Source organism: Hemiscyllium ocellatum, chromosome 34, assembly GCF_020745735.1.
Source record: "Hemiscyllium ocellatum isolate sHemOce1 chromosome 34, sHemOce1.pat.X.cur, whole genome shotgun sequence".
Classification (NCBI taxonomy): Eukaryota; Metazoa; Chordata; class Chondrichthyes; order Orectolobiformes; family Hemiscylliidae; genus Hemiscyllium; species Hemiscyllium ocellatum.
The window spans coordinates 34,205,474-34,277,562 of NC_083434.1; the positions used below are offsets into that span (position 1 = coordinate 34,205,474).

Below are 72,089 nucleotides of genomic sequence, written 5' to 3' on the forward strand. Positions count from 1 at the left end.
ATTGCGAAGGAGGCAGAATTAGAGTGGGTAAGCTCAATGACATGTGAATTTCTCGTGCTAATTTCTCTTTCCTTATATAAGGAAAGAAGGATTATTAGCACAAGAGGATAATGAAGCAGAAAGAGAAAGGAGAACAGTAACATTTTAAAATGTAATATTGGTTAGGACATATAACCTTCTTGAAAAATTCTCAGCTTGGAGAAATGAAACTCCATACTTGTACTAGTTATTTTTCAGTACCAGAGAGGTTCTAGAACTAGGGGCATTGTCTGAGAATTAGGGTCAGAACATTCAGGAGAGATGTTAGGAAGTACTTCTACACACAAAGGGTAGGAAGGGTAAGAGTTGCAAAGAGGTTTGGAACCCTCTTTGACAAATGGAAGTGGATGCTGGATCAGTTGTTAATTTTAAATCTGAAATGGTTATATTTTTGTTAAACAAAGGTATTAAGGGATAAGGGCCAAAGGCATGGAGTTGGCCACGGATAAGCCATGATCTCATTGAATGGTGGAACAGGTTTGAGAGGCTGAATGGTCTCCTTCTGTTCCTATGTTCAAAGACAGATGAATAATAACTACAAAAGCTTGAACAAGACTTAGCTTTCTGTGGTGAATTTAATGGGCCATATGTAAAATAACTGGCTGTGTTGGCTGTTTCTGGAGAGCTGCCCCACATCACTGCCGTTTTCTCTTCCCTCAGATATTTATCCAATTGCCCCTTCAGGAACTTGTATCCCAGTTGGCAGTCCTTTCCAAATCCTGACTCCATGTGTAAACAGCTTTTGCCTCAAGTCACCTCTTGTTCTTCTGCTAATCACCTTAAAACAGCAGAAAGTTCCTACAGGGAACAACACAAAGCCAGGAAGCCTAGCTGTAGTGCCACTGGATCCTATGGTTGGATCTTCACCTGCCCTTAATCTGAAACAGATGCAGCATTTACCCAGAAATAACAAGTTACCTCTCTGTTACTTCAATTTATCCATTATTCAAAAATAGATAGCAGCCAAACGTTGGTACACTGATTAAAATATCATTTAATGATTAATACTGCATCCAATAAAATACATTTGAAGATACACTGTATAAAACCATCTAGACTTTAATAATTTACTATTTACATAAGCCAAAAATAGTGAATTAGTATATATTTGTTGAAAAGGCGCTTATACAAGAGAACCTGTGACTGTGTACTCCGCAGAGAAACAGCATGGTGCAGGCACAGCCTCTCAACTCAGGCTGCGTTTCTCAAAACCTTCAGCAGTTCCAGTCGTTGGTGTCCCTCAGGTGCTGGTGCTGCCTGTGTGAATACTGATCGGTATTTCTGTGTTGGCTTTGCAGCAAAAGCTTGATCAGGGAGTGTGTGTGTGTGTGTGTGCGTGTGTGCGTGTGTGTGTGAGATTGACGGTGGGAGACCCATGTAGATCTTGAAACAGCTCCTTGCTGACAGGATTGTCTTTCCAGATGGAGCAGCCTGGCAGGTTATCCCTGATGACCTGCTGCTTGAGAATCAGTCAGACTGAGTTAAACAGCAACCCTTCTCCAGGGAAATTGACTCTGTGACTCAGAGACAATCACCCACCAGCATTGCTTCAAAGGGATGGGAGCAGACTTGGGATTTGTTGTTAATCTATGGTGGTCTATTTGCTGACTGCAGCATTTATTAATTTCTTTTTAAATGGAGGAAATGCCTCGTGCACTAATTTCCTCACCTCAGTCATGTGGATATCGGTGTCCTTTGAATTAGCCAAAGGATTAATTGTCGAAGCAGCTTTTCATGTGTCACTTTTGTCCATCTTCTGTAAACATTTAAACGAGAAACTGAAGTAAGAGGGGGTTACCCAGCGGTATTCAAGTATCCTTCATCAATTTCAGCCAGCTGAAAGAGGGCTCCACTGCTGACCAATAGGTAAGGGCTCCTGTGACACAGTGGTAGTGTCCCTACCTCTGAGGCAGGTGACCTGGATCCAAGCCTCACCTGCCCCAGAGATGCGTCATAATGTCTCTGAACAGGTTGATTAAAGATAATTAGAACTGCACGTTGGTTAGCAAATAGCATCATTCCAGGGTGCGGATGCACACTCCGACGGACGTGTGGTTGTGGGCAGTGACTGGGTAGAAAGAACGGGGACAGCAGGGAGAAGAGCAGACCTTTGTTACAACCTGTGTCCCCTGCTGGAATCACTCCAAGATATCCGTCTCGAAAGGAACTAGCTGATAGTACGACAAGTTTGTAACATAGGCACTGGGATCATTGTTCTCGGCTTCTTCGGGAAACTCAGTTCCAATTTCAAACCTATAAAAGAGAAGATTGCAGCCAGTCATAGAGATCTACAGCACAGAAAATGGACATACCATGCATCCAGCCCACTCCCCATCTCTATTCCAATCCCATCTCCCAGCACTTGGTCTGTAGCCCTGGACACCTTGGGCATTGCAAATGCACATCTAAATATTTCCTAAAGGTTATAAGGGTTTATGAGGTCTCTCCACCCTCAGAGGCAGCGAATTCTCACCATCCTCTGGGTGAAGGACGTTTTCCTCACATTCTTTCTAACCCTTCTGCCCCTCAGTTTAAATCTATGCCCTTGGTCACTGGTCCCTGCATCAAGGGGAACAGTGCCTTCCTGTCTACCTTATCCATGTCCCTCATAACTTTTACATCTCAATCATGGGCCCTCTCAAACTCCTCTGCTCAAAGGACAACAAGGAGAAAGTGAGGAGTGTAGATACTGGAGATCAGACTCAAAACATATGGTGCTGGAAAAGCACAGATGGTCAGGCAGCATGCGAGGATCAGGAAAATCGACATCTCAAGTGTAAACTCTTTATCAGGAAGCGCTTCTTCTTCCTGATGAAGAGCTGAAGCTGAAGCTCCTGCTCCTCAGATACTGCCTTACCGGCTATGCTTTTCCAGCACCACACGTTTTGACTTTAAGGAAAACAAGGCCAGTCTCTCCGATCTCTCATCGTGACTGAGACTGGGGGGCAATAGTAGACCCCCAGCAATCTGGTTACTCCTTTTCTGCATTTAAGATGGACCTATATGCCTCCATTTGAGGAGCCTTCTAAGCTATCATACCCCCTTACTGCTGGTGTAGACACTCTGATCAAAACAGCAACATCTTTTTTTATCTCCTTTCCTGTCTCACCTGTCGACTCATCAGGTGCATTGATCATGGGTAAATATAGGATAATCGGATAGGGGAATGGATCTGGGTGAGTTCCTCTTCGGAGGGTTGGTGTGGACTTGTTGGGCCGAAGGGCCTGTTTCCACACAGTAGGGATTCTATGAAGACGGTGTACTGTGGACTATTCAATAGACAATAGACAATAGGTGCAGGAGTAGGCCATTCAGCCCTTCGAGCCTGCACCGCCATTCAATATGATCATGGCTGATCATTCCTAATCAGTATCCGTATCCAGAGACTGGGCCTCCACTGCTCTCTGGGGCAGAGCATTCCACACAGCCACCACCCTCTGGGTGAAGAAGTTTCTCCTCATCTGCCAGTCCTGCCCCTCCCTCAGCCAGTGTGGGCTGGAAACATGTGACAAGTGAGTAAACCATATCAGTTTGACTAAACCTGCAGAGTGCGTTGGAGGACATGTTGCAATTGAACCACATCAGCTGGTTCCATATATTTTGGAAAAATTCCTTTCTGTGAAGGGACAGTTTCTGTCCGTTCTGGTAAATGCATTGTGATCTCATTAGTGAACAGTGACAACGTTGTGGTAATTTATCGTGCGTGAGAAATTTCTGAGAAATAATGAAAGCGTCCTTTTCTTTCCTTAGATAATTTGGAAGTTACCTCCTGTCCCAATACACTTTGGATCTTCAAACTCCACGAGACAGACCACAAACAGCAGTTCAGGAAAAGTGCACGTCCTCAAAATGTCCCTAACCTCTCCCCAAGTCTGAATGTGTTTCCATTTCCATTGCTCAGCATCTTCTCACAGTCATGTGATGAGGAATGACTCAGCAGTGGTGAGGGATGATGATATATGTAGATGATTCAAAGGCAGTTTGTACATTAGTGTTCTAAGCAACTCCATCCATTAGTCAATATTTCCAAACAAGTTCAATAACGAACAATTCTGAGGAAGGGTCACTGGACTCAAAACATTCACTCTGATGTCTCTCCCTGGATGCTGCCGCACCTACTGAGCTTTTCCAGCAGGCAATTTCTGTTTTTGTTTCTGATTCCCGGCATCCGCAGTTCTTTCAGTTTTTATTGAAGAATGACCACAGCAGGTCGTCACATTAAGCTTGTTAATGACCACCGAAAGACAATTCAAGAGGGATTCAATCCAGGCTGCAGGAGATGCCTGGGGGCTGAGCCACAGGGTGTCAGTGGTTCATGGATGTGCCGAGAGGACTTGCTTTTCTACTGGTATCAGGAGCCGGAGTCCACCCAATAGAAAAGCTCCCTGCATTGCTCACTCCCCCTGACCATCCCTGCCCTCAACACTTCCCCCAAATCAAAACTCTGCAAAAGCCACGTTTTATTTAAATGTTGTAAAATACCCCTCCGAATGGAATAGCAGGACAGAGATAACATGCATGATATTGAGGGTTAATTGGATATGAATCAGTCGTAGAAATATGAGGAATTAGAATTTTTTTAAAAGAATTAGAACTCCTACAGTGTAGAAACAGGCCCTTCGGCCCAACAAGTCGACACTGCCCCTCCAAAGAGTACCCCATTACTCGACATTTCCCCTGACTAATGCACCTCCCTGAACACTATGGGGCAATTTAGCATAGCCAATTCACCTAACCTGCACATCTTTGGATCGTGGGAGGAAACTGAAACCCACGCAGACAAGTGGGAGAATGTGCAAACTCCACACAGACAGTTGCCCGAGGCTGGAATCAAACTCGGGACCCTGGCGCTGGGAGGCAGCAGTGCTAACCACTGAGCCACCGTGCCACCCTAGGAGCTAGTCATCAGTGGAGTGTGAGTTTTGTGAGGTGTGGTTTAATAAAGCTCTCAGTAAATGGTGTGGCCTGTTCAAACTCAGTCACAGTCTAAGGATTCCTGTGACAGAGATGACACCAAATCTGCCATTGCCATTGAGTAAGTTCAAGGGACCTGCACAGCAATCCCAGGAGTCCGACAACAGGTTAAATGTTAATTCTTTGACTCTATGGTGTAACTTTTCAATATTACTTCCCGCGCAGACAAAAGCGTCACACAAGACACGAATGATGATTGTATTTGAATTGCTGAGTTGTTTGTTCACCCTGCCACAGGTGAGTGCTAATTCACAAAGTGGAGGTGCTCACGTTGGGACTGGGGGTGAATAAAGTCAGAAGTCACTTCACCTGACGAAGGAGCGTCGCTCCGAAACCTCAAGTAAATCTGTTGGACTATAACCTGATGTTGTGTGACTTCTGACCTGATTCGTAAACACCACCCACATATATATTTCTCAAGAAAAATAGTAAGACCATAACCACCTTTCCCTTCAAAATTCCGACCCAGTTTCTGGGCAGAAGTTAAGGTCCAAACAAACAAAGCAATTTCTATTTTAAACATTTGAACAATTGCAAAAATGAGCAACACACTGCCCTCTTGTGGAAAGTCCTATATTCCCCAGCAGCAGCCTTTAATTAAATCCACTCTGTTTCACCTTTTTTTCATTGTCTCTTGTTGGAGCACAGACCCAGAGATACTGAACTGTGTTTTCTTATATCTGCATCACCTTTCCAGTTCGATATGCTATGACCATAAGGTAATGCTGAGGAGCTCGAGCAGTGCAGTGGTAATGTCCCTACCTTTGAGCCAGGAGGCCTGATTTTAAGTCCTACTTGCTCCAAAGCTGTGTAACAACACCACTGAGAATATCTATAAGGTAGTTCTTCCCCAAGCTTATTCCCACTATAACCCCATTTTGAGTCTTGCAAGTTGTCACACCTCCCAGTAAGAATGGTGAGAGGTGATTGGGTGGAGAAGAATTGTGTCAAAGTTCCATGGTGGCTATTGCTATCTCAGAGCTCCTAACCCCAAATTTTCAGCTCACTTGGGGTCCTCACCCTCACTTTGGGGAAGTCTGTTGCAAGGTCTTTAAATTCTTACTCATGTGCCATCCCTCACCATCTGCTGTCGTGGGATTGGAACCTGGGTCAACGATGAACAGGCCAGCGCCATCACCTCCCCTTGTCTGCTTATTGCATCTACATTGCCCTAAGTCTAGTGAGGGAATGAAGAAGGTACAATGTGGAAGAGAATTCACAGCCATATGGGCTCCCAGGTTAATGGAAAGATTAGGAATTTGCATTCATGTAGTGTTCAAAACTGTTTCCAACTGTGTCATATACAGTGATCTATTTTAAGATGAACTCACTTAAACACATGACTTCAGAGCAATAATAATGAATGGACCAGGCTTTGGGTTGGCTGGTCAAGGAGAACCCAGGGCTCCTTTGTCTGAACAAAGTGCCACAGGAAGTTTGACATTGGGCTGACCCGTGATAATGGAGTTTAAATGCCTGACCCTTAGAGAGCCAAGTCTAAAAATATGCACATTACCGCTGCCCTTCAATATTTCCAGCATTGACTGCAAGTGACAGCAAATAATTGGACTGACGCAACACCATGCGCGGAATGTCATGAACTCCATCTCAACACTTCTGGAATAATGCCCAAAAAACTGGGTAAGAGGAAGAGAAAAGAAATAAATCAAGCTTCTGTCTCTCCTGTTGTTTAATTCCAATGCTCAGTATGATGCCAGGGATGAAACAGATGCATTTAACAGCCACTCGTGTTTGTGTGAGCTATATCAAGGATGATAGCTTGGATGAGCTGGCAACCCATCTGTCAGTAGAATATACTGCATCACTGGCTCCATAATCTGGGCCAACTATTAATGTCAACTGGGTTTGGTTTGAGCACGTGCAGGACAAGTATTTGCTACCCAGTTCCTGCCCCTTATGGCAGGTCTTCAATGCTGGTTCAGACATATTCTCCACTGGATAGATCAGGGAGAGCCCAGGTTGGATTTATGCTGAAAACCATGCTCTCAGTCAGAGTGACAGTGGGAATTGGTCTCAGTTCCCCTCTGTAGAGGAACTGCAGATATGTTGTCTGAAAATATGTTATCGAAATTCATGATGCATATGGGCGGCACAGTGGCACAGTGGTTAGCACTGTTGCCTCCCAGTGCCAGGGACCCTGGCTCAATTCCCACTTCGGCCAACTCTCTGTGTGGAGTTTGCACATTCTCCCCATGTCTGCGTGAGTTTCCTCCCACAATCCAAAAACGTGCAGGTTAGGTGAATTGGCCATGCTAAATTGCCCATAGTGTTAGGTGAAGGGGTAAAATGTGTGGGTCAGTGTGGACTTGTTGGGCCGAAGGGCCTGTTTCCACACTGTAAGTAATCTAATCTAATGTTGTGTGAATATAATATTTAATTTTAGGGGAAACTAGATGTGTATATAAAGGTTATTGAAACTCTGAAATTCAGAAGTTGCTCGACCATGCAAAGTTACACAAAAGTTCTCTATCGACCTGGACCCAATATACCGGCCACTGCAATAGACAGCTGGAACTGACAACCGGAAGTGGCAGGTACAAACCACTACAAATGCTGGAGGAAAGATCACAGAAGCGCTTCACAGAAGGCTCCCAAACACTGAGGATGTCACCTAGACAGGGGGCGAAACGTCTGCAACACAAATTCCCAGCTTGGTGAACAGAACCACATCAAAAGTCCCCCATGTGGTGTCACCCAGGGGTGAGAGCTATAAGATAGCTGATAGGCCCATTTATTTGGGTAATTGAAGATAGTCTGTCTGAGAAGTTTTGCCGTGGCATTGATAAAGTCATCGAAAGTATCTACATACTTTTCAGATAAAAGGGCAGGTTTGGGAATTTAAATTAATCAGTTGAGATATCTATCTGAGACATACTGGATGTTTCATGTTGTCATTGAAGAGGTTCTGAGGAAGGGTCACTGGACCCGAAATGTTAACTCTGATTTCTCTCAGCAAATGCTGCCAGACCTGCTGAGCTTTTCCAGCAACTTGTTTTTGTTCAATTTGGGAAACTTGGTTGGCCGGGATGAGTTGGTTGGCCGGGATGAGTTGGACCGAAGGGTTTGTTTCCGTGCTGTATGACTCTATAAATTGCATTTTAAATATAATTTGCTAACAACTATTGCATAGTGGTAGTGACCCTACCTCAGAGCCCAGAGGCCTAAATGCAAGTCCCAAATGTTTCAGATGTGGGTCATAACCAGTCTGGACAGGCTGATAAAAAATGCCTCCCGATACTTGCTGTTCAGACCCATTGGTGATAAATGACCATGTCAACAAGGTACTGAAAAACCCTGATACCCATCGACTTGAGATGAACACTTGTAATGCCATAGCATATAGACCACAGGCCAATGGCTGGCAAGTGGGGTTAGAGTAAATAAAAGCATGGTGAGCCAGGGGGCCTTCATGCACAATGCAGAAACTCTATGACTATTGATCATTTCAACATCACCATGTAAAACACTCTCAATTCCATTATTTACATTTAATCAGGTGTTACAGGGAGATTTGAACCCATACTCCCAGAGCATTAGCCTGGGCCTCTAGGTTATTAGATTAGTGACAGTACCACTATGTCACAAAGTTTGCTGCAGATCTACAGTAGCAGTGAAGTGACACGATATTGACTTTAGAAAGGGAGAAAAGTTAGATTTTGAAATGCCAGCCAGTGATGGACAGAAGCAATTACCAGACTGTGCACAGGCTCATTAGCTGCTTAACAGTTGCCCTTTTAATATAAAACTCAATGAAATGAATCCAGTTAAAAGGATTAAAGAGCTGAGATTAGCACCGTTTTAGCTGAGTGAGGTACAAAGACATTTGAAGGCTGATGTTGCACTCAGTGCACTGCCCTGGGTGGATGGAGTGGAGCTGGAGTGTAATCAAGCAGCACATAGAGCTCTGACTTGGTTCGAATTATCACTCACTTCACCTGCACAACAGACAGCAAGGATGGGAACTCAGTCTACACGTCCCTAACATGTGGATAGCTAACCCTCTCTGTCTCCTTCATCACCCAAAGGGCTGTGAGTCTGTGGAATTCCCTGCCCAGTGCAGCAGCTGAGACTACCTCATTGAATGTTTCTTAGGCAAAGATGTTTAGATTTTTTGAACCTGTGGTGAGCCGGCGGGTAAGTGGAGCCCCTATATTATCGAGTGGCCGAGCAGGCTCAATGGGCCAGACGGTGAGAGTGTGGTGCTGGAAAAGCACAGCAGGTCAGGCAGCATCTGAGGAGCAGGAAGGTCAATGTTTCAGGCATAAGCCCTGAAACATCGATCCTCCTGCTCTCTCAGATGCCTCGTGACCTGATGTGCTTTTCCAGCAACACACTCTCGACTCTGATCTCCAGCATCTGCAGACCTCACTTTCTCCTCAATAGACCAGATGGCCTATTCCTGTTTCTTTTTCTTATGTTCTTAAATATAATTTGCTCCCAACCGTTGCACAGTGGTAATGACCCTATCGCTGAACCAGGAGGCCTAAGTGCAAGTCCCAATTGCTTCAGATGTGGGTCATAGCCAATCTGGACAGGCTGATTAAATGCTATCGCTGGTTACTTGCTGTTCAAACCCATTGGTGATAAGTGACCATGTCAGCAAGGCACTGAAAACCCCTCCACTTTAGATGAGCACTTGTAATGTCACAGCATACAGACCTCACATCCCGAAAACATTATTTGTAGTCACTGCAAGATAATAGGGACACAACATTTCCATTCTCCCATTTTGATTCCTCATGGTAAATGATGCAGTGCTACTCCCTGGCTTGGAATCCTGTGACTCTGAAGAAAATTGTATCTCTGCAGCAGCTTTCACAGCCCTAGGAGGGTCCAAAACGAAGAGAGTACCCGGCATGCAAGAGTGTGGTCATTGTTGCAACATCAGAAACACAGTGACCGATTCCACAAATAACCATGTGATAATGATCGGATAATATGTTTTAATGATGGGGATTGAAGATTTAATGTCTATCACAGCATCAGACAGACCTCACTTGCTGTAGTGTCACGGGATAATTTATGACACCCCTAAGAGAGTTGAAGGATCCTTTGTTTAATGAGAGTTTAGCAAACAGTCCTGGACTGGAGCCCATGACCTTATTGAACGAAAGTTCACATCCAGTTGGTTAAATCTGAGCAAGTGATGTCCCAAGCATCAGCATACGCATCCTCACAATAACAACTTCTATTTGTGAAGACCCTTCCACGTAGTAAAGCATCCCAACACATTTCACAGGAACCATGATCAAAAGGAACCACACCAGATAAGGGGAGGTAGCTGAAAGCCTGGTCAACGACATGAGGTTTCAAGATATGATTTAAAGGAAGAGAGTGAGAAAGAGAAAGAGAGAGAGAGAGAGAGAGAGAGAGAGAGAAGTTGAGTGATGGAATTCTAGATCAAGGCATCTGAAGGAATAGCTGCCATTGGTGAAACAATTCAAATGGGGGGATGGGTGGGAGGTTAGACTGGGAGGACAGCAGTGATCTTGATGAGTTGTAGGACTTGAAATGTTGGAGGTCATGAGGGTGAATGGGAATTGGAACTGAGTGCACAGTTTACAATGGAAACACTGGTGGAACAGGAACCAACAAAGACCAGCAAGCACAGAGTGATGTGCAGTTGGGATCGGGTGAGAGCTAGGACATGAAGAGCCGAGGTTTTGATCAGCTGGAGTTTACAGAGAGGGTGTAAGGCAAACTGCTGGGCAGGAACTGCCGAACCTCACAGTAATAAAGGCCTGGACAAGGGTTTCAGCAGCAGGTGAGCTGAGGGAGGTAGGCTGGCGTTTGGCAAAGAGCTGGTCCCAGGGAAACGCTGTTGGAAACTCACCCCAGAGTCAAACAGCATTCCAAGATTGTCTTTTTTAATTCTTTCATGGGATTCTGGTGTTTCTGGGAAGACCAGCATTTGTTGCCCATCCCTTGAACTGAGTGCATCGTTGGGCCAGTGCAAAGGGGGGGTTACTCTGGTTCTGGAGGGAGGTGAGGGCAGATTGGGTAAGGATGGCAGATTGCTTTCCCTTGAGTGGACCTAATGGATTTTCATGACAAACAATGGTAGTTTTGTGGACTTCATTACTGAGAGTAGATCATAGAATGTAGAACATAGAACACTACAGCACAGTAGAGGCCCTTCGGCCCTTGATGTTGTGCTGACCTTTTATCCTACTCTAAGTTCAAACTAACCTACATACCCTACATTTTATTATCATACTATTTGCTTTGAATCCAACCAGCGTCTGTGGTAGGATTTGAACCTGTGGCTCTGGAACAATATCCTGGGCCTTTGGATTCTGAATGCATTGGTACTACAGCTAAACCACTGTCTCCCCACAACAGAACTGTGTGCGGCTAAGTTGGAAAATTATGGCTGTGGAAGACTTGACTGGAGGAAATTACTCATCCAGTACTTGGGGTTGGGGGAGGGGGAGAAAGTCGAGAATCACCAAAAGGTATCAACCTGCAGCCTGTCCCAGGGGAGAGTACTCAAGGTCATAAAGCCCCTTATATCCCCATCAATTTCTGAATCACAATTTGAAATAAAATGTAGATTACATGTTACCAGAATCAGCGTGAATAGATTAGATTAGATTAGATTACTTACAGTGTGGAAACAGGCCCTTCGGCCCAACAAGTCCACACCGACCCGCCGAAGCGCAACCCACCCATACCCCTACATTTACCCCTTACCTAACACTACGGGCAATTTAGAATGGCCAATTCACCTGACCCGCACATCTTTGGACTGTGGGAGGAAACCGGAGGAAACCCACGCAGACACGGGGAGAACGTACAATCTCCACACAGTCAGTCGCCTGAGGCGGGAATTGAACCCGGGTCTAATCTGTGATATACAACTATCTTGATTTAAAGGTTATTCATAGAATCCTGACAGTACAGAAAGAGGCCATTTGGCCCATTAGGACTGTACTGACCCTCCGAAGAGCATCCTACTCAGAATCCTACTGCTAATGAAGGTTCACTGCACTCGAAACCTTAACCCTGCCTTATTTCCCCAGAGACTGCTTAGTTTCGTTGACAATTTCTATTTTGATTTCAAACTTGATTTTCTTGTCTTGCTGGAGGACCAGGGTGTCAGACATTTATTAAATTAAACAAAGGATGGCCGCAGGGGCGTTTTGCTGATGACCATAAGTGTGTCTGGGAGCTGGGGAGCTGCTGTCGTTACTCCCCTTGGTGGTTAATGGCCACAGTACACATGCTCACCGAGGGACAATCACAAAGGCCCATCTCCAACATGAGGAGACTCCCAGGCTGGGACTCCCAAAGCTTGTCTTAAGCAAGAGAGAACAGAAATCAAAATGAGGGCCAGTACCTTAAAACACAGGATAACTGCACCCCAATCACATCCAAAGGGCATGTCGCAATTTCCCCTGCTGCTGTCTGGGGACAAATCATGAGCCCCATATCCCAAGGATGGGCTGGGACATGGATAATTCAGGCAGACTTGGTTTTTCTGATGAATTCCTGCTGATGTCTGGTTCAAAGCACAGCTTTGGAAATCCTGAGTGATGGCGAAATAGCCAAACGCCCAATCATGTTCTGGATCCTAAATCTGACGAGCAACCACTGAGGGGAAGGTTGCAGAGAAGGTGAAACAGTAAACCCCACATTCAGGAAGAAACGAGAGGAAGCTGGTGATGTTAGCAGGAATGATGTCAGCTCTTGTTATTGCAAATAAACCAGGGGACATGTCACCTCCAGAAACAAGGTCCTGTATGACATCCCCTTTTAGTCATAGAGTCATAGAGATGTACAGCTTGGCAATAGACCCTTTGGTCCAACCTGTCCATGACGACAAGATATCCCAAACCAATCTAGTCCCACCTGCCAGCACAGATCTGGTCTATCCTTTTCCATCATTATTTTAAATCTAATAGAATTATGGTCGCTGGCCCCAAAGTGCTCCCCCACTGACACCTCAGTCACCTGCTTTGCCTTATTTCCCAAGAGTAGGTCAAGTTTTGCACCTTCTCTAGTAGGTACATCCACATACTGAATCAGAAAATGTTCTTATACACAATTAACAAATTCCTCTCCATCCAAACCCTAAACATTGTGGCAGTCCCAGTCAATGTTTGGAAAGTTAAAATCCCCTACCTAAAATCCCCTACCCTATTATTCTTGTTACAAATTTGTTACTCAGTTTCCCACTGACTGTTAAGGGATTAGACTTTACATTAACACTAAGATGTAGGTTGAGTTTTACCTGTTGCTGCGATGGCCTGCATCTCAGCTGATAATTAATGTTTACCACGCACAGATGTTTTCCTGATATCCCAGAACAGTTTAACTGGGAGTGCTGATTGCTTTGTTAACTGGCAGCCAGCTTACAAAACCAGGCCCTTTCATCTCCTTTCATGTCTCTCCTTATTAATTGACATCACCTCGGATCACGCAAGTGGATGCCCTTTAGTTTTGAGAAGGACAACTACGTAGCTAGGTAAATGTAGAATATAAAAGGTTGGTGGTGAGTTGGAAACTATAATCGAATGCTATGGGTTCTGCTGGTGTCCATACATTACCTTAGAAGATGTCGCCACTCAATTATGTTGACGTTTCGGGCATGAGCCCTTCTTCAGGAATGGAAGATTCTGGAACAGTTGAGGAACCCAGAGTGTGGGGTTAAGTACATGAAAGCTTTTGGTACTTACTATCTTTAATTCCCGATATGGCTAGGAAGAACTGTTTGTTGAGTGTATGTATTCTTCTGTAGATGAAGAAGAGTAGAGGTCCTTTGCGGGTCTGTGAGAGTGATGCCCTGAGCTGGGGTAGGTCTGTGAGAGTGATGCCCTGAGCTGGGGTGGGTCTGTGAGAGTGTTGCCCTGAGCTGGGGTGGGTCTGTGAGAGTGTTGCCCTGAGCTGGGGTGGGTCTGTGAGAGTGTTGCCCTGAGCTGGGGTGGGGCTGTGAGAGTGATGCCCTGAGCTGGGGTGGGTCTGTGAGAGTGTTGTCCTGAGCTGGGGTGGGGCTGTGAGAGTGATGCCCTGAGCTGGGGTGGGTCTGTGAGTGATGCCCTGAGCTGGAATGGGTCTGTGAGAGTGATGCCCTGAGCTGGGGTGGGTCTGTGAGAGTGATGCCCTGAGCTGGGGTGGGTCTGTGAGAGTGTTGTCCTGAGCTGGGGTGGGCTGTGAGTGATGCCCTGAGCTGGGGTGGGTCTGTGAGAGTGATGCCCTGAGCTGGAGTGGATCTGTGAGAGTGATGCCCCGAGTTGGGGTGGGTCTGTGAGAGTGTTGTCCTGAGCTGGGGTGGGTCTGTGAGAGTGATGCCCCGAGTTGGGGTGGGTCTGTGAGAGTGTTGTCCTGAGCTGGGGTGGGTCTGTGAGAGTGATGCCCTGAGCTGGGGTGGGTCTGTGAGAGTGATGCCCTGAGCTGGGGTGGGTCTGTGAGAGTGATGCCCTGAGCTGGAGTGGATCTGTGAGAGTGATGCCCCGAGTTGGGGTGGGGCTGTGAGAGTGTTGTCCTGAGCTGGGGTGGGGCTGTGAGAGTGATGCCCTGAGCTGGGGTGGGTCTAATTGCAGGGAATGTAGGTAGCGGCGCTACCTTCCTGAAGAAGGGCTCATGCCCGAAACGTCGACTGTCCTGCGCCTCGGATGCTGCCTGACCTGCTGCGCTTTTCCAGCACCACATTTTTCAGCTCTGATCTCCAGCATCTGCAGTCCTCACTTTCTCCTTTTTGCCACTCAAGTATGGCCTTGGAGCCAAACTTCAATTAACCATTATAAAACCGCACCACAGAAAACGTTCATCTTAAAGTCAAGGAAAGATATACTCACAAGTTTTCTGCAGAATCTGCTGCCAGGTGCTGCTCTTTGCCGTTCGGAATATTGCTGTCGAAAACGATTGTTTCTGTGTTTGCTAAGCAAAATCCATTTGAACGCATAATATCTATGGAGGGGGAGGTAAGGAAGTAAGACTGATTTGTTTCAGGTGACTGGCTTCGCTGTATGTCTAGATAATATTTCATGGTAAGCTCTAAAGGGATGGGGTATGAACGTGTAACATTGGCACGGGAGAACAATAAAACCTCAAAAACACAAGAATGATACAGCACAGAAAGGGGGCCTTTTGGCCCATTTTGTCCATGCCAACCCGAACACAACACTGCAGGGAGAGGCTGAACAGGCTGGGGCTGTTTCCTTGGAGCGTCAGAGGCTGAGGAGTGACCTTATAGAAGTTTATAAAAGCATGAGGCTATGTAGACAAGGTCTTTTCCCAGGAGTGGGGAAGTCCAGAACTAGTGGGCATAGGATTAGGGTGAGAGGGGAAAGATTTAAAAGGGGCCTAAGGGGGCAACCTTTTCACACAGAGGGTGGCGTGTGTATGGAATGAGCTGCCAGAGGAAATGGTGGAGGCTGGTACAATTACAGCATTTAAAAGGCATCTAGATAGGTACAGGGGAAACTTGATTATCCAGCATTCAATTAATCAAATTTCAGATGATCCAAACAAAATTGCAAGATTCCAATGCATGGCTAACTGTGTTATCCAGCATCAATTATCTGGAATTCGATTAGCCAAACAAAATACTCCCTGCCTGTGTCCTTCAGATAATCAAGGTTCCTCTGTGTATGAATGGAAAGGGTTTAGAGCAATTTGTGCCAAATGCTGGCAAGTGGGATTAGATTAGGTGAGGATATCTAGTCAGCATGGGCGAGTTGGACCGAAAGGTCTGCTTCCGTGCAGGACACCTCTTTGACTCTATGACACCTAGATACCCTTTGTAATCCCATCTTCCTGCACTCAGCCTATAACCCTGCAGCTTACTGCACTTAAGGTGCAGATCCAGGTACGTTTTCAAAGAGATTAGTGTCTCTGCCTCCTCCACCACCAACTCAGGGAGCAAGTTCCAGCCACCCACCACCCCCTGCGTAAAAACATTTTTCCTCCCATTGTCTGACCTCCCACCCACCCATACAGATGGGGAGGGTACTGAACGCAGGGAAGTCACAGTTTGATTTGCACAATGCAATTTTAACCCAAGGAAAGGGGGAGGTCTGTACATCACCGAACATGCCATCAGAAGCTATCAGCAACTTGCCTAAGGCCACAGAGGCCCAGGTTAAGATTTCTTTCTACAACGTTTTCTTAAAATTGATTGTGGCCTATGAGGAGGAAGTTTGCCTCCTCTTCCTGAGTCGATAAAGTGCGGAGCTGGAGAAAGCATAGGAGGTCAAGCAGCATCAGATGAGCAAGAGGAGGTCAACGTTTCAGGTCAGTCCGACTCCCCTCCTCCTCCTCTGATGCTGCTTGACCTGCTGTGCTTTTTCCAGCTCCGCACTTTATCCACTCTGACTTTCCCGCACCTGCCATCCGCACTATCTCCAAGTTGGCCCCTCCTTCTGGCCTCAGCAGAGTCAGACATCCTCCCGTGTTGCATCTCCTGGTTTCTGGGTCCTTCCTGCCAGCTCCTATCTCATTCCCTCCAGTCGGTGGACAATCCTGAGGGACGTGCGTTTTAAACAAAGCCCAAAGCCTTACGTTCAACAGCGTGCAGGTGTTTACAACCCACCCACACCCTCCAACCTTCCCCGAGGTAGTCAGCACACCTTCAGCTCCCTTCGTGCCCGTGAACCTGCTGATGTAATTCGGAGTGATGTCATCAGTGAACCTGATGTTGCGATGGCAATGTCCGACAGATGCAGGCTCTCTCCCCGATAATGATCACCAGTGTTCGTGAAGACAGAACAGTTACAGGAAAAAGGGCTGCTTTCTTCATTAAAAAACACATCTGCCTTGTCTTGCCTTTTCTTTTTGAGAAGCTTCGAGGATGATCATTCTTTCTTATATTGCGAAATGGCCCATGTTCATCAATCTCCCATTAATAAGACCAATCTGAGGTCAGGCCAGGACAGAGGCTGCAAGTCAGGGTCAGGGGTCAGGGGTCATCGAGTCGGTAGTTCGGGCAAGGGGAGATGGTGCACGTTGCGTGGAGGGTTCACAAGTTGAAGGGCAGGAGATGGTACAGGCGAGAGTGCATGGGAAACAATGTTAAAATTAGTTTCAGGAGGCTCACAGAATTGTTTTGGAGCAGAAAGGGGCCATTTGGCCCATTCTGTCTGTACTAGCACTCTGAGTTTTTCAACTCTTCCACTTAGTGCCTGTCTCCTGCATGTTGCTTTTCTTTAAGTAAGATTGGTCAGCGCGATTGTAATCCCTATTCACACAATGTGAAATCGTCTGTGTGTGAGGGATACAACGTTAAATGAGGACCACCTACGTGTCATTTTTGTGACATGTGACATTAATGACCGAATGATATAAGAGAAACTTTGGACCTCGGATTTTGGCTTTTGAGGTGGAGAGTTTCATCATTTGCTCAAATTCATTGCTCCTGGTTTCTGGATCACTTTCCAACTCAACCAGAAGGTTAAAAATCACACAGCACCAGGTTATAGTCCAGCAGGTTTAATTGGAAGCGCACTAGCTTTTGGAGTGTTGCTCCTTCACCAGGTGATAGTGGAGGCCTCAATCCTAACACACAGAGTTTATAGCAAAAATTTACAGTGTGATGTAACTGAAATTATACATTGAAAAACTGATTGTTTAGTCTTTCATCTGTTTGAATACCATATAATTTCACTTCTTTCATGTGTAAATTACACAACCTTTTTTTAAAAGTTGCAATTTCAGGTTAGCTGTTTACAATGGGTGATAGCTAGATCTAAAAAGTGAGATAATGGAGTTTTACATGAATTCATGCAGTGGCTCAGGCCGTTTGACCTCGGACCTTCGGGTGACCATCCTCCAAGGCGGACTTCAGGACAGGCAGCAACGAAAAGTGGCCGAGCACAGGCTGATAGCTAGGTTCGGTACCCATAGGGAGGGCCCCAACCGGGACCTTGGGTTCATGTCACATTACAGGTGATCACCATTGCATTGCACATATACACAGACACCCACACACACCTTGACAGACACATACACTCCCACACTCACACATACACCCCCTCACAGACTTAAGACACTCTACACTCACTACACACATTCACTTTCTCACACTCACAACCCCCACCCCAGACAGACACACACACACAGACAGACAAAGACCCACGTGCTCACATATATTTTGTGGGGTGAATTTGTACTTTGCTCAAAAACTGCATACATTCATGTAGAACTCTGAGCTCAAAAACTGCATTAATTCATGTAAAACTCTGTTATCTCACTTTTTAGATTAGAATCATTCTAACCATCAGGTCATAGACAGAGAACACAGGGGGCTAACACCTTCAACATATTGTCTAGCTATCACCCATTGTTAACAGCTAACCCGAGAATGAAACTTTTTAAAAAAAGTTTTGTGATTTACACATGAAAGAAGTGAAACTATATGGTTTTCAAACAGATGAAAGGCTTAACAATCAATTTTTCAGTTACATCACACTGTAAATTTTTGCTATAAACTCTGTGTGTTAGGATTGAGCCCTCCACTACCACCTGATGAAGGAGCAACGCTCCGAAAGCTAGTGTGCTTCCAATTAAACCTGTTGGACTATAACCTGGTGTTGTGTGATTTTTAACTTTGTACACCCCAGTCCAACACCAGCATCTCCAAATCACAACCAGAAGGTGGCAGCAAAGTACCAAATTTCAACCTTCCAGGAAGCTGGAGGTGCCACAAAACCAGACAGAACTCTAATGGGCATCAATGGCCAATCCACATTCAGGACAATGATATTCTCATGGCTGCATGGTGTCATTTAACTGTGCTGCTATTGATAGGTGCCTCATACGGTCAGCACTGAATCCACCAGAATTTCAAATCTGTATTGACAGGTTTATTTTCAGAAATATTGCGGGCTTGGTTTCCAGCTAGGAGTTGGGGAACTCAATATCTCAATCATTTCCTGGTTCCAATCCCACAAATTAGCATTCAAACCAACCTTCATTTGCAGATTCTCTTAATGGACTGGGAACTGATTCCCCACCTACCCTCATCCTCCTCAACCCCACTTCCCTTCCCCCTCCTCATCCTCCTCCACACCATTCCCCCTTATCCTACTCTTGCTGTCCTCCTTTCCTGTCTCCTTTCCCCCCCCCCCCCCCCACCCCAGGTTCTTAAAGCTAAAGGGACAAACATTATGCCTGCTTAACACCTCGTTTCAACAATCTCTCAGCCAGGACTCTCTTCTCCAGAGTGGAATTGAACCGACAACCTTCAGGCTGAGGACCAAGGGGGCTACTCACTAAGGCACAGTGAACGTTTGGCTGCGATGCTTCTCTAGTGAGGAGCTGGCAATGTGACCACCAAACATGGCCATGATAACAAATGTACAGACATCTCTATGCCACAGAGGACAGACTAAAAACGAGTCAGGACACCGGGGAATAACTCCCATTGGAATAGAAACATGGGATCTTTTACATCCACCAGAACGACCCATTTAACAGCTCACCTAAAAGACAGCAACAGCTTCTGTCAGTGCAGCATCCTCTAGATACTGCACAGGGGCAGTGACCCTGATTTCTGTGCACAAACCCCTCAGTGGGACTTAGACCCAGACCTTTGTGAGTTGGAGGCAGGTATGCTGACAAAGAAGACAACTGTCCCTTCATCAATGACTGAAACATGAGCTGTTTGATTATCCACTAAGTGCTACTTGATCCAGCTTTGCGAGGGGATGCAGTTTCAGTCAATGATCACACTCAAATCCTTTCCCTTAAATGGATTCAGTACCCAATTAATTGAAGGGCTGTTCCTAAGATGGAGTAGGATTCCTCAAGGGTTTTCTCTCCCATTTTGGAGCTCCCAGCTAACATGACCCATTTCCCCTGGTGATTGAGCTAACATGACCCTACATCCCTGGTGATGGAGCTAACATGACACATTCCCCCCAGTGATTGAGCTAACATGACCCCACTCCCCCCGATGATTGAGTTAACATGACCCTCCCCCCCCCGCCCCCGGCGATGGAGCTAACATGACCCCACTCCCCCAATGATGGAGCTAACATGACCCCACTCCCCCCGGTGATGGAGTTCCCATGACCCCACTCGCCCCTGGTGATGGAGTTAACATGATCCCAATCTCCCGGTGATGGAGCAAGCATGACCCCACATCCCCTGGTGATGGGGTTCACATGACCCACCCCCCCGGTGATGGTGTTAACATGACCCCACTCCCCCTGTTGATGGAGTTAACATGACCCCACTCCCCCCCGGTGATGGAGCTAACATGACCCCATTCCCCCTGGTGATGGGGTTAAAATGACCCCATTCCCCCTGGTGATGGTGTTAACATGACCCCACTCCCCCCGGTGATGGAGCTAACATGACCCACTCCCCCTGGTGATGGTATTAACATGACCCCACTCCCCCCAGTGATGGAGCTAACATGACCCACTCCCCCTGGATCTAGAATGCCAGACAACCATCTGTTGAATGAGCAGCGCTCCAAAAGCTAGTGCTTCCAATTAAACCTGTTGGACTATAACCTGATGTTGTGTGATTTTTTAACTTTGTACACCCCAGTCCATCACCGGCATCTCCAAATCACATCTAGAATCCAGACTAACATTCTGAAGACAGGCATTTGAATCTCACTGGTGGAACTTGAATTTGAATTTAAAGAAAGCAAACCTAATGATGAAAACCTTTTAGTATAAAGTAATTTGGTTAATTAATGTTCTTAAGGGAAGGAAACTGCCATCCTTACCTCATCTGGCTTACATGTGACTCCAGACCCACCACAATGTGGAAATGAATTCTGGCATAACCAGTGATTCCCATATCCCATAGGGTGAATAAAACAGAAGTTAAGGACATTGAGACTCCCCCTGAGCAGTGATTTAATGTCAGTGTAGTTGGGTTTTGAAGGGGTGTCTCTCACAGACAGCCGCTAGAGCCGGCAGTTCACTCAGCACAGAGTGAACCTCACAAAGTTTGATTGAATGAGTCCCTAATAAAAGACAGGCATTAACCTATTAATGGTAAAACTCACTTAAAACCGTGTACATAATGGGGGAATAAGTTGTTTAAACAATCCTTGCAATGGAAATACTGTGTAATAGCTAAGAAGGTTCTGGGCATCGCCTCTGTACACTTCATTTTTAAATCTTCGATTGAATAAAATCACACAGACAACATCTCAAAGCTGAGCTCTACTGACAACTAATGGACAGTTGGTTCCATTTGGCTTCAAAGCAGCAATTAATGATCCCTTTGTAAAATGTATCTGACCCACTCGGCGACCCATGCGTGAAGCAGGAAGAATTGTCAAGTGACTCACTCACCCGATATTTTGACAGGGCTTTGGAAGCTCATCTGAACTTTCTGGACAGAGTCATTTTTTAATACTTGGTCTATCGAAGATCTTTCGAAGAAGGTGAGAACAACTTCTGACCTAGAATACTAAATGAAGAGGCAGAGAATAAATGTGTAAAATTCAATAAACTGAGAAAAACACTACATTTATGCAATACATTGCATTTACTTCTCCTCGGCACTCTCAGCTTAATGCAATGAATTACTTTAGGAATGCCTGACAAGCTGTTCCTGTTGATAAATAAGAGGCCTATGGTTTATCTGTAGTAGATCACACAAGTGGTTGTATGGGCCTGGGTATTTTCTCTGGTGATTATCATTGAGGGAACAATGTTGGTTCAGACACACAAACTCCCTGCTCACATAAACTCCTTGATATTTTTGCATCATTGTTAGCCACAGGTGAGGTCCTGGAAGACTGGACGGTAGTGAATGTTGTGCCGTTATTCAAGAAGGGATGCAAAGAAAAGCCTGGGAATTATAGAGCAGTAAGCTTAACATCAGTGATGGGTAAGTTACATGAGAAGATTCTGAGGGATAAGATATATGCATTTGGAAAGACAGTGTTTGATTAGGAATAGTCAGCATGGCTTTGTGAGCAGGAGATCATGCCTCACAAATTTGTTAGAGTTCTTTGATGAAGTGACCAGGAAGGTTGAAGAGGGCAGGGCAGTAGATGTGTCTATATGGATTTCAGTAAAGCCTTTGATAAGGGTCTGCATGGTAGGCTGCTCTGGAAGGTTATATTGCATGGAATCTGGGGCAAGCTAGCAAATTGGATACACAATTGGCTTGATGGTAGGAAACAGAGGTAATATTGGAAGGATACTTGTCCGACTGGAGGCCAGTGACTAGTGGAGTGCCTCAGGGGTCAGTGCTGGGCCCATTACGGTTTGTTATCTATATCAATGACTTGGATGAGACTGTACAGGACATGATTAGTAAGTTTGCTGATGACACTTAAATAGGCGATATCATGGACAGTGAGGAAGGTTCTCAGAAATTGCAGGAGGAACTTGATCAGCTGAGGAGGTGGGCCGAGAAATGGCAAATGGAGTTGAATGTAGGTAAGTGTGAGGTCTTGGAACGTCAAATCAAGTATGAGGTTTCATGGTGAATGGTAGGCCCCTAAGGAGTGTTGTGGAACAGAGGGATTCTGGAGTTCAGGTTCCCAGTTCTCTAAAACTGTAGTCACAGATAGACAGGACAGTGACGAAGGCTTTTGGCACACTGGCCTTCATCAGTGAGGGCATTGAGGATAGAAATTGGGAAGTTCTGTTGTAGTTATACAGGATGTTGGTGAGGCCGCACTTTGAGTATTGTGTTCAGTTTTTGTCACCTTGTTACAGGAAGGATGTTATTAAACTGGAAGAGTGCACAAGGAATTTTCAAGGATGTTGCCTGGACTCAATGGTCTGAGTTATAGGGAGAGGTTGGACAAGTTAGGACCTTTTTCTTTCGAGTGTAGGAGACTGAGGGGGTTGGTATAGAAGTGTATAAGATCATGACAGACATGGACAGGGCGAATGCACCCAGTGTTTTTCCCAGGGTTGGGGAATTGAGGACGAGAGGGCATCAGTTTAAGGGAAAGAATAAAAGGGAACCTGAGGGCCAACTTTTTTACACAGAGGGTGGTACGCATATGGAATGAGCTGCCAGAGGAAGTGGTTGAGGTGGGTACATTAATAACATTGAAAAGGCATTTGGACAAATACATGGATAGGAAAGGATTAGAAGGATGTGGGCCAAGTGCAGGGAAATGGGGTTAGTGTGGATGGACATTTTGGTCGGTATGGGGCTGTTTGGGCTGAAGGACTTGTCTCCATGCTGTAAGACTCTACAACTCTATCTTTGAAAGTGGGATATTTAATCTAACCTGACCAAGCATATGGGATTCTAGATCATAATGTGCTCATTAATGCTTGCTGGAAGCAGCTAATATTCACATTCAAGGTCCCAGTCTCTACAAACTAAAGGAATACATTCAAGCCTTGTGCCCTTGTGTGAATGACCCGGCAGGTTGGAGAGTCTACATTCCCTTTCTCCATGGCAATACCTCACGAAATCAGAGGTAACATGCCAGCCAATCAGCAGCCTTTTCTCCTGTGATGTAAGTTGATGTCATCATTTGAAATCTGACGTTCTTGAGTTTGTTCTGACGAATGTAAGATGAAAGGTTTCAATAATATGTCTCTTGTTTCAGCAAAGTTGAAGTTCTCCACATTTTCAACAATACACATCAGGCTCAACCCCCAAAGACTTCCACAAATGAGACTGGGTGATATGGTTTTTCCCAAACCCCATTATTCCATGGGCATTGGGCAAGAACGAAAGAGAGTCCCCCTTCTCTCTTCAAATGGGTTGCTGCAATTCCACCTCAAACCAGCAGATGGGAGTCTGGGTTTAACCTCTCATCAGGAAATACAGCACTTCCAGTGCGCCAGTGTTGATTTTTGTGTTTGGGTCCTGGAGTGAGATTTGAACCTACAACCTTCTCTCTTAGAGCAACTAAAATGTGAGAGCTTAATCTATCGCAAATGTCAGAAGGACTTGGGACTCCTTGTAGGTGAATCACAGCTAATATGTAGCTAGAGCAAGCAAATGGCATGTTAGCCTTTAATGCAAACTGGTTGCATTTTGATAATAATGACATTGAATGTCATCATTATCATCGCAGAAACCCCCCACCATTATCAACGGCTTGGGGGTTACTGTTGACCAGAAAGTGAACTGGAGAAGCCAGCTAAATAAAGTGATGCAGGAGTAGCTCAGTGATTAGGAATCCCACACAGAGTAGCTCACCAAAACTCATCTACCATCTACAAGACACAAGGAAGGAGTGGGATGGAATATTCCCCACTTGCTTTGGATGAGTGCAACTCCAACAACTCTCAAGAAGCTTGACACCAGCCCGGATAAAGCAGACCTCATATTTGGCATCACATTGACAATCATTCACTCCCTCCCTGACTGATGCACAGCAGTAACAGCATGTACCATCTACAAGGTGCACTGCAGCAACTCAGCAACACCAAGATCAATGACCACAACCAGCCGGACAGACAGGAGCAGTAGATACATGTCCACAACCAGCTGGACAGACAGGGGCAGTAGAGAAATGACCACAACCAGCCGGACAGACAGGGGCAGTAGATACATGTCCACAACCAGCCGGACAGACAGGGGCAGTAGATACATGTCCACAACCAGCTGGACAGACAGGGGCAGTAGATACATGACCAGAACCAGCCGGATAGACAGGGGCAGTAGATACATGTCCACAACCAGCCGGATAGACAGGGGCAGTAGATACATGTCCACAACCAGCCGGACAGACAGGGGCAGTAGATACATGACCAGAACCAGCCGGATAGACAGGGGCAGTAGATACATGACCACAACCATCTGGACAGACAGGGGCAGTAGATCCATGGGAATACCAGCTCCCCAAACCACTCAGCACTACACCAGATAGACCTATCTCCAAACAGTGGGATATATTCAAGAAGGAGATTTGGAGAGTACGGACCCAATATGTTCCAATACAGCAAAAGGGTGGGATCATCAAAAACCTGTGAATCCTCCTTTCAAGGGATACACTGCACTGTGTTAAGAGAAACAAAGAAGGATTATGACGAATACCGAGGGTCCAAAAGAGCAGAAACTGTATAGAATGGACAAGAGAGAACTTAAAAATGAGATTAGGAGAAGGAAAAGGTGACATGAAAGGATGCTGGCAGGTAAGATAAAGAAAAATGTTCAGGTGTTTTACAGGTACATATATAATAGAAGGATAATGAGGGAAACAGTAGGGCCCATTCAGGACCACAGCAGTAATTTATATGTGGAGCCAGAGGATATAGATAGGATTCTAAATGAATACTTTGTGTTGGTGTTCACTAGTAAGAGGGACACTACAGAGAGAGAAATCAGGCAGAAGGTTTTTGATACATGAAAGAAATTTGAACAGACAGAGGAGGAGGGTTCTGAGTGTTCTGGCAGGTTTAAAAATAGATGAGCCCTCCAGGCTATTGGATGAGGGCATGGGCAATAATTCTCAATTCCTCTCTGGCAATAGGAGAGGTGGAGGACAACTGGAGGACAGCCAAGGAGCGAGCAAGGATAAACCAGGAAACGACAGGCCAGTCAGTCTAACCTGGATGGCTGGGAGGAATTGAAAGCAATGCTGAAGGCCAGAATTAATCTGCATTTGGAGAGTCAGAGATTAATCAAGAACATGGTTTTGTCTGACCAACTAAGTAATTGAATGTTTTGAAGGGGTGACCAGGTGTGTAGATGAAGGCAATGTTTTTGATGTTGTCTACTTGGACTTCAGCACGGTTATTCTTAAGGTCCTCCATGGGAGACCAACAGCAAAGGTAGGAGCCCATGGGATCCAAGGAAATTTTGGCAAATTGGATCAATAATTGGCTGAGTGACAGGAAGCAGAGGGTGATTGCATTTGCAATGCCATTTCATGGAAGACTATGCATCAAATGCTGGGAAATGGGATTAGACTAGTCAGCTGGTTGTTTCCAATGGCATGAACACAATGAGCCAAAGGCCCTTTACTGTGTTGTAGACCTCTGCAATTCTATGACCACCCTAACTTGGAAAAATATCATCGTTCCATTAGTATCGCTGAGTCAACATTCTCAAATTCCCTCTCTAACAGCAGTGTGGGTCTACCTACATTAAAGTGACCTTTCCCAGGGCAATTAAGAATTGGTACTAAATGTTGGCCCAGCGGAGCTCCCAAAACCCAAATTAATCAAAGGAAGCATCAGGACCTCCTCCAGAAGTTGCGTACATCTTTAGCAAGGTGACAGCTGGAACCTGGTCTGGGATGTTGGCTTCCTTATCTAAGGGAGGATATTCTCGCTCCAGTAAGGGATGTAACAAAATGTCACTAACTCTAAGAGCTGAGAACGGGCCCATTTCTTCTCGGATTTCAAGGAATCACAGAATCCCCTCAGGCCATTCGGCCCATCGAGTCCACATCCACTCTCCAAAGAGCGCTCCAACCCAAACCCACCCCCCATCCTATCCCTGTAACCCCGCATTTCTACATCCCTCGAAACTATGGGCAATTTAGCATGGTCAATCCACCAAGCCTGCACAACATTGGACAGTGGGAGGAAACCGGAGCACCCGGAGGAAACCCACGCAGACACGGGGAGAACGTGCAAACAGACAGTCACCCAAGGGTGGAATTGAACCCAGGTCCCTGGCGCTTTGAGGTTTAAAAAAGTTGGATCTCATTGAAACATGATATTCTTAAAGGGCTTGATAAGATGGATGCTGAGAGGCTGCTTCACTGGACAGGAGAGATTCGAACTAGAGGCTCATAGTCTGGGGGAGAAGGGGTCAGCCACTTTGTCACTCGGAGGATTTTTACCCCAGACTGCTATAGATGCTGTATCATTGGGTACACTTAACAGTGAGATCGACAGCTATTTGGACAAGCAACAAAGGAATTAGGAAGAGGATAGATAAGTAGAATCGTTTTGGAAGTTCAGCCCCAAACAGTTGGGAAATATTCCTGGCTTTCTGATTCCTTAAGCTTGTGTTTTTACTAAACTTACACAATCAATAGCTGAATTCCGAACATAGCAAATTATTTTTCCAGAACTCGTTTGGTTGAAAGCGCTGGAATGTTGGCAAAGTGTGTAGGTGCCTTCAGTAATCTGAGAATAAGGAGCACCCAACACCAGATACTTACTTTGCAGGGCAAGTTAATTATAATCTTCAGAACTTTCTCAATTTCATTCAGTCTTGCTTCTATGTCATGGGCTTTTTTCACTGCAACTAACCCTGGAAGAAAAATAAAAAGATGATAAGAATGGATTGTTCCCCAGTGAAGTGTCCAGGTGAATGTTCCTCCGGTGAATGCAGCAACAACTGAATCTGGGGAAACAAATTAGGCATCAGACGTAGAAAGCTTAGAATTGGGAAAGGACCAATTTCTCTACTGGGTGCCACATCTGTTGTACCCAGTCACCTCCCATGAAGCAACCTTTCTGAGCAAGCTCCAACAGCCTCTGTCCTTCAGAATACGGAATGGGAAACTCAGGAAGTCACTGTGTTTCTCCTGATACATCCCCCTCTGTCAAACAGCAGGTTTGAACTCGCATGGCAAGTGTGATTATTACTCACTAGTTTCAGGACAAATTTAGAGTCACTGTGCAGCCAACCCCTAGCAATGGGGTCTCAATAAAAGCTCCTTACGCACTTGTGAAGAGCTCAGGTTAGCAGTGCTGCCTCACAGAATCAAGGTCCCAGGTTCGATTCCCGCCTCGGGCGATTGTCTGTGTGGAGTTTGCACGTTCTCCCCGTGTCTGCGTGGGTTTCCTCCGGGTGCTCCAGTTTCCTCCCACAGTCCAAAGATGTGCAGGTTAGGTGAATTGGCCATGCTAAATTGCCCATAGTGTTAGGTGAAGGGGTAAATGTAGGGGAATGGGTCAGGGTGGGTTGTGCTTCGGCGGGTCGGTGTGGACTGGTTGGGCTGAAGGGCCTGTTTTCACACTGTAAGTAATCTAATCTAATCAATCATGGTGGACGTTCCTGAGGAGTGCTCCCTCTATAGGTGAAGTGGTGACCACATCACACCTCAAACCCAGCTGGCTTCAGGAATTGGCACTGACTGAATAGAAATGAATTTCCTCTTCACAAAGACAACCAACTGCTCCCTAAACACAAGCCGTTCTTGTAACTTATTCGACAACTTTGTGACCCTCTTGAGTGAAACAGCTAAAGGAGCTCCTGCTGTCATCCGGTGATGCACATCACTGCAACTTGGAGATCTGACTCTGCCGCCAGTAATCATTTCCTCAGTTCATTGGGTTCTCTTTCTCTCTGGTCTGCGTTTGCTGCAACATTTCACTGAAGCGCAACGCTAGCTCAAGAAATGACACCTCATTTTCTGCTCGGTCACTTTACAGCCTCAAGGTCTCAATATTGAATTCCCTAACCTCCAAATCTGACTGCATAATGTTTATCCCTCATTTTCTCCACCTCTCCCCTCTCCCCATTACAGCATTGTCTTGCTTGTATCTTATTTAGAATTAGATTTTATTGTCACATGGAGATAAAAATGCAGTGGAAACTGTTTTATCGTGTGCAAAATGAGAAGTGTCGCCATGCTCCAATGCCACCTTTGAAACACTGAATATTATGCAAGGTTTGGACTGCAATAGAGATCATCATTCCTTCATCTTTTTGTTACTTTCTGCTACTCTTACCTCTCCTTCACTTTAACCCTCTGGTGAAGTCGGTTTAGTTGGACGGTTGGTTTGTGAAGTGGTTTGATGCCAACACTGTAGCTCTCATCATCAGCTGAGGTTACCATGAAGGACTCTCCTTCTCAACCTCTCCCCTTACCTGAGACACATTGGCCCTCACGTTAAATCACCACCAGTCATCCCTCTCAAATGGGAGAGCAGCCCTATGGTCTGGTAGGACGATGGTGACACAGCCTCCCTGACGGATAGATCTTTCCCCCTCCCCTGTGTTTCTTATTGAATTGATGCGGCTGGGTGACATTGTCTGGAAACATAAATGCAGGTTCCGTGAATACACTGACAACACTGAGCTCCAAGTCAACACTATGAGCAGGAATGCTGTCCTGTTATGGGGATGGGGTGCAGGCTGTGGAATTTTGTGCTGGCATGGCATTTTCCCAGCGCCACTCCATTCCTGAGCCATCTTTCACGATGGATGAACAGAATGCACACTTGCCTGACAGGAGTGGATCACTTTGTAAGATCATTAAGAGGGCAGTTAGGACCAGAGGTCAGAGGGCAGCTGGAATTGGTCGATCTTGATAGTGAACCTAATGTAAAGCCAAATGGTCACAGATCTGACCCCCTCATGCTCTCATTGATTTTAAACTAGCAGGTTGGTTTGAAATTACAAGCTTTCAGAGTGCTGCTCCTTCATCAGGTCATAGGAGTCATTGAGTCACAGAGATGTACAGACCAGAAGCAGACCCAACTGTCGAACCAGATATCCCAATTTAATCTAGTCCCATTTGCCAGCACTTCACCCATATCCCTCTAAACCCTTCCTATTTATGTCCCCATCCAAATGCCTATATTTGGATATTGTAGCATGAAATCATTCAATTTATTACAGCTATGTACCAACAATGCATTCACAGGGACTTACATGTCTGGCCTAACATTAAGCTTAGGGTGGCACAGTGGCTCAGTGGTTAGTTCTGCCGCTTCATAGCACCAGGGACCCAGGTTTGATTCCACCCTTGGGGAACTGTTTGTGTGGAGTTTGCACATCCTCCGTTTCCTCCAGATGCTGTGGTTTCGTCCCACAGCCCAAAGATGTGAAGGTTAGATGGATTGACCTTGCGAAATTGCCCGCCATGTCTAGGGATGTGCTAGCTAGCCTACTTCAACACTATTAAGAGTTGTGTTAGTTACGAAAGAGCCGCATGCTTCTAGTAGAGTGCTCTGCTTCAGGTGATCCTGGTTTCAGATGGAGTTTGAGATCACATGCTATGATATAATGATGATATCACAAGCTTGTCTCTTATTGACATACAGTGCTCTTAAAGGTAAACTGACATACTGACTGTGAGACATAAAATGACAGTAACTTGGCCACATGGTTTGCGTTTCTCTCTACTTAAGTATAACAGGTTTGTAAGTAAAGTTGGAGGTCATGGAATAAAAGGAACCAGAGCAGCTTGGTTGAGTGACGGGAAACAGTAGAGCTGAATGATTAAAGTACATCCTGAAGGAAAGTAAACAGAGGGGTTTCCCGGAGTTTCACAATATTAGGACATCTGTTTCTCTTAGTGACCCTGACCTTGATGTGCAAACACACGTTAAAAATTTGCGGATGTCATAAAACGTGGAAGCATTGTGAGGAAGATAACTTAAGAGTTCATGACGAGGCTGGGGCAATGAGTAGACAAGTGACCGATGTCTTTTAATAGGGAGAAGTCGGGAGCAATCACACTGGTAGGAAGAATGAGGTTGGGCAATATAAAATAAAGGGCATAATTTGAAAGAGAGTGCATAAGCTGAACAGCCAGGTAAATACATACATGCACAAATACATACATACATACATGCAGGTAAATACACACATGCACAAGTCATGGGAGGTGGCCGCAGAGATTGAGAAAGGGGTTAATAAAACATGTACAGAATTTACAACAAAAACCAAAAGAGTTGCGGATGCTGTAAATCGGAAACAAAACGGAAGTTGCTGGAAAAGCTCAGCAGGTCTGGCAGCAGCCACAGAGAGAAATCAGAGTTAATATTTCAGCTCAGATGCTGCCAGATCCACCAAGTTTTTCCAGCAAGTTCTGCTTTTATATCGGGAACGCACACAGCCTGACAAGGGGGTGGAGGCAGAAATTCAAAGAGGCTTTCAAGAGAAAATTCAATAATTACCCAACGTTTTTTTAAAAATGGAGTGTTATGAGGAAAAGGCAAGGGTGTGCGGGCACATGTGGGTAGCCCAGGCAGAGAGCTAGCATTGACGTCTTGGGCCAAAGGGCCTACCCCTCAGTGCTGATAGCCATTCTGAGAGCAGAAATATTGAGTTGCAATTGATTAGAAGATCCATGCACAATCTTATAATGCCTGTCAAAATCATCGTGCCACAATTTACTGCCGAGCTTAGCAAATTGATTCTTCATGTGTGAGCCACTTAACAAAAGAATTCTTCATAAGTAACTCCTCAAAAGTGCCTTGCCTTCAGTATGGCCATTTGCTGCAGTCAGTGTATCATTCAGCATCAGAGCCCGGTGCTGGGGGCTGGAAGGAGCAACGGGGACTGGAGGGAGCAATGGCAGCTGGACTCTGACATGGAGGTGGTGTGGAACCTCACCTCCAAAATGTTTGCAAGTGCAGCATTTGTATACAGTGTATGGTGTCACTGTGACAGGATTATTCCTGTTTCCACAGGGAACCTTCACCAGGACTGGCTGCCGTGAAAATGCTGTCAAATCACCTGCGTTAATCTGAAGTTCCGAAATTTCTGTTTTGTATTAGATGATGATTCCGCAATAAATGCATTAGGACACTGAGCATCAGTTGAATCCCCTTCTCCCCACCCCAAGGCCTGATGAGACTGAAACATGTAAGGGAGTTTAAATGAAGGTGCGTTCATACCACATTCCCCTCGAAGAGTTTCTGTCAAAGAAACCCTAGTGTCAAACAGGTTCAGGGTCCCAGAAAGGGCCCTGGAAGACAAACTTTTTCTACAAAGATACAAATTAGGAACAGAATCACACAACTCAATAGAATCATGGCTGATCTGTTTCTGTTCTGAGTTCCACATTCCTGACCTTTATTCATTCACAAAGTGAGGGCATCACTGGCTCAGCAGCATTTATTACACATCCCTAATTGCCCAGAGGGCATTTAAGAGTTAACCATATTGCTGTGGGTCTGGAGTCACATGTAGGCCAGTCTTGCAAAGGGGGGCAGTTTCCTTCCCTAACGGACATTAGTAAACCTGATGGGGCCTTTCCCAACAATCAACAATGGATTCATGGTCATCTTTAGACAATTAATTCCTGACTTCTTAAAAAAATTATTGAAATCATATTCTGCCATGGCAGGTTCAAACCCAGGTCCCCAGAACATCACCAGGGTCTCTGGGTTAACAGTCCAGAGATTATACCATTAGGCCACTTCCTCCCCCATCTGCCACCATCACATAGTCATAGAGTCATAGAGATGTACAGCATGGAAACAGACCCTTCGGTCCAACCCATCCATGCCGACCAGATATCCCAACCCAATCTAGTCCCACCTGCCAGCACCCGGCCCATATCCCTCCAAACCCTTCCTATTCATATACCCATCCAAATGCCTCTTGCAAATGTACCAGCCTCCACCACTTCCTCTGGCAGCTCATTCCATACACGTACCACCCCCTAGTGAAAATGTTGCCCCTTAGGTCTCTTTTATATCTTTCCCCTCTCACCCTAAACCTATGCCCTCTAGTTCTGGATTCCTGACCCCAGGGAAAAGACTTTGTCTATTTATCCTATCCATACCCCTCATAATTTTGTAAACCTCTATAAGGTCACTCCTCAGCCTCCAACACTCCAGGAAAACAGCCCTAGCCTGTTCAGCCTCTCCCTGTAGCTCAAATCCTCCAACCTTGGCAACATCCTTGTAAATCTTTCCTGAACTCTTTCAAGTTTCACAACATCTTTCCGATAGGAAGGAGACCAGAATTGCACGCAATATTCCAACAGTGGCCTAACCAATATCCTGTACAGCCGCAACATAACCTCCAACTCTTGTACTCCATACTCTGACCAAGAAAGGAAAGCATACCAAACGCCTTCTTCACTATCCTATCTACCTGTGACTTCACTTCAAGGAGCTATGAACCTGCACTCCAAGGTCTCTTTGTTCAGCAACACTCCCTAGGACCTTACCATTAGTGTATAAGTCATGCTAAGATTTGCTTTTCCAAAATGCAGCACCTCGCATTTATCTGAATTAAACTCCATCTGCCACTTCTCAACCAATTGGCCCATCTGGTCCTGATCCTGTAGTAATCTGAGGTAACCCTCTTCCCTGTCCACTACACCTCCAATTTTGGTGTCATCTACAAACTTACTAACTGTACCTCTTATGCTCGCATCCAAATCATTTATATAAATGACAAAAAGTAGAGGGCCCAGCACCAATCCTTGTGGCACTCCACTGGTCACAGGCATCTTTGTTCTGTCTTAAAATTAGTCAATGACCTGGTCTCCGCCATCTTCTTAAGCAGATGGTTCTAAAGCTGAGAACCCTCTGAGAGAAAAAGACTACTCCTCATCTTTGTCGTAAAGGGTGGTGCCTACATTTAAAACTGTGTTCCCCTGTTCTGGACTCCCCCACAAGAAGAAACATCCTTTCCACATCATTTCCACCATTTATCATACGGATCAACTGTAATTATAGGGTTGTCCTTTACTGGCTGTCCATTGTTTGAAGGCCAGACTCCAGTCTGGAGTGACTTATTATCGATAGATCAGTAGGTATGGTCCACAATACACTGTCTTCAGGTACAAAGCAAAGAAATTGTAAAATCTTAAAAAATGTAGTTGACTGTTAACAGCCCCCCGAAATGGCCCAATAACTCACTCAGTTCAGTGAGGGATGGGAAAATAAATGCTGGCCTTGCCAGTGAAACACACAGCTTAAAAAAAACTGGATATGCCAGAGGTATAGTTGCTGCTTTTAGCTCAGTTTAACTCAGAGAGCTTAGCGGCAACATGTAAAGAGATCAAACTCAACATCAACCTCAATAAAACGACGGAGCTGCTGATTGATGTCAGGAAGTGGAGTGGAGGGGCATGTGCCTCTTTGCATCGATGATGCTGAGGTGGAGATGATCAAGAGAATCAAGTTCCTGGGAGTGATGATCACCAATAATCTGGTAGAGCAAATCTTTCCCATTTCAGGGAATGACCTGATTTTCAGTTCATTCTGTGGGGAGATGGGAACAGGAGTCATTCAGGTCCTCAACGCCTTTTGTCTTTACATTGAGCTGATCTATTGTTTGACTAAATATACAGACCTTTTTCCAAATTTGTTGATCGCCTTAGCTTAGAAATATTCAACAATCTCAGTATTGAAAACTTCAAACAATCCGGCATCTCCAACTCTTTCACAGAATCACAGATCGGTTACAAGGGAGAAGGAGTCCATTCAGCCCATCATGTCTATGACAGTTCTTCGATAGAGTGATGCACCTACTGCCATTCTCCCTGTAATGCTGCACATTCTTCCTTTTTAGATAATAATGCAGTTGGCTCTTGACTGATCCTTGCCTCTGCCACACTCTCAGGCAACACATTCCAGATCTTAACTTCTGGGAAGCATGGTGACAATTTCAATTAGCAGTTTTGGTTATAAGTTCTTCTTGATTTCACTTCTATCAGGGTTAGTTCTAATTTTCAAACTGTGCCCCTTGATCTGGACTTGGCCAGATGAGGACGTAATTTCTCTCTATCTACTCTATCTTGTCCCTTTAAATGCCTTGGTCAGATCAAACTTCTGTGTATAACATTCAGGTTTGTGTAACCTGTCCTTGTAATGTAACCCCTTAAATCCCAGCAGCGTCCTGGTGAAACAGCACTGCACCACCTCCAAACTCAACATACCTTTCCTATAGCTAAGTGCCCAGCATTGAAGACATTATCCTAATGGGTTCTAACCAACTGAAACACCACTCCCTCATGTTTCATTATCAGTCCCTAAATGATCAACATTCCATTAGCCTTCTTAATTCCTTTGTGCATGTGCACTAGTAACTTGTGCACAAGGAAATCTAAATCCTTTTGCTCCTTCGCACTCCGGGTCTTTATTCATTAGGAAAATATTCCCATTTGCCTTTCTTGGATCCCAGGTGGAGCAGCTCACATTTCCCCACTTTGAATATCATCTGCCCTCAGTTTGACCACTTGCTTAATCCACGCCTGTTAGTAGCTCGTCCCTGTCTCCACAAATAATGGGAAGTGAAAAATAAAGTAGCCTGGGTATTATGACCTAGGTAGCCAGGACTCCAATATGGAGAAAGTGAGGACTGCAGAATTCCTGATGAAGGGCTTTTGCCCGAAACGTTGACTCCCCTGCTCCTCGGATGCTGCCTGACCAGCTGTGCTTTTCCAGCACCACACTCTTGACTCAGGGCTCTAATATCACTGAGTTCAAAATTAGACCATGTAATAAACCAATGGAGTATGGGAAGGCAAGTGGGAATATTCTTTGGGGTAGCTCGATGGCTTAGTAGTGAACATTGCTGCCTCACAGCGTCAGGGGGGCCGGACTTGATTCTAGCCTCAGGCGACTGTCTGTGTGGAGTTTGCATATTCTCCCCATGTCTGTGTGGTTTTCCTCTGGGTGCTCAAGTTTTCTCCCACAATCCAAAGATGTGCAGGTTACGCCAAAGATGGCCATGCTAAATTGCCCATAGTGTTCAGCGATGTGTAGTTTAGTTGCATTTGTCAGGGGTAAATGTTGGGTAATAGGGAATGGGTTTGGAGTGGGTTACAGGGTCAGTGTGGACTTGTTGGGCTGAAGCGTCTGTTTCCACACTGTAGGGATTCATTGATTCATTATTCTCAACTACATCGCCATGGGCTGTTACTAATTATAAGTTAAGCATTTCTCAGCAGAAAGGGAAGGGAAACCAGGGGGAATGTTGCTCCAATCTCACATTCCCTTCCCAAATAAAGTCACCATGGTTCCAGAGGGCTGCTCATTCATCAGAGAGATAGTCAGAGTGAGAGAGAGATAACCGATGGTGAGTTTAACGGTCAGCAGTCCTCGCAGAGCAAGGTTTGAAAAGGCAGCACCTTCACAGTGATTTCAGCCGGAATGTGAATTGAAGCCACACTGTTTGTGCCACACTGCACCATAAACCAGCAAACTGACTACCTTGTCCCCAAACTGGGTCTAGCCAAGAAACAGTCTCAAGGAAGCATCACCTGCTTTTCCTCTTGGTCTGTGCTGGCAGTGCTGTGGAGACTGTAGAGAAGAGGGGAAAAGCAATAAATATTCTGCTAGAGAAGGAATTTAAAGTATGTGTTTATATGCAGAAGCTCTCAGAGATACGCATCATAATTTGGCAAGTTCTTTGGGCTATAACTCTATGTTAGCATTTTAAATTCCAGCATGAAAATACAACAAATACAATGGGTGCAGAGGGATGACACCTCCAATCTGAAAACTATTTTTCTCTAAATTGAAAACAGCCTAGTGACGGTTTCAACAGGGAATGTTTTAGTTTTAATGGCAACAGTGCGGTCCAATAGAAATCTCTGAAATGTAAGCCATGACTTTTTATTTAACTACAGCCGGTCAACCTTGTGGTTCAAGTATGAAATACAATTTTTCCTTTTCTTTCTCAATACATTGGGTTCCTGAATCCTGGCTACTGTTTCTGCTCCAGGAGACTATGTGAATTGCCGGCTGGCATTCTCTCTTGGTCATGTGTAAGATGGCAATGACTGAACAGTGTTGAGGAAAGCCTTGGAACAGCTGCATTGATGTTGCCTCCTACATCACAGAGACATAATTAAAATGAAGGTGTGAATGGGCCAGGGGAATAAACTTTCCAAATAAATAAGTTTGTAGGTAAGTGAAGAGGATAGGGGACAAAAAGGATTTGATGTAAAAACAGAAGTTGCTGGAAAAGCTCAGCAGGTCTGGCAGCATCTGTGGAGAGAAATCAAAGGTAATGTTTCGGGTTGAGTGACCCTTCCTCAGAACGGTCACCAGTTCTGAAGAAGAGTCACTGGACCCGAAACGTCAACTCTGTGATTTCTCTCCAGAGATGCTGCCAGACCTGCTGAGCTTTTCCAGCAACTTCTGTTTTCGTTTATGATTTTCAGCAACTGTAGCTTTTTAGTTAGTAACATTTTGGACAATTCAGTTCCAAAGAAGATTCATATCAGGCTCAAAATGTTAATTGTTTTTCTCTCCACGGTTACTGAGTTTCTCAAACACTTAAAGATTTTATTTCAGATTTCAAGCCTCCATAGTATTTTTGCCTTCATAAAAACATTTGATACTCTGATTTCCTTGGGTGGGGAGAGAAGCTACACTCGATGTGATGGCCTTGGCAGAAAGATAGTGGCCAGACCAGAAAAAAAGGAGAGAGAATACACTAATCCCACTTTACCAATTGATAAAACGATAGTTCATGATCTGGCCATAAACCCCTGACCTGTCCCTTTAACTACACTTAACCTTTGGCACGAGGTGACAGATTATGAGCTTTATGTCCCACATTTGCTCCACTTGAAAATTCTTATTCCAAAATTCAAAATCCTTCTGTTCTAAGTCCCTCTCTAAAGTTTCTGCATTCTATTTCCTCTTGTCCCTTCCAGATTTCCTCCTTCCACCTGAAAATGATAAGCATTGAGGTCGAAATGGTTTGAACCACAATATTAGTTCCAAGGTTCATGGCTGCAGGCTTTGGAAGCTTCTAGAAAGAGGCTGTGATTTTTATCACTGGGGAAAAGGAAGGTAAGATTGGCGAGTCACACTGCTTTCGTACTAAGGCTGAGGAAATGCTAAATAAGGAAGCCTTGGACAATTGTGGTAATGCTCTGGAGACATTGGTTCAAGTCCTGTCGAGGCAGATGATAAATTCAATTAATAGATTAGATTAGACTTATAGTGTGGAAACAGGCCCTTCGGCCCAACAAGTCCACACCGACCCACTGAAGAGCAACCCACCCATACATTTACCCCTTACCTAACACTACGGGCAATTTAGCATGGCCAATTCACCTGACCCGCACATCTTTGGACTGTGGGAGGAACCCGGAGCAAACCCACACTCACACGGGGAGAACGTGCAAACTCCACACAGTCAGTCGCCTGAGTCGGGAATTGAACCCAGGTCTCAGGCGCTGTGAGGCAGCAGTGCTAACCACTGTGCCACCGCACCGCCCATAAGATGTGGAAGGTAAACTTAGTCTCAATAATTTTGACCATGATAACTATCAGCCTTTGTTGTTTAAAAACCCTTCTGGTTCCCTAATTTCCTTTAGTGAAGGAAATCGACCTTTCTACCCAGTCAGGCCTACATAGGTCTCCAGTGCCATTACTACACAACTGATTCTTAATTGGCCTATCCAGCTGCTGAGTCTAAGGGCAATTAGTGATGGGTACAATGCCTTGTGAAAAGCTTTTATTTTAAACAATGAGATGGTGCAGAAAAAGCTTGAAATAATATGGGATAATCTGATCAAAGTACAATTTCATTGCAAATTAATCATCTGAAAATGTAAAAAAAATCTAAATAAGTTTTACATTTTTTCCTTCTAGATGTTTTAATAATCACTTTTGAAAGTTTAAATGTATAATATTGCCAACTATTCAAATGGATTGCCATAACGCTGGGAGACACTGGCTTCAGTGTGATTGAGTTTAAAAATGACTAGCTTATTCTCAGAAATTAAAAAAAAACATTTTCTCTTATATTGTTTGGAGAAGCCAATGGAGGAGGCACAAAATCAAGAATAATTAAATATCATATTTGAGGTAACTAACAGTAATCTTGTGTAACTGCTTTATCTCATCTTCGTACTTGCTGGATGCTTACGGGCAGAGCAACTTTAAAAAGGGAAATTAAATCAAAGTAACCCAAATTTCGAAGGTGTGTCTGCTCTTGTGTCAATATTGTCCAGTGATTTGATTTATTTGAGTTATAGTATTTGATTTATAGTCTGAACAGAACACCTTTTGAAAACAGCCTATCCCCAGAGTTCCATTGAGAAACATTAATTAAGTTTCCCAAATGACTTTGTGAATAAACACTCTCCCAAGACCGTGACAGATTCATGGAAACCAGCTATGATTGATGGATCCCAAAAAAACCTGGAATCAAGGAGAATAGAAGTAAAAATATTCACCTGCCAGGAGCAAGAAATCTGGGGCATAGTGCATTTTCATGGTGATTTTGTGCTGATCAAATGATTCCTTTTAAGTTCCAGAACTGGTCACTTGATCGAACACTTTCCACCACGTCAAGATGTTCCTATAGACCTTACGAAGTCTCTATCTTTACCTCAAGCATGTGTTTGCTCCATGGTAGATTTTCTTAAATTCTATTCAAATAATTGCCTATTCAAAAATATCAACCTGTCCTTTCTCTCTTGCTTGCTGTACACATTTAATATATTCTTTACTGTTTCTGCTTCTTCTTTGGAAGGTTCACTGCCCCATAATTAGCTAAAGATTGCGCCACTGTCAGGCCATGGGAGACCAATGAAAGCCACAAAGGAAACACAACACTCCTGGCTATCATGGATCTCCGTCACTTCTAAACAGCCTCCATTTTGACTTAAAATGGGCAGGACCACTACACTGCCCTCACGTACTGAACATGCCTGGAACTGATTGGGCCCTGATATGGATGATGTGATGTAATAGATGTGACAAGGACTGTTTCCATGCTGTATAACTCTATGACTTCCACAAGTTCACACACAGACCCCAAAGGAGGAATATACCCCCAAAGAGCGACATACATATAAAGTAAAAGCATTTTATGGCTCGTCCCTTGCATGCTATGAGCAGTGAAGGCATTTGGAATGACATTTTAGAATGACAGGATTGTTGCAGTCCAGAAGGAGGCCATTTGGCCCATCATGTGTGCATCAGCTCGTTGAATGAGCCCATTAGCCAGTGCCAATCTCCTACATTTGTTCCCCATACCCTTGCACATTATTTTTATTTCAATAATCATCCAGAGCCCTCCTGGATGCTTCAGTTGAACCTGCCTTCACCACACTTCCACGTAAAGCATTCCAGACCCTCACTACTCGCTCGGTGAAAGAGTTTTTACTCACTTCAAACCTGCTCCTTTTGCACATAATTTTAAATCTACGTCTACTTGTTCCTTTCATGAGCAGAGTGGGGTGAGGGTGGGGTTTGTTGGGCAAAACCTTCCGTTGGTGACTGTCAAAGTCCAAGGTGCATATTGTTGACGGGCAGTGCACTCTTATATAGCCCATTGTTGGAGGGCACTAACAAGAAGTTGCCTCACCAATTGTAGTGACAGCTAATGGAATTTCAGAACCATTCCTTCCTAACTGCAGAAATAGTCTACACTTAACCTTTGCTCACTTCCTTATTTTTTTTCAAATTAACCTTTAATTTTTTTGTTCTTGTTCTTTTGACCATATAAGTTGCCAAAATTGTATTCCAGTGGAGATGTGGCTAAAGCCTCAGTAAAAACTTTCAGGTCAATATGCTATTGTTCTGACAGGATAACTCACAGTCTGTTTATAGCTTCTCCACACTGACCCTGAATCAGAGGCAGCTCTAACATTGCTCAATGGTGCAGTTACCGAGGCATCACAGGGGTGCTGTAAAATTGTCATATAAATCCACAACGGAAAGTTCAAACTGACTTAAGAATTTAGTGCAACATTGGCTGCAACAGGTAGCGCCATATTACTTCAGTTTTGCATCACAAGGCGTATAATTCTAACAGTCTGCATGAACCTTCCTGTAACCTTAGCTACAGATCATTAAAATCTTCAATCTGAGTATACGCCACTCCCTATACTCCCTAAACATTTCAGCTATAATTACTAGGTATAGAAATCTACGAGAATGCATAACTCCACACGAATTGAGAACACGTTGCTGGAAAAGCACAGGGCTCCTTCCTGATGAAGGGTTCCAGCCTGAAACATCAATTTTCCTGCTCCTCGGATGCTGCCTGACCTGCTGTGCTTTTCCAGCAACAAACTCTCAACTCTGATCTCCAGCATCTGCAGACCTCACTGTCTCCTAATTACACACATGCTCAGCTCTCTCCTACAGGGGAGCACTAGAAGATGAGGCAGGCACCCAATACTGCAATACTCGCCTGACATTGGTTATTGCACCATAATTCCAGTATTGGTCACTCCATGCAAAGTATTTCTTTATTGTTCATTTCTTGACTAATATTCTAATATAAATTTAACTTTTAAGAAAAACGTTATTCTTAAGATGTTCAAATTGCAGGCAAGGCCAGCTGATTGTCCTAGAGAAGGTGATAGTAAGAGGAGTCAGATGAGTGATCTGGAGGGATTTTAAGGGCAGTGATGTTCCCCTGTGTCTTGTTCTTGGATGGTAGAGGTGATGGGCTTGGAAAGTGCTGTCAAAGATGCTTTGGCAAGTGTATTTGTTAGTTAGCTGTAGAGTTGCATAACTAGTGTAAATTTCTTCTTGTTAACTGCACATCCTCTTTCCCTGTTCTTCTCCCAATGACAGTAACCACTGACAAGTTGAATGCTTCAGATCATTTCTTGTTTTCAGGTAATAGATGTATCTAAGAAGAAGCAAGTGTCCACATACTGACTGCCTTGGTAATTCACCTGCCATGTATTTCATGACTTTTTCAAGGTTACACTGTTTCTTATTTTTATCTATTTCTCCAGTCCCATGTTCACTGAAGTCTCATGACTTTTTGGAGGCTTTGAAACAAGGGCTTTGTCAAAAGCATTCAAGCCACCAAATGGCAGGGAGCTCTATTCTCTTCACTCTGTAATATTTTCAAAGGATGTCAGGAGGTTTTTTCCAAATACATGCTGTCTTCTTATCGCTAAACCATTTCACAGGTACATCTCCAGACATTTTCCTCAGAATCATTTCTATAATGTTATCAAATGTGGAATTTAGGCTCTGAATGTGGCTTGGGTCAGATTCACCCCTTTGGAAATATATTACAGATATTGTGGAAATAAATCTGTGTTGATTGCAGCCAGCACCTACTACTGTTTCCTGAGGTACATCCTCCTGGGATTACATCATTTGGACCATCAGACTTCATCCTCTTTTGAAGGTCTGTCATCTATTTTCAATTTAGTTGCTAATCATAGTCAATCAATACTCATACATTTTGGGAACTGTTTGTTTAACTCACATTTAACTTCCTTTAATCTGTACAATTTAATGCGAATTGCATTTATTGAATTCTTCCAGTGCGGAAATAGGCTATTGGCCCAACAAGCCCACACCGACCCTCCGAAGAATATCTCACCCAGATCCATTCCCCTATCCTACATTTCCACTGACATCTCTGAGCACTCTGGGCAATTTTCTTTTTTGCATGGTCAATTCACTTAACCTGCACATCTTTGGACTGTGGGAGGAAATCTGCAGAAACACAGAGAGAATGTGCAAACTCCACACAAACAGTTACCCAAGGTTGGAACCGAACCTCGGTCCCTGGTGCTGTGAGGCAGCAGCGCTAACCATTGAGCCACCATGCTGCCCCAAAGATTCCCTTTACTGTTTACAAGCGGTCTGTTCTTCTTCAGCTTGACTATCCCTCAGCAATATGCTTCACTCAAATCCTTTCCTTCTTTTTGTTGGGAGTACAGAGTTTGAGTATGATTGGGAAAATTATGGATTTTGACAAAGCTTTTCATCTTGTACCCATCAGGATACTTCACAAGAATTACCAATTTCAGAAAATGTCAACTAATGTGTGCTGTATTCTTTAAAACAAAGTAACGGTTCACACATCTCACTGAGTCTTTACCACCAATAACCTCTACAAACCTCTCCCCAACTCTTGCCTCAGTTTCCCGATGTTGCTCTCGACTTCGCACTTTTTCCAAAAGAGTGAAACTGGATTATTCATTTTGTTTAATTCTTTTCTGTTCTAGTTTATATGAACACCTTTAATTATTGCTCAACATCATTCAACTTGAAATGTGAACTGTTTCTCCCAATATATTGAGTTGCTTTGTTACCTGTTAAGCAATGTAGTGCCCTGAATGTTTACAGTGAACTGTATCCTTGTCAGCAAGCTATTCATTTACCTCAATGTTTTATTCATCTGCCTTGTGAGTTGGAACATAAATTAAAAACCAATCACTGACAGACTAAAAGCCTTGCACCAATTATTTAGATCGATTCCCATTTCTGGAACCGACTGGTTTCTCACCTCATGCCTTAAAAACCCTCCAGAATCTCTCAATATTCTGACACTCAAGTATCAGGATCATTGCTGGAAACAAAATGAGTCAAAACTTGCAGGTAGCACCTATGCGTGGTAAAGCAAGTTAATTTCAGATGATCTACAACAACAGGGGTGATCACATTCAATTTTTTTTTGTCAAAGGTGTGAGGCTGAAAGGAATAGAATGCCTCAAGACTGAGAAAGGGGATGTGATAAGATGGGTACTAATTGCACAATAGGAGCTACTGAAAGGATCTTCATTTATATATCACCATGTATGACCACTAGATATTTCAAATTCTTTCACAGCCAATGAAGTACTTTTGAAGGGTAATCATTGTGTTAAGGTAGGAAGCGTGCCAGCCAATTTTCACACAGCAAGGTCTAGCAAACAGCAACCAGGTAATATTGTGTGTGAAATGGACTGAGGGATGAACATTGGCCAACCCCATTCCCCTGCTCCTCTTCAAAGCACTGCCGTGAAATCTTCTGGCATTCACATTGTAGGCAGATAGGACCTCAGATTAGCATCTTTTTAACGAAAAGACAGCACTTCCGACAGTGCGGCACTCCATCAGTACTACACTGGCATGTCAGACTTGGTTTTTATTTTCGCACAGACCCTGAAATGAGATGTGATTTAGAGGCAAGAGTGCTACCATCAGAGAAACAGAGCAAGAATCCCTGTCCAGTCTGAGCGAGGCCCATTTTACAAAGCTATCTTATGGATGCCTGATCATGGACAGGGTACAGGGAATGCCTATGTCCTGTCCTACAATTCCATAGAAAGGCAATTTCCCCAAAACTTACTTTAAAACCTTGATAGACTGCCATAAATCAGGGCAAGGAAAATTGGAGCAAGATTAGGCCCCTTGACCATCCTCTGCCATTCAATAAAATCATTTAAACTAAACCGGACAGTGCTTTTCCAACATCTGATCCTTCAGAGAGGAATCCCTCCCTCCCTCCTGGAGAAGGGTTACACCCAAAACATTGACGTCTCCACCTCCTGATGCTGCCTGGCTGGCTGTGTTCTTCCAGTCTCCTGCCTGATCATCAGCATCTGCAGATTTTTTGTCTCTATTCAATAAAATCATGCCTGATGTGATTGCGGCCTGAACTCCACCTCTGCCTGTTCCCCTTTGTCAGTCAGGAATCTAATTCCAGCCTTGAGTATATCCAATGATCCAACTTCCCTCGTTTTCTGGGAAAATAATTTTAAGCATTAACGACCCTCTGAGAGATTAAATTCCTCCTCACCTTCACCTTAAGTGGGAGAGCATTTATTTTTAAATTGTGTCCCCTGGTTTCAGACTCCCCCGAGTGTGGAAACACACTTTCAATATCCACCCTTTGGAGCCTCTTTCAGACTCTTATGTGTCACGTGTGTGTGTGTGTGGTGATAAAAATGACTCGTGGCATTTTCTCTCTCTCTCTCTCTCCCTCTCTCTGCCAACTGTAAAACGTTTGCTCATCACTTTTCCAGCAAGACTGTGCCCTTTTCATTTCTGGAGGCTAATAAAGGAATAACCCACTCCTCTCTGGCCCACCATCGAACACACACACATAGGATTTTGTTGACAGCTATTTTTGGACGTGGGATTGGGGGAGGGGTCGGTAAAATGTTAAAATAAAACTACTGTACTGTGTTGGATGATGCTTGGAAACTAATTTCAAGGTTTATTTTGTAATACCCCCTGTATCCTGAAAGGGGCGACAAGACTTAATCAACAGACAGTGAAAGGGGCAAGTTCAGACCAAATGTGTCTTAACTCATAAAAACAAGAGGAAGATGAGGAAGGGCGTAGAGCAGGAGGAGCAGAGTACAAAGTGGAAGGAGATGCAGTTCCCTGGAAAACTGCTAAACAGTGACAGAAAGTGGCCGGCTTTGAGGGGGTTCACCGCAATAAGCGAGCGATTAAAAGAGCAAACCAAAAGCTCTACAAATAAAGTAGGAGAGGCGAGGGAACGGAGTCCACAGAATGTTCTCCTTTCTGTGTAGCGTCTCCAAGTATCAATAATACAAAAAGCTGACAGCCTCGCGGTAACTGTACACCGGAAAACGCGATGCTGCCACGCGTAAGGATTTTGTTGTTTCCTTTTTTTCGCGAATATGAGGAGGGGAGGAGAGCCGGGAATTAAAATAAAACTCTGCTACTTGGAGGAAATAATTTTCCAAATCATCAGTCTCTCCGGCCACTCGTAGTTTCTGAGGTAACGTCACCGGTTACAAAGTCAAATTTTATTTCAGGATTTTTGTTTTAAAAAGTCAACGCCAATTGTGTTCCGTGTTTACTTTTTTGTTTGAAGAGTGAGGAATGTTCCGTTTGTTTAATTGTTTTGAAAACACTTTCAGAAGTTGTATTTGAGAACCCCCTGACGATTCAGGCAGAGAGAAGCAGTTGTTACTGAGCAACACAGACCGTGGGATGTTTAAATAAAAAAAACAGATTAAAGTTAATGGAAACTTCACCCACACGCTGACAGCTTGTCTGGATCTGAATTTAGTGACCTCAGGCACCACCACTCCCTCCTTCAAATCACAATTGTTAAATTCAATTGTCTTTAAAACCACTTCACTCCGACCCTTTATCTGCTTTTCATTCTTATAAAAAAAGACTTTGAAGCTAAACTTGTATAAAATGCATTAAAGGCGAGGAAACAAAACTTATTTTGTTGGTGTTAATATCAAATCACTTTGGCAAATAAACTAGATTAGTTCAATTTGTATTCCCACACGGACACACACACAACTCCCCTCACAGAAACATTCTCCTCCATTCTACATACACACATACACCATCCCCACACCCACACCCACCCACCAAGCAGACCCCCACACATAGACCACTCCTCACACATAACCTCCACTCTACATACACATACCATCTCTACGCACACAAACGCACAGACTAACCACACACAAACACACCACAAACATACTACCCCACAAACACACCACCCACCACCTCCCACATACACACACCACTCCCCATATACATATAAACCACCCCTACACACATACACACACACACCACCCCTCATATACACACACACCACCCCTCATATACAGACATAAACCACCCCTACACACATACCCACACACCACCCCTCATATACACACAAACCACCCCTCATAGACACACATAAACCACCCCTACACACATACACACACACTACCCCTCATATACACACACACCACCCCTCATAGACACACATAAACCACCCCTACACACTTACACACACACCACTCCTCATATACACACATATACCACCCCTACACACATACACACACACCACCCCTCATATACACACACACCACCCCTCATATATACACACAGCACCCCTCATATACACACATATACCACCCCTACACACATACACACACACCACCCCTCATATACACACACACCACCCCTCATAGACACACATAAACCACTCCTATACACATACACACACACCATCCCTCATATACACATACACCACCCCTCATATATACACACACACCAACCCTTGCACACACCACCCCTCATTTACACACACATAGCATCCCTACACACACACACCAGCGCCTCCCACACTCGAACAACATATACACCCCACTCCCACATCCACACACATACCATCTCTACAAACACACACACGACACCCCCTCATACATATACGACCCCTCTACACACACCAATCCCCCTCACACACATACCACACCTACAAACATACCAAGCCCCCGAGACACATATATGCCATACACACATCACCCTCACATACACTCACTCCACCCAACACACACAGACCCCCCTCCACTCACAAACACCGTACACGTACCCTTACAGACACCCACATACTAGCCCCTCCACATACACACATCCCACCCTGCCACCCCTACACCCCTCCCCCCCACACACACATCTCCCCCCAACACACACATTGCTCTGTTGTTAGCTGAGGCGAGTCTAACTTGAATCCTTAATTTAGACAGGAATGTGGAGTGACCGAACCTTCGACCAGAGGGCAGCGGGAAAGTTCCGCCTGGTCTTCGGGGAAGGCGTCGGTCAGCCTCTTGGAGACCCTGGCCAGGTCGGCGTAGCTCCGGTGCAGGTACAGCACGTTCCTGTCCGACCACTCGGTCCTGATCTCGAAAAACTCTTCCTCCCTCCGGTTGACGATGAGTTTCCTGACACCGTTCACCCAGCAGTCCCTCACGAACATGTTCACCAGAGAGGTTCCTTCAAACACCGCGGAGGCCATTCCCCCATCAACCCAGCATGATGGGGTTGGGGGTGGTTGGGGTTGGGGGTGGTTGGAGGGTTGGGGGTGCAGAGGAGAGGATCGAAAATTCAAGCAAAGAAGTTAATCTTCCTCAGCCGATCCAAGTTTGAACTGATGGTGGAGGTCTGTGATATTAAACAAAATAAAACGCGGCGACTAGATTCCAGATCCTCACTTTGATGATGCTTTTCCAAAGCCTTGAGTTGCTCCTGTGTCTGTTTTATCCTTTGTCCCTCTCCCCCGTATCCTGCCCTTTCACCTCACCTTTAGGAATGTGAATGTTGACCGTTCCTTTCAGGTCTTGCAACTTAACCGAGCTGTCAGTGCTACACTGTCACAAGATACTGCTGTCATCTGTCAACCAGAACCAGCCCCTTCTCTCTCTCTCTCTCTGTGCAGCTCTGATCTCACTCTCGGTCGACAGCTCAACTTTACTTCAGACACGTACTTCCAGGGAAATGAGGTTTCTTCCGCAAGATCCCTGACATCATTCCCAGGAATGTCTGTGTGTGTGTGTGTGTGTGTGTGTATGAACGCTGCGTCTGTTAGGCTGGGGAGTGCACTGCACACAGAGACACACTAAAGGAATTATCCCTGACAGAATGTCCCGCCTTTATCGACACTCAGCCCCTCCCGCAGAGAGCAAGAGAGAGTTCCTCATCCCAAATGTTAGCTTTTGCTCCCTCACCACATTCACTTCCACAAGGGAAACGCATCCTCTCCACCCCCACACAAAAAAAATAACTGAATTGCTCTTGTTCAATAATAAACTGCCATCTTCTTTAATTCCATAAAATCCCTACAGTGAGGAAACGGGACATATCCACACCGACCCTCCGAAGAGTATCTCACCCAGACCCATTCCCCTACCCTATTCCTGCATTCCCCTGATTTATCCAGCCAGCCTACACATCCCTGAACATTACGGTAAATTTAGCATGGCCAATTCACCTGACTGCACATCTTTCTGTGAATCAATACAGAAACATTTCCACAAAGTACAAAATGTGCACGTGGTGGAATGTAAACAAGTTGTCAGTAGTTAAGGGGCTCTTGAGGTAGTAGTGCCTCTCCCCCTGGACTGAGAAACCCAGATGCAAGTCTCACCTTCAAGTATGTAATTACATCTCTGAACAGGTTGTATCGGAAAAAAATAGGTTTATAACTTATCATCGAGCCATTTTTTAGAAATAGCACAAACGTAAGAGATTTTTATTCACTCGGTTCAGGGATGTTTTGAACAATAATCTATATTATGGCACCACGATACACTTCAGGAGTAGGTGGGACTTGAACCTGCATCCCTGTCTCAGAGGTGAGTACACTATCACTACAGGACAGGACCGTTGGTTGGGTGGAGTTGTTGAAAAATCACACACACATACAGAGATTGGCATTTCATTTTGGAAACCATTGGCGTTAAACAAGGTGGAGGTGAGAGTGAACATCTAGTTGTGGTGAAAAGTCCCAGATGGTGCATAGCGTGCTGAAAATTACTAGTATTGTTTTTTTTAAAATCTTTCTGTGTTCTTAATTAAGATAACGAGGAAACGGCAGTGACGACCCTTGACGATAACCTTTTGAAGGACATGCTTGTGTGTTTCTGGGCCGTGTGGAGACTGGGCTGCAGTTCTGGTTTCAGGAAACTGAGCGAGCTGAGACAGAGAAGTTGCACATGAATGGCGTGACATTGTGAAATCAGTATTTAGGGTATTCTGAAAAGGCGGAAGTGTGTCTTGTCTGTGGGTGTGTGGGGCGGTGGGAGGGTCTAATGTACTGCCCATCCACACACAGAGATCAACAAAATCCGTACGGTTTACAGCTGGCAAGAAACGTTACATTTTCAACTGCAAAGATAAAATATGTACTGAAGTTTAGCAGGCAGTGCATATCCTCCCGGGTCATGCCGGGCAGTAGGTTACATCAGGTTACTCAATAGATGAACATTCCAGTGCCACCAAAGATGCTCTCAGAGCAGTGTTACACATTAGAACGTGTCCTAACACAGCAGGCAGGGTCTCATCTGACCCCTTCAGTATACCTCAGAGTGCAGCCCCTGGGTCTGGGTGCACTTGAAACAACATTGAGAAGACTTCCTGACACCACAGCATTCTTTAACACGTTCGGCTGGTGATCTAGATCTTTTAGTCATTTCACAAAGCGAAACAGGATCCATATTTGAAAAATATTGAAAAAGCTATGGGCTAGGATGGGAATCTCTAACACAATGTGCCTGCATTCAAATACAGAACGTTACCTGGTGTGTTTGTGTACAAATACAGAACCTTACCTGGTGTGTTTCTACACAAGTACACAACCCTAACTGAGTGTGTTTGTATATGAGTACAAAACTCTAACCAAGTGTAGTGTACATGTGTGGTCTGTTTGCACACAAATATAGAATCCTAACTGGGTGTACTTGTATATGAACACTGGAGTCTAACTGGATATGTCAGTACAGTATTTCAACCAGTTGTGTTTGTACATGTACATGTGGGCGGCACGGTGGCACAGTGGTTAGCACTGCTGCCTCACAGCGCCAGTAGACCCGGGTTCAATTCCCGACTCAGGCGACTGACTGTGTGGAGTTTGCACGTTCTCCCCGTGTCTGCGTGGGTTTCCTCCGGGTGCTCCGGTTTCCTCCCACGGTCACAAAGATGTGCGGGTCAGGTGAATTGGCCAAGCTAAATTGCCCATCGAAACTAAGCAGTCTCTGGGGAAATAAGGCAGGGTTAAGGTTTCGAGTGCAGTGAACCTTCATTAGCAGTAGGATTCTGAGTAGGATGCTCTTCGGAGGGTCAGTACAGTCCTAATGGGCCAAATGGCCTCTTTCTGTACTGTCAGGATTCTATGAATAACCTTTAAATCAAGATAGTTGTATATCACATATTAGACCCGGGTTCAATTCCCGCCTCAGGCAACTGACTGTGTGGAGATTGTACGTTCTCCCCATGTCTGTGTGGGTTTCCTCCGGTTTCCTCCCACAGTCCAAAGATGTGCGGGTCAGGTGAATTGGCTATGCTAAATTGCCCATAGTGTTAGGTAAGGGGTAAATGTAGGGGTATGGGTGGGTTGCGCTTCGGCGGGTCGGTGTGGACTTGTTGGGCCGAAGGGCCTGTTTCCACACTGTAAGTCTAATCTAATCTAATGAGTATTGAACTCTGACATACCTAAAGAATCATTCAAGCTGGCCATTGTAAATCAGATGTTGCTGGCTATGAAGTGAAGTTTGCGCTTGGAGTTATTACCACAACTTTAAATGGATAAAGCAGGCCACAGAGAGTGCACAGATAGATGTGAAATCCACAGACTCCAGTAATTAAACAAGTTGGTACATAAAACAATGTAAACAAACCAATTATCTGCAGAATCCAAACTAAATGTAAACAGTATCAGGCACTAAATGACCATAACAGCCCAGATAATAATCTGCTGCACAGGCCAGACTCTGCAATTCCCATTTGTAAGGAATGACTGCCAGGTTTGCTAGACTGTAGAAGAAGTCCTATCTATCAGGCTGTTTCCCTTTCAACTTAGCTGCCTAGTCATGCCAATGGAGTGATTCTTCCACCATCTTGTATCTTTTATTAGCTGTTGCATTGTCCATGAAGATCAAATGGAATGAGCCTGAATTTACATTCACAATATAGTTGGATTCGATGTTGCAGGCAGCACATTGAGAATGTTCCTTCGAAAATCTTGCCCCACGTCCACTTTACATGAATTTCTGGGTGGAAGGGTGTGGGTACGTTTCAGGGGCATGAACTCCGTAAGTTTATTTTGAAGATGGCGTTTTCCCATGAATATTTCACAATTTATAGTTTTTTGAATTAAAATGATCTGCAAGGTAAGCTGCATTTGTTTATTTCTTATTTTATAGAGACTACTGCTTCATTAAAACCTTTCTGAACACTCCCCACATACCTGTCACCCCTTCACAGAAGTCCCCTTCCCAGCCAGTGGTTTAGCCGTTTTGCTCTGCCCACTCCAAACCCATTAATTCAAAGAGATCCTACTCCTGATCACATCCTGAATAATATAGGTGTTTTTCTTCGCCCTGTACCTCCCAATCCCACTTACTCTAAGATGTGTGCACAACATCTCCCTAATCTCTCTGCCAGTCGCAACTCTGACCTGAATGATCTCGTTTCATTCTGGGAGCAGCTTCTGGGTATGGGAGGAAGTCCCAGACCTATTAACCAGACTAGAAATTCCTGGTAGCCACAAAGCATAGGTATGTGCTGAAGCTGTGATCAACACTGTGAAGGTAATTAGGAATGAAGAGACAGATGATTTCCTGCTGTTGCATTCTGAATTTGCAAGGTTTTGTAGATTTGTGTAAAGCACATGTTCATCTCATTTCTCTTTGGATTTATGATGCTTGTAATGCAGTAATGTGTCACTTAATTACTATCAGAGTTAATTCATTCACAAGCCAAAACAATCTAGACAGCAGCCTTTTTACATAATGCTAGATGTATTTCCAGAATGCAACATTACGTATGTCAGCCTCCTCCCTAACCAGCACCAACGTGTTTATGAAAACCAAAATAATTCATTAACAAGTAACAGCCCTTGAAATGTGCACCATAACAGGAATTAAATCCTCAAAGGAAACTTACAAAATTTAAGTTAATATTTAATTATTGGGAGTAATAGTTCATTCCAGACCCAGAGATACCATCATAGAATCCCTACAGTGTCAAAACAGACCATTTAGCCCATCAAGTCCATACTGATCCTCTGAAGAGTATCCTACCCAGACTCACTATAATCCTGTATTTCCCATGGCTAACCCACCTAGCCTGTACATTATGGGCAATTTGACATAGTCAATCTACCTAATCTGCACATCTTTGCATAATGGGAGGAAACTAGAGCACCCAGAGGAACCCCATGCAGATACAGGAAGAATGTGCACGCAGACAGTCACCTGAGGCTGGCATCTAACCTGGGTCTCTGGTGGTGTGGGGCACCAGTGCTAACCACTGTGCCACCATCCTGTACCCATTGGTCAAAGGAGTCCTCAAGTGTACAAGTAAACACTGCATGCTCTTTTAGCTGTGGGTGCAGGCATGACCATAGGAAAAGTGCAGGCAACTGGATCTAATGACTCCTCCCCCTCCACAGCCCACAGTCTGAACCTGTGAATTGCCATCTTGACTGGACCCAGCAGCAGATCCAGGAGGTGATCCTCTGATCTGACCAGAAACGCACAGCAGGTCAGGCAGCATCCAAGAAGCAGGAGAATCGATATTTCGGGCATGAGCCATCAATTCTCCTGTTCCTTGGATGCTGCCTGACCTGCTGCGCTTTTCCAGCAACATATTTCCAGCTCTGATCTCCAGCATCTGCAGTCCTCACTTTCTCCTCTGATCTGACCACATCTCCTTCCTCACCAGATGGCTGAGGATCAGGAGGGTGGGTTTGAAATGAAGCCAAAGATTAAGAAGAAGCCCTTCAAAAAAAGGGGAAGGAGTTCAAAGGCTTCATCATTCAGTGTCCTCCATCTGAACATTCTTAAGCTTAAGAGTACAATTAACAATCATAATCATTATATGTTTCTATTTTCTTCCACATTGCTCTGAGATGTATGGAAATCATTCTTTTTCTTTTTGCTTTACAATTATCTGAATATTGAATCTTGCTCTGCCCTTGATTCCCATCTTCCATGAAACCTGTATCATCTAGAATGGCAAGGCTATTCTATAGACACAGGTTCCCATACCAACCAGACTTGGAAATACATTGCTCCAAAAGCACTGTGCATGAACCCACTTTGGACTACTTTGTTCAAAAAGACAGCTCACCACCACCTTCCCAATGGCTGCTAAGGACACATCATTAGTGAATTAAGAGCAAATAGAGTTAAATTTTTCAACAATTACTATCTGCCATTTTTTAATCAGCCAACTGCACACTTCAGATTAATTTGCTCTTTTTTCTGATCCTCTAGAAAGGGTCATAGTACACACACATCTGGTGTGAGAATGACCACTGGTTAGAGTGAGCCGAATACTAGCCACTGTGAATTCCAGGTGGAGAGTAGTTAGTAGAGAGAGCATTCCTCTCCAGGTAAATGTGAAGTGTATAAAAACTAAAATCCTTCAAAATAAATGAGGGATAAATGTAACTAATGGCTTCTCCAAGAGAAAATAAAATAAAAATCACACAATACCAGGTTTGTTTGGAAGTAAACCTAGTGGACTATAACCTGGTGTTGAGTAATTTTTAACTTTGTCCACCTCAGTCTGATATTGGCACCTCCACATCAAGAGAAAATAATACAGTGGGTGGAATTTTCCCAGCCCCTCATTGACATGGGCGATGGCGAGTCAGTTTTGGGAAAATATGAAGAGAATGGAAAAAAAGTAAATTTTTAATGTTGACAGAAAAAAGTTGGATTTTATACTCTAGGTCTCGCTAGTGAGAGGTGAGGGCCCTATTTGCATTTCTTTACATCTCATTCTTCCTAATCTTGCTGCATTTATATGCAAGTTGTTATATTCCCAGGAAATAGAGAAAAACTAGACAGCAACAATTCCCGGCTTGAAAATCTGAGCTGGTATTGAGCAGTTCCAGCATTCCCCAGCATCTCAGGACACGATCTCAGGAGCAGCAAATACCTGTTTCTCTCCTTCATGGAGATTACTATCAGCAAAGCACCATCTCATCATCATGGCAAATCTTGGACTGACTTATAAAACAGTTCATTGTTTCAATTTTGTTCTTTAAAGCTCACCAAACCCTACATTGCAATGCTGCTCCCAGGCCACTCAGGGACACAGATCAGAATTCTGATCCCAAGCATCAATAGAGAGAGCATCTCAGGGTTCTTAGCTTGCACTCTTAGCACTGAGTCACTTTGCACCTTCTTGAATACTCACTGCATCATTTTCTTTCCCTACTTTTTGGAGCATTTTTCCACCTCATTCAGAACTTACATACTCGCAGTATTTCTGTCTTGCCTTTACTTTTAGCACAGACACAAAGCCAGGAACATGTCATGTTTGTCAGCAATGATCACTAAAGGGGTGGACATGCTGCTGTACAGTGCTGCGTCAATGGAATATCCACACCATGTTCCAGCAGCTTATCCGGAAAATGCAGTGAATGTGTTTCAAGAAAATTGCCATGTCTCAAAGTCTAAGGAGTATAGCCTTCAATCATGTCTAGGGGGAGATTTTTTAGTCAGGAGGCGTTGGCACAGTTAGTGAGAGCACTATCCCATCTTGGTCCAAGAGCTTAGAAGGAGCACACGTCCATTTGGAATGTTCAGGATCAGGAGTCCTGTATCATTACGCCTTGGGGGTACGGGCAGTGGATCATGGTCAGTCCTGCAGGTTCACTGCAGCCAGTCTGGAGATTAGTGGTAAATCAGTTGCAGAACTGGACAGAGATTAGTCAGGGGCCTGGTCACTCATCATTCAGCTCTGTTCTCCCAATTCAGTCAGGGGAGTGGGCTACTGCCAGTCATGTTGACTGAAAATCAAAGGGGCAGTTATTAGGGGTGACTGCTGTGCTATGCAAGTTGAAAAAGTCAGGTGTGGTAACTGGAGGCAGTCTGCTGGGATGCAGAGAGGGCAATCATTGTGGAGTACAGCAATAGATATGAACTGGGCAAAGTCTTCATTAATCGATTATAAGTCGGTTGTGTTTGAAAGTCAACTAACCGTGTATTTCCAGAAGCAAATGCAGTTCTTTTTGTTTGTCCTTTCTTTGCTTCTCCTGTTGTTTAAGAAAAAAATAACAACTGTTTGAAGGCTTTACAACTTCTAATGTTTCCAAATTCATCAATGACAAGATGTAGTGCTCGGCTGGGTGATAAGGAGAGAGCAGCAAGGTCAGGTAGCCCCTGTGTCTATAGCTGCAGCTACAATGACAGATCAGTAGACCGCTGATGTTTAAAGCGTCAATGTATTTATGAATGTGATTTTCTGTTTGTAATGATGTGTCACCTATATGCTCTCAGAAACGTTTGTGTTCCATTTACCTCCTACTACATCCAGAGTGAAGGTCTTTTTCTGGCTTACAGCATTTGAATTGGTGAACAGCTGGGTTTTAAATATGATGCTGGCAACAGGAAACCCACTGGGGAGCACGAGATACACAAGAGCACTGCCATTGAGGTATGGTGTATTTTTAACAAGGTGGGGTTGGCTAGCTCAGTTGGCTGAATGGTTGGTTTAAAATGTGAGTTCAAGACCTGCAGCAGCTGGATGAACAAACTGCATGGAGGCTGATGTCCTGTTACCAAGCTGCATGTGGACAGCCCTTGATACTGATCCAGATCTCAGAGTCAACAGGATGTTGTTCTTATGTGTCAGCCAGGGCTCCCTGATTGGACCATATTAACAGCCCCAATCTGGGCACTGATATTCTATGAGGTCCACCTGGCTGACCTCACTACAATCATTGCACTAAGATTACCACAAAGATCCTACCTTCTCAACCTCTCCCCTTGCCTGAGGTGTGATAACCTTCAGGTTAAACTCACCACCAGTTATATCTCTCTGATGAGAGAGCAGGCCTATGTGACTATGGTGAGTTTACCTTCATTTCATGACATAAGTAGCAGTGATAACTTATTAGAGCTCACAGAATGAAGCCCTCCGTGAAACATTATCAGAAGTTTGACCCTGCACAGAACAATTAGGGTGAATATGTTTCCTTTTGTAATTTTGAGATCATGGATCATTTCTGAGTGAACACCCTGACAGCAGGATAAAGGGGTACAAGTTCAAATAGCTGGAGGGAATTTAATTTCAGCCAAATTCCTTGTGATTTCAATAGTCTACAGTTTGGTGGAGCCAGTTGAACAAGTAACGTAAGGTTGAGCGAATGGCCTTTCTCATATATGGTTACCTTGTGACATTGAGAAATTGATCTGTTGTCATATGAATTATTCAAAATAAGAGGGAATAACGCCAGTATTTGAGTCTGATTAGATGCAGGCTGGAGAAAGAAATATAGAGGCTCAACATAAACAAGACAGCACACATATTAATCTGAAGGTGAAATATTTTAGTTCTCTGTAAATCTGGATTATAGGGAGAGGTACATAAATTGTCCATCCTCAAAAAGTGAATTCCAGACTTTGATTAAGACTCAAGGCTTATGGTTCTAACAGCCTAGAAATTTGAAACAATCGGGGCTATTATATCACAGTCACCTTGTTTAAGTCAGTTAACAATCTGTGAGACTTTTATTTGAACAATGCTATAACCAATTCAGTACTGTACCTCAGGGACGATTTGTAAGCTTTAAAGGTTTCCTCTACATATTTGATAATTGGGCTTCATACACAATTAATGGTGAGACCCAAACACACACCTGCAATATAAATGATATGGTCATATGTACATAGTGCTTGGGATAAAGGCCTTTGGTTCATTCTTTGAAATGCACTATTTTGTCCCAGAAACAGGAAATCCAATTGAATCAGGTAGAGACCATTCAGCCCATCAAGTCTGATGGAGCCATTTTAGTTTACAGTACTTTTGCATCACGGGTATTGGTCTATTGAACCTCAAATAGATTTTGTGGTGATTTTAAATGAGTTGAAGGTCTCTTCCATTGCATCATGGTTGATCCATCCCACAGATCCATGCTGCCGCCATTGTTCCAAATCCCACAATATCCTAATCTGATAGAAATTCATTGATTTCATTCTTTCAATGTTATCAGCTCAGCAACCACAGCCTTTTGGTTTGGGTGAGAGCTGGGAAAACATGAGATTTCATCAACTCTTTGTGAAAAAGCGCTGCTTGACTTTTTTTTTAAATGGTCCTAGTTCTAATTTTGAAATGAAACCAATTTGCTGGATTCCCCCACCTAAGGAAATCATTTCTCTCTATCTCTCCTATGACATCTGATTATTATTTTAAATAACTTGATTAAATTACACCCTCCCCACCCAACTTTCCAAATTCAAGGAAATCCAAACCAATTTGTCCTCATAACTTAATCTTTTATGTCTGGATATTTTTCTGGTTATTTTCTGTTTTCACTCTGTTTCAAAGCCAATGTACTTTTTTCCCTCAGATTTCGTTGAGGCATCCTGACTGCAGGATGCCTAAAGGCCTCTGTTTAACTAGTACATTGCTACCTCACTTCTGTATTTCTACCATCTACCTTTCAGGTTTTAGTGCACTTGTAGTTCAACAGCTACCAGTTGTTCACATTGAAATAAAAGCATTTGGCTCCAAAGTAAACAAACTCCCATTTTGCCATATGAAACGTCTATTTGCCATTTCTGAAGTGGTCATGCTTGAATGAAACATATTTCTCTCTCCCCTCAGGCTTCAAGGCCTGCTGAGAATTTAGTGTCATAGAGATGTCCAGCACAGACACAGACCATTAGGTCCAACTCATCCATGCCAACCAGATATCCTAACGTAATCCAGTCTCATTTGCCAGCAGTTGGCCCACATCCCTTTTAACCTTTCCTATTTAAGTACCCATTCAGACACCTTTTAAGTGTTGTAATTGTACTAGCCTCCACCACTTCCTCTGGCAGCTCATTCCATATATACACCACCCTCTGTATGAAAAAGTTGCCCCTTAGATCCTTTTTAAATCTTTCCCCTCTCACATTAAACCTATGCCCTTTAGTTTTGAACTCCCCTACCCTGAAGAAAAGACCTTGTCTATTTATCCTATCCATGCCCCTCATGATTTTATAAACCTCTATAATGTCACCCCTCCGCCTCTGACACTCTAGGGAAAATAGCCCCAGCCTATTCAGCCTTTCCCTAAAACGCAAATCCTCCAGCCCTGGCAACCTACTTGTAAATCTTTTTTCAACCCCTTCAAGTTTTACAACATCCTTCTTAAAGCAGGGAGACCAGAACTGGATGCAGTATTCCAAAAGTGGCCTAACCAATGTCCTGCACAGCTGCAACATGACATCCCACCTCCTATACTCGAGGTAAAAGCCAATAAAGGTAAGTGTGCCAAACACCTTCTTCAATATCCTGTCTACCTGTGACTCTACTTTCAGTGAATTATGAACCTGCACTCCAAAGTCTCTCTGTTCAGCAATACTCCCAGGATCTTGTCATTAAGTATCGAAGTCCTGTCCTAATTTGCCTACCCAAAACGTAGCACCTCAACTTTCCAGTACTTATCATTTTTATTTCAGATTTCCAGCGTCTGCCTTTATCCTATTTGCCATTGCTCTTTTCGAATCTGCTGAGTGTTTCACAGAATCCTTGCAAGTCATTGAGACTTGGTGTCAAGTGAGGAGAGCTGGAAGTGTGTTGCTGGAAAAGCGCAGCAGATCAGGCAGCATCCAAGGAGCAGGAGAATCGACGTTTCGGGCATGAGCCCTTCTTCAGTCCTTCTTTCCGGACGAAGGGCTCATGCCCGAAACGTCGATTCTCCTGCTCCTTGGATGCCGCCTGACCTGCTGCGCTTTTCCAGCAACACATTTTCAGCTCTGACCTCCAGCATCTACAGTCCTCACTTTCTCCGGCAAGTGAGGAGAATTAGAATTCAGCTCAGCGCAGAAGAACAAAGGTATGGTTCAATATTCAGCACAAATCCAATTAATGTCCTAACAATCTGCACTGCAGAGCTTTCAGCAGCTTGAAATTAATTCAGTTTGTACTGGTATCAGGGGCTGTTGTGGCACAGTGGCAGTGTCCCTACCTCTGGGCCAGAACCACCTGTTTCATGTCCCACCTGACCCAGATATGTTTCACGGCATGTCTAAACAGGTTGATTAATAAAGTCCTCCTGATCCCTCCAGAATGTTGTCTCTCCCTACTCTTCAGCTTTACTGCCCAGTTCCTTTTGTATCAATCTTGGTGGCTGTGCCTTCTGGTGTTTATACTCTAAACTCAGGCATTTTCTCCATAAACCTCACTACCTTACCCTCCATCTGAAAGACCCTCCTTAAAATCAACCACTTTAAACAATCATCATAATGTCTACTTTATTGGCTCATTGCAATCTTTCTCCTGGGACCAGTCTTGAACTGCTTCTCCTAGGTTAATGGTTAATATTATGATAAATTCTTGTTGCTCAATCCCAGTCAAAAAGTGTGGTGCTGGAAAAGCACAGCTGGTCAGGCAGCATTTGAGGAGCAGCAGAGTCGATGTTTCGAGCATAAGCTCTTCATCAGGAATGAGAGGGGGTGGGCCAAGGAGCTGAGGGATAAATGGGACGGGGGTGGGGCTGGGGGCAAGGTAGCTGGGAATGCGATAGGTAGATGAAGATGATGGTGATAGGTCGGAGAGGAGGTGGGAAGAAGGATGGACAGTTCAAGAGGGCAGTGCTGATTTAGAGGGTTGGATCTGAGATAAGATGGGGGCAGGGGAAATGAGGAAACAGGTGAAAACAACATTATTTCCGTGTGGTTGGAGGGTCCCAAGGATGAAGGTGAGGTGTTCTTCCTCCAGGCGTTAGGTGGTTGGAGTTTGCCAGTGGAGGAGGCCCAGGACCTGCATGTTCTAAGCGGAGTTAACTTCCCCTCCTCCTCTCACTCCGCCACGACGCCTGGAGGGGGAACTGCCCTCTTGAACTGTCCTACCTGTCCTACTGCATTCCCAGTTACCTTCTCATCAGCCCATCCTCCCATTTTTCTCTCAGCTCCCTTAGGCCCAACCTCATTCCTGATGAAGAGCTTATGCTCGAATCGTCAACCCCCAAGCTCCTCAGATGCTGCCTGACCGGCTGTGCTTTTCCAGCACCACACTCTTCGACTCTGGATCTCCAGTATCTGTAGTCCTCGCTTTCTCCGAGTTGTTTAATTCTATGCAAATCCAGCAGTGCATTAGAATAACCCCAGATCCATGAAAAGAAAGATAGAGAAAGAGAGATGTCATCAATCTCAGGTTCAGTTATGATGTTTGTGTGTGGTATAGGTGTGATATGTTACGTTAGTGCATGTGTATTTATGTGTGTATGTGTGTATGAATCTATGTTTATGCCTGAATGTAACTGTGTATGTGTGCATGCTTATTTGTGAATGCATGTATGTGTGCATTTTGAATTTGTTGATGTGTCTAAGCGTTTCTGTGTACATGTGTGTTTGTCTATATATTGATAGTTGTGTCTATGCATTGGAGTGTCTGTGTACACCTGTGTTTGCCTAAATATATATATATATGCATCTGTGTGTGTCTGTTTGTATATAAAGTGTGTCTTTGTGTGCGTACGTGTGTGTGCGGGTGTGTCTGAGCGAAGTGAATTAATTTTGTCAGAGTTCATTCAGCCTCAGTAGTACCATGTCAGATTGAGTACTATGTAATTCCATATATTAAGCAATACTGATGGGTTCAGTAAAGAAATCCAGTAAACACAGTGAACATGCTGTATCAGAGATGACAGTTGAAATGTCAGTTCAGCAAAATTTTGTTTTGATACCCTTGCTACACAGTGAATGCTGTGGTTTAAGTGCTGATGACAGAAATATAGAGAAATATATACAGAAATATAGGCACACAACACACTTCACATTCAACAACCAAATATATGAACAAATCAATGGCACACCCATGGGCTCACCCATCTCTGGACTCATAGCAGAAGCTGTAATGCAAAGATTAGAACAAACAGTCTTACTGCAAATTCTGGATTAGTGGTGCTGGAAGAGCACAGCAGCGAAATCGACATTTCGGGCAAAAGCCCTTCATCAGGCAAAAGCCCTTCCTGATAAAGGGCTTTTGCCTGAAACGCTGATTCCACTGCTCCTCGGATGCTGCCTGAACTGCTGTGCTCTTCCAGCACCACTAATCCAGAATCTGGTTTCCAGCATCTGCAGTCATTGTTTTTACCTTGTTGAGTCTTACCACAAATTCACCCCAAACTCTGGGTCAGATATGTGGATGACACCTTTGTCATCATTAAAAACGCAGAAAAAGAGAACACACACCGGATCATCAACGCCATACTCACAGGAATCCGATTCACTAGAGAGGAAGAAAAGGACAACCATCTCCCATTCCTAGACGTGATGGTACAGAGAACACCGAACGGAGAATTCACCACAAAGGTATACTGGAAAGCCACACACAGAGATCAAGTCCTGAACTACGAAAGCAACCACCCCAACACACACAAAAGAAGTTGCATCAAGACACTGTTCAAAAGGGCCACAACACATTGCAGTACACCAGAACTGCAAAAAGAGGAAGAAGAACACCTATACAATGTATTTACCAAAAATGGATACCCCCGCAATTTCATCAACAGATGCCTAAGGGAAAGACAACGGAATGAGGACATGCCGTAACCCAAATGACTAGCCACACTACCATATATCAAGAGCATTTCCGAACTGACAGCCAGACTACTGCGACCACTAGGATTCATAACAGCACACAAACCAACAGCCACTCTCAGAGAACAACTCACCAGAACGAAGGACCCGATACCCAGCATGAGCAAAACCAATGTAGTGCACGAAATCCCATGCAAGGACTGCACAAGACACTACATAGGACAAACAGGAAGACAGCTAATGATCCACATCCATGAACACCAACTAACCATGAAACGACATGACCAGCTATCCTTAGTAGCCACACACGCAGATGACAAGCAACATGAATTCAACTTGGACAACACTACTATTATAGGGCAAGCCAAACAGAGAACAGCCAGGGAATTCCTAGAGGCATGGCACTCATCCACAGAATCAATCAATAAGCATATCGACCTGGACCCAATATACCGCCCACTGCCGTGGACAGCTGGAACTGACAACCAGAAGCGGCAGATTCAAACCACTATAAATGTCGGAGGAAAGATCACAGAAGCGCTTCACAGGAGGTTCCCAAGCACTGAGGATGTCACCTAGACAGGGGGTGAAACGTCTGCAACACAAATTCCCAACTCAGCAAACAGAACCACAACAGCACAGGTCTATTGCAGTAAAGGTGGGGTTGGCTTAACAAACTCTGAAGCAGTTTGGGCTGAAAAAAAGCCCCGAGTGTCTTAAAAATCAGTAAGAGAAAAGCTTTAGGTACAAAAGGCTGTTGAAGAGGTGCTTAAGGAACCCATCTCAATGAATAGTTGAGTTCTGTTAGTAGCTTTTTAAAGGGTCTCAGGAAGAGACAGTGACTAAAGAAACGGTAATGAGTGAATGTAGAAGTTTCCCGAAAACAAATCAGGTGCAGTCATTACCTACTGAACAAGTTGAAACAGGATGACTCTACATTGAGGCTTGAGTCTCTTGGGTTAGTGTTGAGGATAAAGGAGTCAAATCTTTATTTCTGATAGATGTAATAAGACCCATTCTAATAATTCTTACATATTGTAAAACAATTCATATCCCGTTTTGTTTTGTGTTCAATAAACATTCTTGTGTCTAAAGTACAATGGCAGCCTCTTGTGAACGTGTTCACCTTGGTAAACAGGTAGAAAAAATTAAACTTATGTTCTAGCAAGCTACCTTTCATTCGGGAATCTGATTTTTCAAGTTGGAATATTACAATAGAAGCCAGAGAGAAAAAAAATCAGGATCAAATAGGCTGCAGGCTTCAGTCATTCTTAGCAAATACTGTGCTTTCAACACATTACACAAAATTGAATCATAAGACCAGCTATATTCCCAGTGCACAAAACATCAACAAATATTTTCTAGAATTGAACTTCATTGAAAACCCATCAGATTTCAAGTGCAATCTTCGCTCCCCATAATTTAAAATAAATTGAAATGGCACAAAAGACAAAAGCTTGTAATATTGATGTCTTTGAGTGTGGTGTCAGTGAATGCTTATGAGAGGCCCAGAAACTATGATATTCATAAAATCTTCATATATTCTAAGTCCTAGAATAGACCTGAACATCCAGCTTTTAAAGCTCAGAGTCCATTGATTTAATCAGCAGCATCCTTGGTAGTTTTGAGATATACATTGACAAATATTCTTCAGATTTTTACAGGGAGATTTGAAGGTTCAGTGCCTAGTAAAGACTGAACACTAGTTACTTTGTGAGAACTTTACATTCCTTAGCCTATTGGATAATGATTTCTTTTTCCTTGATATTAAACTGCAAAAAGGGAGACCTATTCAAAGCCATTGCTAAGCAACCAAACCCTTCTCATGATAGGAAGGAAATAAACAGGCCATAAAGGAAGTCCATTACATCATTTAGGATCCTAACACTGCTTCTATCATTAAGGGTGATTTGCATTCTAAGAAGTTGTTTATGTATTTTGGTAAAAGTAATAGAACATCTTTTGTGAGTGACTGTATCATTATTTATGTGACCAGATAACAGCAACTAATGGCAAAAAAAGACAAACTAATTAGAGAATGAAGAGCTATATGATCAACATTTTCAGCGATGAAGATGTAATATTCATGAGATGGACAATCCACAGCCTTACGGGCAGAACTGAATTATCCCAAGAGAAAATTTGAAGGATTTTCTGAACAAAGAAAAGGAGGATCTATCAGCATTCAGTAGAAGCAAAGAGTTGAGGAACAGCTTGGTCCTTTGCATTAATGATCCACAATCGCTCTATTTGAAATGCAAGGGAGGCCATAGAGATGAACAGCACAGAAACAGACCCTTCGGTCCAACTAGTCCATGCTGACCAGCAGGGGATTGCGTTGTAGCTGCAGTGCTTGCATTTAGTCACATTTCTGACCTTCAGGTCTGAATTTTAAAAGCTAAACATGTAAAGAATTCCTGTGTGGTTCTCTTACTTTACCAGAGTAATGTAACTTCTGATTTTAGTAACATGGGCAATGGGCCAACAAGATAGAAAATGTTTCTTCCAGTTTAACACTAGTAAAAATCATTTATCATATCTTACTGCCAATGGAATGGATAAGGAATAGCAATCTTGTTTTTTAAAAAATACTTGAAGTACCACAGGGTATTAAGGAAGGACTATTTTATTTTTATGTGCTAAGCTATTAAAATTAAAATTCAATCAATCTGAGATACCAACTCTCCATCTAAGGGTGACAGCACCTCAAAGGATCTAAAGTAAACGTTGCAGGTGATAGAAAGAATGATGGGCTGTCCTGTGTGTTAAATCCTCTTAACACCTTTCAGCAAACATTTGAATGCCATCATGAAAACTGACAAAGATCTGACACCAAGCTGACAGGTGAAAATTAAAAGAAGAGATTTCCCTTCAAAGAATGGATTGCTTTGCTTTGCTCCTTTTGAGTAAAGATGGAGATATCAGGAGTGGGAGCAGAAGTTCTGGTGCAGTGATAGAGCCTTGCCTCTGAGACAGCAGCTGTGTGCAAATCCCGCTCCAGGACCTGCCATCAAGGTGGAATATTGATTGAAAATCCTTTCAACATGTACCAAGGCAAGCAGTAACAGTGAGAGAGGTTCTTGGCCAACCAGATGATAGCTATGGAACTCCAGACAGCAACATAGGTTTAAAAGTTTGTGTTGACACAGCAATTTAGACTCCTTGGATAGGACTGGTCATCTCTTTTGGACAGACAAATAGTCTGGATCAAATTGATGCTAACAACATAGGGCTTAATCCCTGTTTTGGCTAGGGTGACTTCAGGACCTGACACTTACCCAACCCATAGCTCCTGCAGTGCTCACTTTCTCCCAGTTGTTGCTATTATGTGTCAAATGTGCCTTCAGACAAAGAAGGGAGTGAGATAATCTGTGTGGGTAGGATCAAAAAGATAAATTAATGATTAGATTCCCTACAGTGTGGAAACAAGCCCTTCAGCCCAACAAGCCCACTGAAGAGTAACTCCAAAGTCTCCTACACTTACCCTGACTAATGCACCTAACACCACAGGCAATTTAAGATGGCCAATTCACCTAACCTGCACATCCTTGGACTGTGGGAGGATACCCACACAGACACAGGGAGAACATGCAAACTCCACAGACAGTTGCCCGAGTCAGGAATTGAACACCCGAGTCCCTGGCACTGTGAGGCAGCAGTGCTAACCACTGAGCCACCCTAGACACATTCCTTTTCAATAATCTCTTGCTAACTTCTTCCACGAGAAAAGAAGGCAGGGTATGGAAGAGCTAACTTCCTGACACTTAATGTGATGGGGAAAGCAACACGACAATATTTTCCTGTTGGAATTAGTGAAGTTATGACTGGGGAGCATCCTAATATTCTTTTCCTCAGTGGGTTGAAGACTGAGCTGGCTGTTACAACCAGTCTCTATACCAGATTCTTCAATTTGTTATGGCTCAAGATAGCAATGCCACAGCCCGACTGGTAGCACGGTGGGAGGGGGAAGGGTTCACTCCTCTGTGTGCAGGGGTGCACCTACCTGCCTGGCACAATAACAACATTCCACGTACTGCATAGGCACCTCTGTTCAATGGCTCCTCCTTCCAACCTCAGTAGCAGTCACTTCTTTCATTCTGTTCAATAAAACCGCTCTATCGTGCCTCTGTCTGCCCACATTGGGTCCGATGGTGTATCCACAGGGTGCTAGTAAAATTCCAGTCAATGACATTTCAACAGAATCCCTGGATTCAGTGCATCTAAATGTTCAGTGTCCTCTGACCTTGACCTGATGGTTGCTTGTGTAAAGTTGAATGACAGCAGTTCTGTATTGCTGCCCTTCTCTCCTTTTGCTATTCCCTGAGGACAGTGTGCATCCACGATGTGGTCTGGCTAAAAACAGGGTTCAGCTGAAAAACAATTGCATTCCTTTATGCATCGACCAAATGGGCGAGATTCAAATGAGAAGGTGGTAGGGTGGGATTGCTCTGACTGGAAGACAATGTTGGCAGTTGGGGGAAAGGATACATTTGGAGGGCTGTCAATGGATATAATGCAAGACTACACAGAGAGGAATGAAGGAGACATTAAAAGACTTACCTTTCATTGCAATTGTGAGGTCATTGGATTTCTTCCTCCACTGCAACCATGTCAGCAAAGTACAGGGAGAAGTGGGAGAGTGGGCATATGTCCAGCAAGCATCAACTTAACCAGCTCTGCCACATCTCTAGGGGGTTTGACATCTTTCTCTAACCAGTCCTTCCTCTCACTAATCTTCTCCACAATTCTCCACATCAGAATAAAGAGGGCTCTATAGTGCCATTGCCCACAATCCTCATTGATAATTGCTCACGTTCATGGCAGTGTGTAACATTGCCTTCATTTGGGGGCAGGAGAAGACAAAACTGAAACCACAAGACAATTATCCAAATGTGAATAAATTGGAAGTAGGATGGAAGGTTGCTGGTGGCGAGGGCAGCAGTGAGTTTAGCATTACACGATGGTCAACAACATTGAGCTGATTTTATTTCACACCTTAATCTGCAGATTCTGTGGCAGCTGCACCTTTGAGGGAGTGTGCTCCTTAATACAGAGGGCAACACTGTTTCACTATTATTACAGTTTTTATGTTTTGTCAATACATTACATTTTTATAAGAAAAAATCTCTTTTTATGTTACGACATCTAATTTGTTTCGATTTATGCTTCAGATGGGATTATCTTATGTACATAAAGAGGATGTAAATTCACAGCAAATTTCTGACAAAAACTAATGGTAAGATAAAACTCAGCAGCACCCGCCAGTAACTGTGACTTATATATTATAAATGTAGTATTATATTATGTGTGTCTCTCTGGTACATGCTGTAAATTGTACATTGCCCGTGAATCAGTGCAGGCTGTGAAGTGAGATGATAAATTAGGCTGTGTCACATTAAGTATTCATGTGTAATTACATTGGCCCTGATTGTTACTGGGAGTGAGTGGGGGTTGGATCATTGCAGCCAGGAAACACGGAGTGGTAACAGGCAGCTTCTATTGAGTTTAACAGCATCTCCTTCGTTAATATTATTTCTCTATTTCCCACTCAGTGGTCAGTCAGGCTGAGAGACTCTCCAGATGTGAGGAAGATTGGGAGACTATACACATTAGAGGGAGATTGAGGGCTGAATCGGACCATATTTTGACCCAGTAAAATTTGCATGGAGTTTCATGGAGGGTTTGTCTCTGCAAGGTCGAGTCAGTTTTCTTGCGCGATTATACCAAACTCACCTAATTAATTACCTACCATTCCTTCCACAGTGCCTAAGTGTCTGCTGTCTCACATTTGCAAGCCAGAGTAGATTGGCATCTTTGTTGGCGATGCATATTTAATGGATATTGTGTAGCCAGTCTAGTCTTGACAGCATGCAACTGCCCTGAGTGATGGGAGATCTTCGCCCTAGAAATTCCAGCCAAGGGGAAATGGGTGCTTTGTTTTTTAGTTGGGGTCTGAAGATTCTGGTGGACAGGGTGATGCATTTGGCCTCACTCACAAATTAAATTAAGAAATTCACCTCAAGACTATGGACTATATTCCCCCACAACTATTAAAATAGGAACTTGGACATGGTGTGGGACTGGGTTTCAGCATTTGGAAATTCTAACTTCCTCCCCCATGTGTCCTGGGAGGTTAGAATTACTCCCATGGTCTGTTAGTGAAGGTATAGTGGACACAGTGATTGCATTAAACTTACAGGAATTCTGCCCAGTATCTTTGAAAGGTGACATGACAGGGTAAAATCTAATTACAAATTCTTATCCAACATGAAAGCATTCCTTAAAATCAGAGTCTGCTCCTTTATATCAGATGAAAGTCAAAAAGACGCAAGCCTACAATGTTCAAGAACAAATATCTTTACTATCTATGGAAAGATCTTGCATGTTCCTACACTCTAGTTACATGCTTACAAAGTCATTTCTCAACCACTCACTTGTCATTGAAATGGTTGATTGTTCTGAGTTTGAATATGTGAGTCTGTTCTTTATTGATGTTTGTTGACCTTGATTGGTTAAGTCTGGATGTGGACTCCAACGAAAGTAACCAAAGTGAGAGAATGGCCTGGAAGCCAGAGTTGGTAGTCTGGGTGAAGATATGTTATGACTGCAGAGATATTTTGAAGTCCCATGAATAAAGTTCTTAACACATAGAAACCAGTGGCATCTCTCTATTAATATAAGGTATAAAGCTTACAGCAGTGAAACAGGATGTTCCATTGTGTAATCGTTCAGAGAGACTATTGGAAATATCTCTACAAGTTGTCAGAAGACAGGAGTTTTCAGGCTGTGCCTTCAAGCAGCAGGAAGGAAATCTCTTGAAAAACATTAGCAAATAGAAATTGCTTTCTAAGCCAAATCAGCAAGTTTTCACTGGTTGTGGATCAGGCAGTTTTATATCTCATTCTCTTCAGTTTTTCTGTTGATGCAGAATACAATGAAGCTCAGCTCACCTCGGTCCTGTGCTATGATAAGCTGGTCCCCAAAGAAGCTTTTGACTTAACATTGAATTTCTGAACAAAAGAGGAGACTCATTTCCCAGGGGTTTCCCTGCTCCACTGCAACTCTGCCTGAAGAGGATCAGGATGCCTATAGCAATAGTTAAACCCCTCTTTTACTTTGATTTTTCACAATTTTATTACCATATTGCTGTTTGTGAGAATATGCTGTGCATACATTGGCTATCACATTTCCAACATTACAACAGCAATTACTTCGAAAAGTACTACACTGGTCATAAGATGCTTTGAGATGTATAGTGGTCATGAAGGGTGCTATATAAATGCAAGTTTTAAAAAGATTCTGCTGACAGCAGACAGCCAAGCTCCTGGCTTAGGATTTCAACTCCACAAAGGAAGAAAGTTGCTGGAAACTTTCAGTAGTGCCATGGAATTTCATTTCAATCATTTGAGTGAGCTGCTGGTTCTCATTGGGTCTCCAAAGGGAATTCACCCATTCTGTAAACAAAAACGTCCATTTGAGGTTTCTATTCTTTTAAACAATAAGAGAGAAGCCATCACATAACATTCTCACCAGGATTGGGCTGGGGACCATTTCTATAAAAGGCAAGCAATGTTAGCCACTACACTATGAAAGCACTGAGGGCTCCCGGAGATGATGTGGAGGAGCTGGTGTTGGACTGGGTTATCTAAGTTAAAAATCACAAAACACCAGGTTATTGTCCAACAGATTTATATGGAATCACTAGCTTTCAGAGCGCTGCTGCTTCGTCAGGTAGCTGGTGAAAGCTTCCACTTCCAAGTCAACGTGTTGGACTATAACCTGGTGTTGTGTGATTCTTTTAACTTTGGCTCTTAGAGAGAGGACATGGGCTGTCAGGCCATTGCCAGGGTGGAGGATGAGGGTGGGAGGAATTGCTGCTTCTGATAAGTGGAGGAGCCAGGCGAAATCCCTATTGTAGATTTTTAAAAAAACAGAAAATAGTGGAAATACTCAGCAAGGTCAGGCAGCACCTGCAGAGAGCGAAACAGAGCTGATGATTCAAATCATTGGCTTCACATCTGTAATATTAGCAGAACTGATTTTGGAAGAAATCACAAGCGTCAAAATGTACCTTTCACTCACCAATTGACTTGCAGTTTATCACTGATGAGATTTATTAATCTCTTTCTGAATGGCGTGGTTACAATTTGAGATTACCTCCCGGCTCAATGCTTTTTCTTAAGCTTATTCTGCACATGCTGTAGACTACCTCCAAACTTCTCATGAACCAATGGTGGTTAGTGTACCACACCTGGTTAAACATAGTGAGGTCTAACCTGTCCAAAATGCAATAAATCGCTGACTACTTAATATGTGGGGACCCTTTCTAATACAGAGTAAAGCAGCTCTTACTGTTTGTCCAGAAACTACTCGGTGCTTATCTATAGTTAAAATAAGGTCAGAAGTCACAAAACTCTAGATTATAGTCCAACAGGTTTATCTGAAATCACAAGCTTTCAGAGTGGTGCTCCTTCTTCCTGGACACTTAACCCAATGAAGGAGCAATACTCCAATAGTTTCTGATTCCAAATAAACTTGTTGAACTACAGCCTGGTGTCATGTGACTTCTGACTTTGTCCACTCCAGTCCAAAACTTGCACCTCCACATCATAGTTAAAATAACACGCAGGAGAAGAAAACATGGGCAATATCCTCTCACAGTCCAATAACAAAACTAACATTGCGTTCATGAATTGACTTGTCACAAAGTCAATGCTATGATTAGCTTGGGATCAGTAAACGCAGCAGTACTTAATTTGTCAACATCCAATTAAAGTAGCAGAACTGGAAACTGAAATGGTCTTCTAAATAGTCCAAACATTGTACTAAATGTCGAGAAACCTTTTAATTCCAGTTTATAAATAATCCTGTTTCAGTGCTATAGAATAGGGGAGTAAAATGTAGTGCTGGCTCACTCCAAGAGAAAGACATATCCCTCACCTTTTCCTTGTATGTCGGATACAAGTAAAAACGGATGAAAGATTTCAGATACATGGATAGATTGATGCAACTAGAGCTGTTCTCCTTCGACAAGGTTGAGACTAAATTTGACAGAAATATTTATAATCACGAGGACTCTGTACAGAATAGATAAATTGTTACCATTGATGGAAATGACAAGAACCATAGGACTCTGATTTAAGGAGATTGGCAAAAGAACCAATGGCAACGCGAGGAAGAAATGTTATTTTCCATTGCAAATGGTTAAGGTCTGGAATTAATGCTGAGCATGTGGTGGGGGCAGATTCAGGCACGGCTTTCAAAAGGAATTTGGATAATTACCTGAAGAGAACAGATTCGCTGGATGTACAAGGAAAAGGTGAGGGACATGTCTTTCTCTTGGAGTGAGCTAGCACAACCACAACAGACTGAATGGCCTCTTTTTATGCTGTGATCTTTCTGCGATTCTATTAAACATGTAGTTTCCAGAGAACTTGAAATCACACTGGCAGATCACCGAGGAACTGGCTTCACAAATGATAGTTGAAGTAATATCATTGCTGTAACTGCTAAATGCTGTTTTTTTCCTTGGAATCCATCTGAAGTGCAAGGACTAATTAAACATATTGACGTTTTGGAGCTATCACTGTGTGTAATCTCTGCATGAACTGAGGCTGAGAAGGGTTTTGCAGGATCTTCATAAAATGAACTAATTGCTGCATTGGCCCTAAAGCATCTAAATTAATATGACATTTGGTTTCAGATCATTGACAGTGCTCAGATCGGGAGATACACCATTCAGTATCACACATGGAAAATGAAAACTTCCACTGAGTTTGGGCTGACTGAAGTTACTGGTTGTTAAGCTACTGTACATAGTAAAATAATGAGTATTTTGCACATGCTTTAGGAAATTGCGATGAAAGGGTCTACATTCACTATCACCCACCAACAGATAATGGTCAGCATGCTGGAGTCACATATCCAGGGACAGAGTTAAAAATCACACAACACTAGGTTATAATCCAATAGGTTTATTTGGAAGCACTAGCTTTCAGAGTGCTGCTCCTTAATTAGGTGGTTGTGGAATATAAGATCATAAGATCTTATACTTCACAGCCACCTGAAGAAGGAGCAGTGCTCCAAAAGCTGTTATTTCCAAATAAACCTGTTGGATTATAATCTGGTGTTGTGTGATTTTAAACTCAGTCCAATACCAGCACCTCCAAATCCAGAGACAGATCTGTCCTAAATTTACATTTGGATTCATTGTAATAACTCTGTTGGAATAAATACACTGCTGTTTCCAGCAACAGTCTGATTTCCCCGGGATTCCAGCCCTTCAAGCCTGGGTTGTTAAAGGTGGCTGTAATTATAATTCTGGAGAATTAGGTGAGTGAGGCTTGTAATAATTTAAAGAGAAACAGGATGTGCACATTGCTTCCCTCTGGCTCCAAATTAATGTAGGCTTTTCATTTAAAATGAAATCTACCTTATAGTTAGTTGTGCACTCCATCACCGCAACTTACTTTAGATGAAGTAGTCACTTTCACGGGGCTAGCTCTGTGTCATATAAACAAATCTCTCCGAAATGGCTGCAGGACCCCTACTTCAATATTGTAAAGAGGTTTGTGCTCATTTCAGGCATGTGTCAGGAGGGTGAGGTGCAGTGCAGCCAGGGGATAAAGAGTGTGTAGAGTTGTTTAGTGGAATGGGATGTTGACAAAGGAGGTGTTGAATACAATTGTGGATTATTAGTAAAGAGGAGGTCTTTGTACATCTGGGTGACACAGCCCAGAGAAAGGTGCAAAATGCCTTGTGTTAATCCAATCCTAATAAATACTAATTCAGCCAATAAATAAAACAAAATCTGTGA

At 43.8% G+C, this 72,089-nt stretch overlaps 1 protein-coding gene across 1 annotated transcript; it reads right to left on the reverse strand.

Annotated features, from left to right (window-relative positions):
• Window positions 1-1,024: 1,024 nt before the first annotated feature.
• Window positions 1,025-47,609, reverse strand: pxdc1b (PX domain containing 1b). Its single transcript, XM_060849924.1, has 5 exons — window positions 46,776-47,609; window positions 27,044-27,135; window positions 21,291-21,408; window positions 14,832-14,943; window positions 1,025-2,292 (listed from the first exon to the last, which is right to left on the reverse strand). Exons 1-5 carry the CDS (start codon window positions 47,023-47,025, stop codon window positions 2,178-2,180), a joined length of 687 nt encoding a protein of 228 aa, XP_060705907.1. The 5' UTR covers window positions 47,026-47,609; the 3' UTR covers window positions 1,025-2,177.
• Between the last annotated feature and the right edge of the window lie 24,480 nt (window positions 47,610-72,089).

What these genes read in the sequence shown, in the direction of transcription:
- pxdc1b (XM_060849924.1), bottom strand. Translation starts at nt 47,025, where the DNA reads ATGGCCTCCGCGGTGTTTGAAGGAACCTCTCTGGTGAACATGTTCGTG. An exon ending in CCGCTGCCCTCTGGTCGAAG is followed by an intron (nt 27,136 to 46,775) that starts GTTCGGTCACTC and finishes TTTTTCTTCCAG; the next exon opens with GGTTAGTTGCAGTGAAAAAA. An exon ending in AAGCCCTGTCAAAATATCGG is followed by an intron (nt 14,944 to 21,290) that starts GTGAGTGAGTCA and finishes CCCCCTCCATAG; the next exon opens with ATATTATGCGTTCAAATGGA.